The sequence below is a fragment of the Triticum urartu genome, chromosome 5A (genome assembly GCF_056163025.1).
Source record: "Triticum urartu cultivar PI428250 chromosome 5A, HENAU_Tu73, whole genome shotgun sequence".
Lineage (NCBI taxonomy): Eukaryota > Viridiplantae > Streptophyta > Magnoliopsida > Poales > Poaceae > Triticum > Triticum urartu.
Genome location: NC_141877.1, coordinates 324783689 through 324854110, shown reverse-complemented (window position 1 = coordinate 324854110; position 70422 = coordinate 324783689). Strand labels below are relative to the sequence as shown.

The window sequence follows — 70422 nt, the reverse complement described above, 5'->3', positions numbered from 1 at the left end:
GAACTACTGCGATTGTGCCCTGGTTCATCCGGACGAGCACCTTAGTAGAGAAAGCCGAAAACTGACTGTCATGATATAGCGCGAGACTGGTCAACCACTCGATGACCTATCGGAATCCTAGAATTCCTCCGCCTTAACGAAGGGCCGTTTCCCGGTCGGGCATGTATGCACCCCGAACTCGGGTGAGTGCGGCGCCACCAGGGGCTATATAGTAGCCCCACTGTCAAACTCCTATGGCTAAGTGAAAGTGTTAAAGCACTATAGTCTGGTTGCCTAGTTCGCTGCGCTCTCACCTCCTTAGTAGGACCAAGACGTTGGATTAAGTGTGAATACGTGTCTTCTGCGAACACCCCCGCATTATATGCGTGGGGGCTGAAGCCGGCAACTGCAATCTTTCAGGTTATACACATGTATACATAAAACGACCGCACAAGCGGCATCACAATACTTTCAGGCAAAAGTATAAATAAAGCCTTGATAAAATTAATAAAACATTGTTTTTACAATGGGAATACATGTCACTCAAACATAATATTCTTCGAGCATTGGGCCTCTATCAAATAAGCACCCTCAAGAACTTCTTCGAAATAGTGCTCGGCGGTCACTCGGCCTATGGCCGAACCCTGCGCCGCAACAGTGGTAGCATCCATTTCCGCCCAGTATGCTTTGACACGGGCAAGGGCCATTCGCGAGCCTTCTATGCACGCCGACCTCTTCATCGCATTGATGCGCGGCACCGCACCAAGGAACTGCTCCACTAAGTTGAAATAGCTGTTCGGCTTCGGTTTTTCCGGCCACATATGATCTACGACAGACCTCATGGCAAGTCCGGACAATCTATTGAGTTCGGCCCATTCGGCAAGCTGATCAGTTAGTGGAAGCGGATGCTCTGGAACGTTAAACTGCGACTAGAATAGCTTGTCCACTTCACAATCTGTTTGATCCCAGAAGTATTCGGCCGCATCGACAACACTCGCCGTCAAATCTAGATATGCGTCTGCCGAACTCCACAGCCGGTCCAGAGGGGTGTATCGCGGATCTCTGAACTTCCTCCATAGCAAAAAGGTCTTCCCAGCCACAATATCACTGGCTTCACGCAGCTCCTCCTTCTTCGCTCCCATGGCAGAGCGGGTGTCTTTGGTCGCCATCATGGCCTTTTCAAGGTCCGTCGCCTTCGTTCGGTTTTCTTCTTCAAGAACCTAACAACGGTCGGCAGTATCTTTTAACTCTATAGCCATCTTGGCCATTTTCTCTTTGCTCTTGCAATGCGCGGCCTTCTCGGCTCTTAACTCTTCGGCCGCCTTTAAAGCAGCCACATTACTACTCGTTGCTTGTTCTTTGGCTCGGGCAAGTTCCGCCCGAAGGGTCTCCATGGTGGCAGCTCCATCTGCAGTCACAACATATTAAAGATACTGGCATCACGCTGCTCTTACTATGTGACATTCACCAGAAAATATCACTTACCCTATGCCTCGTCAAGCCGCTTGTTAACAAGCTCGATGTCGGCATCCGCCGCATCCATTTGCCGCTTTAGTTCGGCAAACTCATGAGTCCAGCTAGCCACCGGAGCTTCCACCACCTGCACATAAAGGCGGTATGGTTATTACCTAGGACTACGATCCTCTATTTGCCACCATTCTCGGTGACAACCAGAGTCTCAGGGGCTACTATCTACACCGGGCACACCTAAAAATGTGCGGTACCATCACAAAGTTATATCATTTTACGTACCTCAAAGCCCGTTAGTAGACTCATAAAGGCGTCATGCAACCCGCTTTGGGCGGACGAAATCCTTTCCATCACCGTACCCATCAACGCACGGTGTTCTTCCGAGATGGTCGCTCGCTTCAGTAGATCCCTCAGTACGTCCGACCGCATACCAGATGGCGCCGGACTCCTTTGTCTGCCCTCTTCAAGATCTGGATGCTGGGGACTTTGGGTGATTATGGGATTATCTTCTGGCCTCACCGGATCCAGAGAGGCCCTCCGTGGAGACACTTCAAGGTCGCCTACTTCTTGAGCGGGGGAGTCCGGGGGAGGTGTTTCGCTCTCCATCATCTCCGGAAGAAGGTTCCCTGAAGACGAGCTCTGTTGAGAAGGGATAAGATCCGAACTGCAAGATAAACGCTTCGGTTATTTTCCTCGGAAGTAAGGTAGAGTATCTCTACTATTAAGTAAATTTTGATCACTTATGACTCGTTAGAGGGCTGATCCCTGCAAGAACTTTGTGCGGAAAAAGCACCCTCCGAGACGGGACCCTCTGGTGGAGTTTTCTTCTCCCGTTTGGAAACCTTGGTTTCCGGATCATCAGAGGTAGTCCTCTTCCTCCCCCGGGGCGAAGGAATGTCAGACTCCTTCTCTTGGCTATCCTCCCTCATGAAGGCGCTCGTTCCCTCGGTAGGTACAGATAGCGGTGGAGGCCCGCTTTGGCCCTCTTTACTCCCTCCTTCATTTTCCTTTGCGGGCAACCAGGCAAGGTGCTGGCTCGAGCATCTTTTCCAGCACCGGATTGTCCAAGCCTTCGGGAAGGGGGGCCGAACACCGGATCATCTTCGCCTTTGCTATCCAGTCCTGGTCAAAGAGCGATCCTTCAGGATGATGTCATGATAACAGAAAGACGGTGTGTTCGGCTAGAGGGTTACTTACTTGGTCCACGGTGCGGTTGCTGCTCAGGCCCACGTCCTCGGAGGTGTCCGGACACTCTATCTGGGGTCCGAAGAATGACTTGTACATCTCCTCGTGCGTTAGGCCAAGGAAATTCTGAATAACGCGCGGTCCCTCTGGGTTGAATTCCCATAAATAGAGGGGCCGGCGTTTGCAAGGCTGGACTTGACGAACCAGCATGACTTGCACTACCATAACCAAACTAAAATCTCCCTCGAAGAGATCCCGGATGCGGCTCTACAGTATGGGCACATCCTTGGCTAGACCCCAGCTCAGCCCCTGCTGATCCATGACATCAGTTGCGGTGGAGGTCCCGAGTGAAAGGCGGGGGGAGCTACCCACTTGGCACTTCGGGGAGCGGTGATGTAGAACCACTCCCTTTGCCATAATCCGGACACCTCTGGAAAGGAACCTTTTGGCCATGGTGCTCCAGCGATCTTGCTTATTAATGCACCTCCGCACGCTGCATAATGCCCCTCGACCGTCTTCGGCTTCACATCAAAGGTCTTGAGCCACAGGCCGAAGTGAGGGGTAATGCGGAGGAAGGCCTCACATACGATAATAAATGCCGAGATGTGGAGAAAGGAATCCGGTGCTAGATCATGGAAATCAAGCCCGTAATAGAACATCAAACCCCTTACGAAGGGATCCAAAGTGAGGCCTAGTCCTCGGAGGAAGTGGGAGATGAACACGATGTCTTTGTTGGGTTCAGGAGTAGGGACGACCTGCCCTCGGGCGGGCAGCCGATGCAAGACTTTGACGGCCAAGTATCTTGCCTCCCTCAACTTCTTGATATCCTCTTCCATGACGGAGGAGGGCATCCACCGGCCCTGGAGGCTGGATCCGGACATGATTGAAGGTCCGAAGCACCTGACCTAGGCTTTGGGTGTTAGAACTCGAGGCGGGGGAAGGATTCGATTAAGCACGGGAGGAAAAAAGTAAAAACCTTGACCCTTTATAAAGAGGGTGAATATCAAGCGTCCTCCTCGTGGCCGTTTGGGACTTGCCTAAAATCTAGGAGTCCTAGGCGCGGTTGGGTTACCCACGCCCGTATTGATGAGAATCCCGTAATAAGGGGGACACGATCTCTGCTTTGACAAGATGTGTCAAAAAACTGCCTCGCGTTATGTGCGGGGCTAGTTGAAGGAAACAGTTCGAATAATCACCAGGCCATGGCATAATGTCATGTTACCAAAACAAGTCAGCAGATTAGATTTGTGGAAATATTATTCTCTCTACGGTGGTATGTGAAACTTATTTTGCAGGGTCGAACACTATCCTTGTATTCAAATTCTTCCGTGGTGTATTCGGAGGAGGAACCCGCCTTGCAATGCCGAAGACAATACTGCGCGCCAGACTCATCGTCAGTGAAGCCTGGTTCAGGGGCTACTGAGGGAGTCCTGGATTAGGGGGTCTCCGGACAGCCGGACTATTATACTATGAAGATACAAGATTGAAGACTTCGTCTCGTGTCCGGATGGGACTCTACTTGGCGTGGAAGGCAAGCTAGGCAATACGGATATGTATATCTCCTCCTTTGTAACCGACCTTGTGTAACCCTAGCCCTTTCCGGTGTCTATATAAACCGGGGGGTTTTAGTTCGTAGGACAACATACAATCATACCATAGGCTAGCTTCTAGGGTTTAGCCTCTCAGATCTCGTGGTAGATCAACTCTTGTAATACTCATATCATCAAGAATAAATCAAGCAGGACGTGGGGTTTTACCTACATCAAGAGGGCCCGAACCTAGGTAAAACATCGTGTCCCCTGCCTCCTGTTACCATCCGCCTTAGACGCACAGTTCGGGACCCCCTACCCGAGGTCTGCCGGTTTTGACACCGACAATGGTAATTTTCTTTGGCTATAAAATTAGTCCTAATATGATAGGCATCCAAGATGGGTATAATAAAAACTTTCATATAAGGTGCATTGAATACTATGAGAAGTTTGATTCCTTATGATTGTTTTGAGATGTGAAGATGGTGATATTAGAGTCATGCTAGTTGAGTAGTTGTGAATTTGAGAGATACTTCTGTTAAAGTTTGTGATTCATGTAGCATGCACGTATGGTGAACCGTTATGTGATGAAGTCGGAACATGATTTATTTTTTGATTGTCTTCCTTATGAGTGGCGGTCGGGGACGAGCGATGGTCTTTTCCTACCAATCTACCCCCTAGGAGCATGCGTGTAATACTTCGTTTTGATAACTAATAGATTTTTGCAATATATGTGAGTTCTTTATGACTAATGTTGAGTCCATGGATTATACACACTCTCACCCTTCCACCATTGCTAGCCTCTCTAGTACCGCGCAACTTTCGCCGGTACCATAAACCCACCATTTACCTTCCTCAAAACAGCCACCATACCTACCTATTATGGCATTTCCATAGCCATTCCGAGATATATTGCCATGCAACTTTCCACCGTTTCGTTTATTATGACATGCTCCATCATTGTCATATTGCTTTGCATGATCATGTAGTTGACATCGTATTTGTGGCAAACCCACCGTTCATAATTTTTCATACATGTCACTCTTGATTCATTGCACATCCCGGTACACCGCCGGGCATTCACATAAAGTCATATTTTGTTCTAAGTATCGAGTTGTAATTCTTGAGTTGTAAGTAAATAAAAGTGTGATGATCATCATTATTAGAGTATTGTCCCATGTGAGGAAAGGATGATGGAGACTATGATTCCCCCACAAGTCAGGATGAGACTCCGGACGAAAAAAAAGAAAAAAAGAGGTCATAAAAAAGAGAAAGGCCCAAATAAAAAAATGAGAGAAAAATAGAGAAGGGGCAATGCTACTATCCTTTTTCCACACTTGTGCTCCCAAAATAGCACCATGATCTTCATGATAGAGAGTCTCCTATTTTGTCACTTTCATATACTAGTGGGAATTTTTAATTATAGAACTTGGCTTGTATATTCCGATGATGAGCTTCCTCAAAATGCCCTAGGTCTTCGTGAGCAAGCATGTTGGATGCACACCCACTTAGTTTCTTTTTTGAGCTTTCATACACTTATAGCTCTAGTGCATCCGTTGCATGACAATCCCTACTCACTCACATTGATATTGATTGATGGGCATCTCCATAGCCTGTTGATACGCCTAGTTGATGTGAGACTATCTTCTCCTTTTTGTCTTCCCCACAACCACCATTCTATTCCACCTATAGTGCTATGTCTAGGGCTCACGCTCATGTATTGCGTGAAGATTGAAAAAGTTTGAGAACATCAAAAGTATGAAACAATTGCTTGGCTTGTCATCTGGGTTATGCATGATTTAAATATTTTGTGTGATGAAGATAGAGCATAGCGAGACTATATGATTTTGTAGGGATAAGTTTCTTTGGCCATGTTATTTTGAGAAGACATGATTACTTTGTTAGTATGCTTGAAGTATTATTATTTTTATGGCAATATTAAACTTTTATCTTGAATCTTTCAGATCTGAACATTCATGCCACAATAAAGAAAATTACATTGATAATTATGTTAGGTAGCATTCCACATCAAAAATTCTGTTTTTATCATTTACCTACTCGAGGACGAGCAGGAATTAAGCTTGGGGATGCTTGATACGTCTCCAACATATCTATAATTTTTTATTGTTCCATGCTATTATATTATCTATTTTGGATGTTTAATGGGCTTTAATATGCTCTTTTATTTTATGCAGACTAAGGCATAGCCTAGTGGTGGGAAGGGGCTGATGGCTTCCCACCCACCCAGGTTCAAGGCATGGTACTTGCAATTTGGGTTTGTTGCACCAATTATACTGTATGGGGTTCCCTTACAGTCTTTCTGTCAAAAAAATATATGCTCTTTTATATTATTTTTGGGACTAACCTATTAACCGGAGGACCAGTTCCAGTTTCTGTTTTTTTGCCTATTTTAGAGTTTCGCAGAAAAGGAAGACCAAACGGAATCCAAACGGAATGAAACCTTCGCGATGACCTTTCTTGGACCGAAAGCAAACTAGAAGACTTGGAGTTGAAGTCTGGAACTCTGTGAGGCGGCCACGAGGCAGGAGGGCGCGCCCAGGGGGTGTAGGCACACCCCCACCCTCGTGGGACCCACGTAGCTCCACCGACGTACTTCTTCTGCCTATATATACTCTTATACCCTAGATCGATCACAGAGAGCCATGAAACCACTTTTCCACCGCCGCAACCTTCTGTACTCGTGAGATCCCATCTTGGGGCCTTTTCCGGCGATCTGATGGAGGGGGAATCGATCATGAAGGGCTTCTACATCAACACCATAGCCTCTCCGATGAAGTGTGAGTAGTTTACCACAGACCTTCGGGTCCATAGTTATTAGCTAGATGGCTTATTCTCTCTCTTTGATTCTCAATACAAAATTCTCCTCGATGTTCTTGGAGATCTATTCGATGTAATACTCTTTTGCGGTGTGTTTGCCGAGATCCGATGAATTGTGGGTTTATGAACAAGATTATCTATGAATATTATTTGGTTCTTCTCTAAATTCTTATATGCATGATTTGATATCTTTGCAAGTCTATTCGAATTATCGGTTTAGTTTGGCCTACTAGATTGGTCTTTCTTGCAATGGGAGAAGTGCTTAGCTTTGGGTTCAATCTTGTGGTGTCCTTTCCCAGTGACAGTAGGGGCAGCAAGGCATGTATTGTATTGTTGCCATCGAGGATAAAAAGATGGGGTTTATATCATATTGCTTGAGTTTATCCCTCTACATCATGTCATCTTGCTTAAAGCGTTACTCTGTTCTTATGAACTTAATACTCTAGATGCATGCTGGATAGCGGTCGATGTGTGGAGTAATAGTAGTAGATGCAGAACCATTTCGATCTACTTGACACGGACGTGATGCCTATATTCATGATCATTTCCTAGATATTCTCATAACTATGTACTTTTCTATCAATTGCTCGACAGTAATTTGTTCACCCACCGTAATACACGCTATCTTGAGAGAAGCCACTAGTGAAACCTATGGCCCCCAGGTCTCTTTCTTATTATATTGCATCTCTTTTATTTACATCGCATCTCATTTACTATTTTGTAATCTTTACTTTTCAATCTATACGACAAAAATACCAAAAATATTTACTTTACTATCTCTATCGATCTCACTTTTGCAAGTGACTGTGAAGGGATTAACAACCCCTTTATCGCATTGGTTGCGAGGTTCTTGATTGTTTGTGCAGGTACTAGGTGACTTGTGCGTTGTCTCCTACTGGATTGATACCTTGGTTCTCAAAAACTGAGGGAAATACTTATGCTACTTTGCTGCATCACCCTTTCCTCAAGGGAAAACCAACGCATGCCCAAGAGGTAGCAATACCCTAGAAAGAGATTCTTCCAAAAAGGTTTTCCAATATCTCATTTATGAAAAAAGATGAACTCATGTCGGATTCGTATTCGCGTAGAAAATAGATCTGAAAAGTTATGCACTAATCGGAAGGTTCCTGGAGTTTCAATGGTCGGATCGAGCTGAAATTTTGAGAGGTGGTAGATATGGAAATTCCTCAGAAGATGAATAGTTGGATCTTCCAAATAACCTCCGAGCTAGGCTGTGGAGACCACGCCCTAAACTCGTCCAGACTCGACAGGCCTCCGGTATATCATAGATCGCCGGAGATTCCTCCATCGAAAGGTGACGAAATTTTACAGGGTCGTTGTATGCTCGATTCCGCACAATTCCACCAAAGGGTTCGTCAAATAGACTCCCAAGGAGATGCTGGCAGAGAAAACAAGTATGTTGTACAAAAAAAGCTGTGCGATCGCACGAGGGCAATGTTGACGATGAGCCCCCAGGCTCCATGGACGACTTTTCCATGGTCTCGGTTGAGATTTGAGCTGATGATGATAAAAGTATCCGTCTGATCTTTATGATCTAACGTGGAGCGCGGTCCTCGATCCAGCCGAGGTGACCAGTCGAGCCCGCGACAAAGATGCCGACATCGACCATAAAGCTTGGCTCCGATGCGTAGATCGCGCCGGAGACGATCCGAATTCCCATCGCACCGTGGCGACTGCCAGCAGGCTCTCAATGAAAGCACCAATGTCGGTTCTATATCCGGCATATCTCGTAGTAGGGGTCCTAAGCTAGGATTCTTCGAGCGATGGTAAGATGGACACGAAATTTTACCTAGGTTCGGGCCCTCTTGATGGAGGTAAAACCCTACGTCCTGCTTTTGACTGTATTCATATGGGGTGTAGTACAGAGTACATGTATCTACCATGAGATTGTAGTAATGAATATGAGATTGTCCATTGACTAGCCTGGCCTTAGTTTATATATGCATCGTAGGCTTAGGGTTTAGGGGAGTCCTTGTCTTGTGTGCCAAGTCTTGCGGAATCCTCCTTGTATTTGGCATGGGCTGCCCGAAGTGGCCCATTAGTGAATCATCATGGGGGTCCTCGGCCCGACCCACTAGTCGGGAGATGACGTGGTGAGTACCCCCTAGTCCAGGACACCGTCACTCAGCTATGTCCTTCAAATTCACTTTGATTCCTCAAACAATGAAGCTGAGTATGAGGCGCTGTTGTATGGGTTGCGTATGGCTATCTCACTCGGCGCCCGTCACCTGACGGTCTACGGCGACTCAGACTTAGTGGTCAATCAAGTAATGAAGGAACGAGATATCAGGAGTACAACCATGACTGGTTATTGAAATGCAGTAAGGAAGCTAGAAAAGAAGTTTGAGGGGTTAGAACTCCAACACATACCCTGAATCAAGAATCAAGCCGCTGACGATCTGGCAAAGTTGGGTTCCACTCGGAAACCTATACCCAACAATGTGTTCTTGGAGCATCTCCATACCCCATCAGTCAAAGAAGATCCTTTCACGGAGTAGCCCCCGCAACCGAAAAGTTCTACCGATCCGACTGAGATTGAAGTCCCGGCCGTAGTCAACCTAATCATGGAAGTCTTAGTAATCACCCCCGACTGGACGATACCATACATTGCATATCTGCTCAGAAAGGAGTTGCCGGAGGATGAAGATGAGGCCCGTTAGATTGTCCGACGAACCAAAGCCTTCACGGTGATAGGTGGCCAGCTTTACAGAGAAAGCGTCATCGGGGTCGCTCAACGATGTATCACTCCAGAAGAAGGTCGAATGATTCTAAATGATATCCACTCTGGAACCTGTGGTCACCATGCGTCCTCTCGGACCACCGTAGCCAAAGCATATCGAGCAGGATTCTATTGGCCACGTGCAAATGAGATGGCAAAAGATATAGTCGACAAGTGCGAAGGCTGCCAGTTCTACTCAAACATGTCTCACAAGCCCGCATCTGCCTTGAAGACTATTCCACTCATCTGGCCATTTGCTATTTGGGGGTTGTATATGGTTGGACCCTTCAAGACCGACATAAGTGGTTTCACTCATTTGCTTGTGGCAGTCAACAAATTCACCAAATGGATCGAGGTCAAGCCCATCAAGAATCTTGATTCAAGCACTGCCATCGGTTTAATCAAAGAGTTGATATTCAGATGTGGAGTCCCTCATAGTATTATCACAGATAATGGGTCCAACTTTTATTCTGATGAGTTCAGGGCATTCTGTGCTTCCCAAGGTATCCCAGGTTGATTACGCATCCGTTGCACACCCGCAGTCGAATGGGCAAGCGGAAAGGGTGAATGGTTTAATCCTTTAAGGGCTGAAATCCCGACTGATGCACGATCTCAAGGATGCTGCTGGAGCTTGGGTGACTGAATTGCCATTTATCCTATGGGAATTGAGAACAACTCCAAACTGGTCGACTGACCGAACCCCTTTCTTCATGGTGTATGGCGCTGAAGCTGTGCTTCCGAGTGACTTGCTGCACAATGCTCCCCGAGTGGAACTTTTCTCAAAAGCTGAAGCTGAATAGGAACGCCAAGATGCAGTTGATCTCTTGGAGGAAGAACGTGAAATGGCTCCAATCCGGTCGACCATCTACCAACAAGACTTGCGTCGATTCCATGCCTGTAATGTCAGAAGTCGAGCATTCCAGGAAGGAGACCTTGTGCTCTGAGTGCATTGATACGTCTCCAACGTATCTATAATTTTTGATTGTTCCATGCTATTATATTATCAACCTTGGATGTTTTATATGCATTTATATTCTATTTTATATGATTTTTGGGACTAGCCTATTAACCTAGAGCCTAGTGCCAGTTTCTGTTTTTTCTTTGTTTTTGAGTATCGCAGAAAAGGAAAATCAAACGGAGTCCAATTGACCTGAAATTTCATGGAGATCATTTTTGGACCAGAAGAAGCCCACGGAGTACCGAAGATGGGCCAGAAGAGTCCCGAGGCCACCACGAGGGTGGGGGCGCGCCCTACCCCCTGGGCGCGCCCCCCGACCTCATGGACGCCTCGAGGACCCCCCCTGACTTCTTCCCGACTCCAACACCTCTTATATAACCCCAAACTTCCAGAAAGAAACCTAGATCGGGAGTTCCGCTGCCGCAAGCCTCTGTAGCCATCAAAAACCAATCTAGACCCGTTCCGGCACCCTGCCAGAGGGGGGAATCCCTCTCCGGTGGCCATCTTCATCATCCCGGCGCTCTCCATGATGAGGAGGCAGTAGTTCTCGCTTGGGGCTAAGGGTATGTACCAGTAGCTATGTGTTTGATCTCTCTCTATCTCTCTCTCTCTCTCTCTCGTGTTCTTGATTCGGCACGATCTTGATGTATCGCGAGCTTTGCTATTATAGTTGGATCTTATGATGTTTCTCCCCCTCTAATCTCTTGTGATGAATTGAGTTTTCCCTTTGAAGTTATCTTATTGGATTGAGTCTTTAAGGATCTGAGAATAGTTGATGTATGTCTTGCATGTGCTTATCAGTGGTGACAATGGGATATCACGTGATCCACTTGATGTATGTTTTGGTGATCAACTTGCGAGTTCTGTGACCTTGTGAACTTATGCATAGGGGTTGGCACACGTTTTCGTCTTGACTCTCCGGTAGAAACTTCGGGGCACTCTTTGAAGTTCTTTGTGTTGGTTGAATAGATGAATCTGAGATTGTGTGATGCATATTGTATAATCATACCCACGGATACTTGAGGTGACATTGGAGTATCTAGGTGACATTAGGGTTTTGGTTGATTTGTATCTTAAGGTGTTATTCTAGTACGAACTCTATGATAGATTGAACGGAAAGAATACCTTCGTGTTATTTTACTACAGACTCTTGAATTGATCGATCAGAAAGGATAACTTTGAGGTAGTTTCGTACCCTAAAATAATCTCTTCGTTTGTTCTCCGCTATTAGTGACTTTGGAGTGACTCTTTGTTGCATGTTGAGGGATAGTTATATGATCCAATTATGTTATTATTGTTGAGAGAACTTGCACTAGTGAAAGTATGAACCCTAGGCCTTGTTTCCTAGCATTGCAATACCGTTTACGCTCACTTTTACCACTTGCTACCTTGCTGTTTTTATATTTTCAGATTACAAAAACCTATATCTACCATCCATATTGCACTTGTATCACCATCTCTTCGCCGAACTAGTGCACCTATACAATTTACCATTGTATTGGATGTGTTGGGTACACAAGAGACTCTTTGTTATTTGGTTGCAGGGTTGCTTGAGAGAGACCATCTTCATCCTACGCCTCCCACGGATTGATAAACCTTAGGTCATCCACTTCAGGGAAATTTGCTACTGTCCTACAAACCACTGCACTTGGAGGCCCAACAACGTCTACAAGAAGAAGGTTGTGTAGTAGACATCAAGCTCTTTTCTGGCGCCGTTGTCGGGGAGGTTAGCGCTTGAAGGTATATCTTTAGATCTTGCAATCGAATCTTTTTGTTTCTTGTTTTCTCACTAGTTTAGTCTATAAAAGAAAACTGCAAAAAATGGAATTAAGGTTGCCACATATGCTTCATATTTTTAATGTCTTTCATGAAAATAAGGATTCCGATAATTGTGCCAAAGTGTTAGAAGAAGAATGCATTAAAATTTTTGGCACTAAATCTTTGAATAATGAGCATGATTGCAATCTTGTTAGTATGAACTCTTTGAATATCCATAGTACTAATGATGATTGCACGAGCCATGATGAAAATGTCTCTTATAAGCATGTCAACTTTTGTGGAGTGCATAGAGTTTGCAAGTACACACCAAATAGGGAAGATAGATTTTGCAAGAGGCATAAGTATTTAGAAACTAAATGGCTGCAAGAGAGGCTAGATGCTTGTGCTGAAAATTTAAAATTTCTTTGCCATCCTTGTGAACTTTGCAATGAACATGATCATCTAAATCTCCAATGCAAATTGTTTCATGATCGTATCATGTACAAGAATTGTGATGAGTTGATTTCCCTTGCACATCATAATGAACTTAGTTTGCTTGTGGGTTATGAAGAAATGAAACATTTAACTAAGAATCTTCCAGAATTTGTCCTTGATAAAGTTCTTGATTTTGATCTAGAGGAAATTTATATGTATTGTGTGGTGAATTGCATTGAAAATCCTTATATTGGAAATTACATAAAGTCAAGAAAACAATTAGAAGGTGAAGAGAATACTAATGAATGGGAAGAGACTTCCCAATATCCTCCTATTATTTCTTATGATGAATCAGGTAACGAGGAAGAGCCTTCTATTCAACCAATCTCATTAATAAGGAGCTCCAAAAAGAGGGTTAAACCCATACTTAATGAGAAGAAGAAAAAGAAAAGACGGAGAAGTAAAGCTAAAAAGGTATCCTTCCCAAATGATGTTGCTCCTATTACTCATTGTGATGATGATAATTACTATATTATTGGTGCTATCCACACTATTAATTATGAGAGTGATTATGCTTATGATATGCAAAGGCCCGAGCTTGGGGATGCTATGTTTGATGAGAATGACATGTTTGAGAATGTATTGGCTGCAATTAATGTTTTTTACAAGCTTGGGGATGCTATGTTTCATGAAGATGATATTTTAACCTCCCAAGTTTTGATATGCAAATTTATTATGATGATAGCATGCCTCCTATTTATGATGATTATATTGATGAAAGTGGGTTTGGAAGAGTGTCAACTTCAGGAAGTAATGATCCCACTATTTTGGAGGGTGTTGAATCTTATTGTGACAATTATGAAAGTGGATTTGGAGAGGTCATGACTTTATTTAGTAATGATTCCACTATCTTGGAAGAGGTTTCAATCGATTATGATGAGAACAAAGTTGCTACTTATGATAATTATTGTGATGATACTTATGCTATAAAAAGTAGTGATGATTATATTTATAAAACTTGTCATGATTATGATTACCCTTTTTCTGAACATTACTCTTGTAATGTGGAAACAATTTGTACTATTCGAGTTTCTTATGATACTCCCACTATTCCAAATGAGAAGAAATTTGCTTATGTGGAGAGTAATAAAAATTCTATGCTTGTAGATCATGAGAAGAATGCTTTATGTGATGGTTATATTGTTGAATTCATTCATGATGCTACTAAAAATTATTATGAGGGAGGAATATATGCTTGTAGGAATAGCAATAATTTTTGGAAATATGCCCTAGAGGCAATAATAAAAGCATTATTATTATATTTCCTTGTTCATGATAATTGTCTTTATTCATGCTATAATTGTGTTGTCCGGAAATCGTAATACATGTGTGAATAACAGACACCAACATGTCCCTAGTAAGCCTCTAGTTGACTAGCTCGTTGATCAACAGATAGTCATGGTTTCCTGACTATGGACATTAGATGTCATTGATAACGAGATCACATCATTAGGAGAATGATGTGATGGACAAGACCCAATCCTAAACATAGCACAAGATCGTATAGTTCGTTTGCTAGAGTTTTCCAATGTCAAAGTATCTTTTCCTTAGACCATGAGATCGTGTAACTCCCGGATATCGTAGGAGTGCTTTGTGTATACCAAACGTCACAACGTAACTGGGTGACTATAAAGGTAGGCTACGGGTATCTCTGAAAGTGTCTGTTGGGTTGACACGGATCAAGACTGGGATTTGTCACTCCGTATGACGGAGAGGTATCACCGGGCCCACTCGGTAATGCATCATCATAATGAGCTCAAAGTGACCAAGTGTCTGGTCACGGGATCATGCATTACGGTACGAGTAAAGTGACTTGCCGGTAACGAGATTGAACGAGGTATTGGGATACCGACGATCGAATCTCGGGCAAGTAACATATCGATTGACAAAGGGAATTGCATACGGGGTTGATTGAATCCTCGACATCGTGGTTCATCCGATGAGATCATCGTGGAGCATGTGGGAGCCAACATGGGTATCCAGATCCCGCTGTTGGTTATTGACCGGAGAGTCGTCTCGGTCATGTCTGCTTGTCTCCCGAACCCGTAGGGTCTACACACTTAAGGTTCGGTGACGCTAGGGTTGTGAAGATATGTATATGCAGTAACCCGAATGTTGTTCGGGGTCCCGGATGAGATCCCGGACGTCATGAGGAGTTCCGGAATGGTCCGGAGGTAAAGAATTATATATGGGAAGTGCTGTTTCGGCCATCGGGACAAGTTTCGGGGTCACCGGTATTGTACCGGGACCACCGGAAGGGTCCCGGGGGTCCACCGGGTGGGGCCACCTATCCCGAGGGGCCCCATGGGCTGAAGTGGGAGGGAACCCAGCCCATAGTGGGCTGGGGCGCCACCCCCCCAAGGGCCCATGCGGCTAGGGTTGGGGAAACCCTAAAGGGGGCGCCTCCCCTTGCTTGGGGGGCAAGCCTCCCACCCTAGGCCGCCGCCCCCCTAGTAGATCCATCTACTAGGGCCGGCGCCCCCCCCCATGGCACCCCTATATATAGTGGGGGAGAGGAGGGACTTGATGAACCAGCCCCTGGCGCCTCCCTCTCTCCCCGTTACGTCTCTCTTCCTCGTAGTATAGGCGAAGCCCTGCTACTGTGACGCCCTGCATCCACCACCACGCCGTCGTGCTGCTGGATATTCCTCAACCTCTCCTTCTCCCTTGCTGGATCAAGAAGGAGGAGATGTCTCCCGTCCCGTACGTGTGTTGAACGCGGAGGTGCCGTCCGTTCGGCGCTTGGTCATCGGTGATTTGGATCACGTCGTGTTCGACTACATCATCACCGTTCTTTTGAACGCTTCCGTGCGCGATCTACAAAGGTATGTAGATGCATCCAATGACTCATTGCTAGATGAACTCCTAGATGATCTTGGTGAAACGAGTAGGAAAATTTTTGTTTTCTGCAACGTTCCCCAACAGTGGCATCATGAGCTAGGTCTATGTGTAGTTCTTCTTGCGCGAGTAGAACACAATTAGTTGTGGGCGTAGATTTGTCAACTTTCTTGCCGTTACTAGTCTTTCTTGCTTCAGCGGTATTGTGGGATGAAGCGGCCCGGACCAACCTTACACGTACGCTTACGTGAGACCGGTTCCACCGACTAACATGCACTAGTTGCATAAGGTGGCTGGCGGGTGTCTGTCTCTCCCACTTTAGTTGGAGCGGATTCGATGAACAGGGTCCTTATGAAGGGTAAATAGAAGTTGACAAATCACGTTGTGGCTTTAACGTAGGTAAGAAGACGTTCTTGCTAGAACCCTAATTCAGCCACGTAAAACTTGCAACAACAATTAGAGGACGTCTAACTTGTTTTTGCAGCAAGTGGTTTGTGATATGATATGGCCAAAGTTGTGATGAATGATGAATGATCTATATGTGATGTATGAGATGTTCATGCTATTGTAATAGGAATCACGACTTGCATGTCGATGAGTATGACAACCGGCAGGAGCCATAGGAGTTGTCTTTATTCTTTTATATGACCTGCGTGTCATCGAGAAACGCCATGTAAATTACTTTACTTTATTGCTAAACGCGTTAGCCATAGTAGTAGAAGTAATAGTTGGCGAGAAACTTCATGGAGACACGATGATGGAGATCATGGTGTCAAGCCGGTGACAAGATGATCATGGAGCCCCAAGATGGAGATCAAAGGAGCTATGTGATATTGGCCATATCATGTCACGTTAATTATTTGATTACATGTGATGTTTATCATGTTTTGCGTCTTGTTTACTTAGAACGACGGTAGTAAATAAGATGATCCCTCATAACAATTTCAAGAAGTGTTCTCCCCTAACTGTGCACCGTTCATAAAGTTCATCGTTTCTAAGCACGCCGTGATGATCGGGTGTGATGGATCCTTACGTTCACATACAACGGGTGTTGACGAGCCTAGCATGTACAGACATGGCCTCGGAACACATGCAAAACACTTAGGGTTAACTTGACGAGCCTAGCATGTACAGACATGGCCTCGGAACACAGAAGACCGAAAGGTCGAGCATGAGTCGTATAGAAGATACGATCAACATGAAGATGTTCACCGACGTTGACTAGTCCGTCTCACGTGATGATCGAACACGGCCTAGTCAACTCGGATCATGCAATACTTAGATGACTAGAGGGATGTCTAATCTAAGTGGGAGTTCATTAATAATTTGATTAGAAGAACTTAATTATCATGAACTTAGTCTAAAATCTTTGCAATATGTCTTGTAGATCAAATGGCCCACGTAGTCCTCAACTTCAACGCGTTCCTGGAGAAAACCAAGCTGAAAGACGATGGCAGCAATTATACGGACTGGGTCCGGAACCTGAGGATCATCCTCATAGCTGCCAAGAAAGATTATGTCCTACAAGCACCGCTAGGTGATCCACCCGTCCCACAGAACCAAGATGTTATGAACGCTTGGCAGACACGTGTTGACGACTACTCCCTCGTTCAGTGCGGCATGCTTTACAGCTTAGAGCCGGGGCTCCAAAAACGTTTTGAGAGACATGGAGCATATGAGATGTTTGAAGAGCTGAAAATGGTTTTTCAAGCTCATGCCCGGATCGAGAGATATGAAGTCTCCGATAAGTTCTTCAGCTGTAAGATGGAGGAAAACAGTTCTGTCAGTGAGCACATACTCACTATGTCTGGGTTACACAACCGCTTGTCTCAGCTGGGAGTTAATCTCCCGGATGATGCGGTCATTGACAGAATCCTCCAGTCGCTTCCACCAAGCTACAAGAGCTTTGTGATGAACTTCAACATGCAGGGGATGCAAAAGACCATTCCTGAGTTGTTCTCAATGCTGAAATCAGCGGAGGTAGAAGTCAAGAAGGAACATCAAGTGTTGATGGTCAATAAAACCACTAAGTTCAAGAAAGGCAAGGGTAAAAAGAACTTCAAGAAGGACGGCAAGGAGGTTGCCGCGCCCGGCAAGCAAGCTGCCGGGAAGAAGCCAAAGAATGGACCCAAGCCTGAGACGGAGTGCTTTTATTGCAAAGGGAAGGGTCACTGGAAACGGAACTGCCCCAAATACTTAGCGGACAAGAAGGCCGGCAACACCAAAGGTATATTTGATATACATGTAATCGATGTGTACCTTACCAGTACTCGTAGTGACTCCTGGGTATTTGATACCGGTGCCGTTTCTCATATTTGTAACTCACAGCAGGAGCTGCGGAATAAACGGAGACTGGCGAAGTACGAGGTGACGATGCGCGTCGGGAATGGTTCCAAGGTCGATGTGATCGTCGTCGGCACGCTGCCTCTACATTTACCTACGGGATTAGTTTTAAACCTTAATAATTGTTATTTAGTGCCAGCTTTGAGCATGAACATTGTATCGGGATCTCGTTTAATTCGAGATGGCTACTCATTTAAATCTGAGAATGATGGTTGTTCCATTTATATGAGAGATATGTTTTATGGTCATGCTCCTATGGTGAATGGTTTATTCTTAATGAATCTCGGGCGTATTACTACACATGTTCATAATGTGAGTACCAAAAGATGTAAGGTTGATAATGATAGTCCCACATACTTGTGGCACTGCCGCCTTGGTCACATAGGTGTCAAACGCATGAAGAAGCTCCATGCAGATGGACTTTTAGAGTCTCTTGATTATGAATCATTTGACACGTGCGAACCATGCCTCAAGGGTAAAATGACCAAGACTCCGTTCTCAGGAACAATGGAGCGAGCAACCAACTTATTGGAAATCATACATACTGATGTGTGCGGTCCGATGAGTGTTGAGGCTCGCGGTGGCTATCGTTATGTTCTCACCCTCACTGATGACTTAAGTAGATATGGGTATGTCTACTTAATGAAACACAAGTCTGAAACCTTTGAAAAGTTCAAGGAATTTCAGAGTGAGGTTGAGAATCAACGTGACAGGAAAATCAAGTTTCTACGATCAGATCGTGGAGGAGAATACTTGAGTCACGAATTTGGCACACACTTAAGAAAATATGGAATAGTTTCACAACTCACGCCGCCTGGAACACCTCAGCGTAACGGTGTGTCCGAACGTCGTAATCGCACTCTATTAGATATGGTGCGATCTATGATGTCTCTTACCGATTTACCGCTATCCTTTTGGGGCTATGCTTTAGAGACTGCCGCATTCACTTTAAATAGGGCTCCGTCGAAATCCGTTTAGACGACACCGTATGAATTATGGTTAGAAACCTAAGCTGTCGTTTCTAAAAGTTTGGGGATGCGATGCTTATGTGAAGAAACTTCAACCTGAGAAGCTCGAACCCAAGTCGGAAAAATGCGTCTTCATAGGATACCCAAAAGAAACTATTGGGTACACCTTCTGCCTCAGATCCGAAGGCAAGATCTTTGTTGCCAATAATGGGTCCTTTCTAGAGAAAGAGTTTCTCTCGAAAGAAGTAAGTGGGAGGAAAGTAGAGCTTGATGAGGTATTACCTCTTGAACCGGTAAATGGCGCAACTCAAGAAAATGTTCCTGAGGTGCCTGCACCGACTAGAGAGGAAGTTAATGATAATGATCAAGATACTTCTGATCAAGCTCCTACTGAAATTCGAAGGTCCACAAGGACACGTTCCGCACCAGAGTGGTACGGCAACCCTGTCTTGGAAATCATGTTGTTAGACAACGGTGAACCTTCGAACTATGAAGAAGCGATGGCGGGCCCGGATTCCGACAAATGGCTAGAAGCCATGAAATCCGAGATAGGATCCATGTATGAAAATGAAGTATGGACTTTGACTGACTTGCCCGTTGAACGGCGAGCCATAGAAAATAAATGGATCTTTAAGAAGAAGACAGACGCGGATGGTAATGTGACCATCTATAAAGCTCGGCTTGTCGCTAAGGGTTATCGACAAGTTCAAGGGGTTGACTACGATGAGACTTTCTCACCGGTAGCGAAGCTGAAGTCCGTCCGAATCATGTTAGCAATTGCCGCATTCTATGATTATGAAATATGGCAAATGGACGTCAAAACGGCATTCCTTAATGGTTTCCTTAAGGAAGAATTGTATATGATGCAGCTGGAAGGTTTTGTTGATCCTAAGAATGCTGACAAGGTGTGCAAGCTCCAACGCTCGATTTATGGGCTGGTGCAAGCATCTCGGAGTTGGAATATTCGCTTTGATGAGATGATCAAAGTGTTTGGGTTTACACAGACTTATGGAGAAGCCTGCGTTTACAAGAAAGTGAGTGGGAGCTCTGTAGCATTTCTCATATTATATGTAGATGACATACTTTTGATGGGAAATGATATAGAACTCTTGGACAGCATCAAGGCCTACTTGAATAAGAGTTTTTCAATGAAGGACCTTGGAGAAGCTGCTTATATATTAGGCATCAAAATCTATAGAGATAGATCGAGACGCCTCATAGGTCTTTCACAAAGCACATACCTTGATAAGATATTGAAGAAGTTCAATATGGATCAATCCAAGAAGGGGTTCTTGCCTGTGTTACAAGGTATGAAATTGAGCTCAGCTCAATGTCCGACCACGGCAGAAGATATAGAAGAGATGAGCGTCATCCCCTATGCATCAGCCATAGGTTCTATTATGTATGCCATGCTGTGTACCAGACCTGATGTAAACCTTGCCGTAAGTTTGGTAGGCAGATACCAAAGTAATCCCGGCAAGGAACACTGGACAGCGGTCAAGAATATCCTGAAGTACCTGAAAAGGACAAAGGAAATGTTTCTCATTTATGGAGGTGACGAAGAGCTCGTCGTAAAGGGTTACGTCGACGCTAGCTTCGACACAGATCTGGATGACTCTAAGTCACTGACCGGATACGTGTATATTTTGAATGGTGGGGCAGTAAGCTGGTGCAGTTGCAAGCAGAGCGTCGTGGCGGGATCTACATGTGAAGCGGAGTACATGGCAGCCTCGGAGGCAGCACATGAAGCAATATGGGTGAAGGAGCTCATCACCGACCTAGGAGTCATACCCAATGCGTCGGGGCCAATCAAACTCTTTTGTGACAACACTGGAGCTATTGCACTTGCCAAGGAGCCCAGGTTTCACAAGAAGACAAGGCACATCAAGCGTCGCTTCAACTCCATTCATGAAAATGTTCAAGATGGAGACGTAGAGATTTGTAAAGTACATACAGACCTGAATGTAGCAGATCCGTTGACTAAACCTCTCCCTAGGGCAAAACATGATCAACACCAGAATTCCATGGGTGTTCGATTCATCACAATGTAACTAGATTATTGACTCTAGTGCAAGTGGGAGACTGTTGGAAATATGCCCTAGAGGCAATAATAAAAGCATTATTATTATATTTCCTTGTTCATGATAATTGTCTTTATTCATGCTATAATTGTGTTGTCCGGAAATCGTAATACATGTGTGAATAACAGACACCAACATGTCCCTAGTAAGCCTCTAGTTGACTAGCTCGTTGATCAACAGATAGTCATGGTTTCCTGACTATGGACATTAGATGTCATTGATAACGAGATCACATCATTAGGAGAATGATGTGATGGACAAGACCCAATCCTAAACATAGCACAAGATCGTATAGTTCGTTTGCTAGAGTTTTCCAATGTCAAAGTATCTTTTCCTTAGACCATGAGATCGTGTAACTCCCGGATATCGTAGGAGTGCTTTGTGTATACCAAACGTCACAACGTAACTGGGTGACTATAAAGGTAGGCTACGGGTATCTCTGAAAGTGTCTGTTGGGTTGACACGGATCAAGACTGGGATTTGTCACTCCGTATGACGGAGAGGTATCACCGGGCCCACTCGGTAATGCATCATCATAATGAGCTCAAAGTGACCAAGTGTCTGGTCACGGGATCATGCATTACGGTACGAGTAAAGTGACTTGCCGGTAACGAGATTGAACGAGGTATTGGGATACCGACGATCGAATCTCGGGCAAGTAACATATCGATTGACAAAGGGAATTGCATACGGGGTTGATTGAATCCTCGACATCGTGGTTCATCCGATGAGATCATCGTGGAGCATGTGGGAGCCAACATGGGTATCCAGATCCCGCTGTTGGTTATTGACCGGAGAGTCGTCTCGGTCATGTCTGCTTGTCTCCCGAACCCGTAGGGTCTACACACTTAAGGTTCGGTGACGCTAGGGTTGTGAAGATATGTATATGCAGTAACCCGAATGTTGTTCGGGGTCCCGGATGAGATCCCGGACGTCATGAGGAGTTCCGGAATGGTCCGGAGGTAAAGAATTATATATGGGAAGTGCTGTTTCGGCCATCGGGACAAGTTTCGGGGTCACCGGTATTGTACCGGGACCACCGGAAGGGTCCCGGGGGTCCACCGGGTGGGGCCACCTATCCCGGGGGGCCCCATGGGCTGAAGTGGGAGGGAACCCAGCCCATAGTGGGCTGGGGCGCCACCCCCCCAAGGGCCCATGCGGCTAGGGTTGGGGAAACCCTAAAGGGGGCGCCTCCCCTTGCTTGGGGGGCAAGCCTCCCACCCTAGGCCGCCCCCCCCCCTAGTAGATCCATCTACTAGGGCCGGCGCCCCCCCCATGGCACCCCTATATATAGTGGGGGAGAGGAGGGACTTGATGAACCAGCCCCTGGCGCCTCCCTCTCTCCCCGTTACGTCTCTCTTCCTCGTAGTATAGGCGAAGCCCTGCTACTGTGATGCCCTGCATCCACCACCACGCCGTCGTGCTGCTGGATATTCCTCAACCTCTCCTTCTCCCTTGCTGGATCAAGAAGGAGGAGACGTCTCCCGTCCCGTACGTGTGTTGAACGCGGAGGTGCCGTCCGTTCGGCGCTTGGTCATCGGTGATTTGGATCACGTCGTGTTCGACTACATCATCACCGTTCTTTTGAACGCTTCCGTGCGCGATCTACAAAGGTATGTAGATGCATCCAATGACTCGTTGCTAGATGAACTCCTAGATGATCTTGGTGAAATGAGTAGGAAATTTTTTGTTTTCTGCAACGTTCCCCAACAATAATGCCAAGCTTCCTCTCTATGTGCTTAAAATCTTGAAGTTGTGATTGCCTTGCCTTCCTATGCTAGTTAATTTCGGTTACCATAAGTTGTTTGCTCACAAAATCCCTATGCATAGGAAGTGGGTTAGACTGAAATGTTCTAGTCATATTCTTCATGATGCTCTCATTATGTTTCAATTCTTATCTTTTATGTGAGCATCATTGAAATCATCATGCCTAGCTAGGGCGTTAAACGTTAGCGCTTGTTGGGAGGCAACCCAATCTTTATTTTTGTTCTTTGCTTTTTTTCTCCTGTTTAGTAATAAATAATTCATCTACCTCTGTTTAGATGTGGTTTTATGTTTTAATTAGTGTTTGTGCCAAGTAGAACCTTTGGGAAGACTTGGATGAAGTCTTTGCGATCTTAGTGTAAAAAACAGAAACTTTTGCGCTCACGAAATTAGCTGCCATTTTTTACTGGAGAGTGCGATTAGGTTGATTCTTTTTGCAGATGATTAATAGATAAATTCTCAGGTACACCAATTTATTTCAGAATTTTTGGAGTTAAAGAAGTATTCCAATGATATAGATTACTACAGACTATTCTGTTTTTGACAGATTCTGTTTTCATCGTGTTGTTTGCTTATTTTGATGAATCTATGAGTAGTATCGGAGGGTATGAACCATAGAGAAGTTGGAATACAGTAGATATTACACCAATATGAATTTAGAATTAGTTCACAACAGTAACTAAATGGTGATTTATTTTCTTATACTAACGGAGCTTACGAGTTTTCTGTTGAGTTTTTGTTTTGAAGTTTTGAAGTTTTGGGTAAAGATTCGATGGACTATGGAATAAGGAGTGGCAAGAGCCTAAGCTTGGGGATTCCCAAGGCACCCCAAGGTAATATTCAAGGACAACCAAGAGCCTAAGCTTGGGGATGCCCCGGAAGGCATCCCCTCTTTCATCTTCGTTCATCGGTAACTTTACTTGGAGCTATATTTTTTATTCACCACATGATATGTGTTTTGCTTGGAGCGTCATTTTATTTTCTTTTGTTTTGCTTTCTGTTTGAATAAAATACCAAGATCTGAAATTCTTAAATGTTAGAGAGTCTTCACATATTTACATAATTATTCAACTACTCATTGATCTTCACTTATATCTTTCGGAGTAGTTTGTCGTTTGCTCTAGTGCTTCATTTATATCTTTTAGAGAATGACGGTGGTTTATTTTGAAGAAATAGATGAACTCTCATGCTTCACTTATATTATTTTGAGAGTCCTAAACTGCATGGTAATTTGCTTTGGTTATGAATTTAGCTCTAATATGATAGGCATCCAAGAGGGATATAATAAAAACTCATATAGAGTGCATTGAATACTATGATAAGTTTGATACTTGGTAATTGTTTTGAGATATGAAGATGGTGATATTAGAGTCGTGTTAGTTGACTAATTGTGAAATTGAGAAATACTTGTGTTTAAATCTGAGAATGGTTTTGCTATAACCGGGTTTGTTGGGTCGGTTTCTCTATGTGGGTATGTGTAGTTTGGGTGTTAACGGGCTGACTCTGACATTGGTTCAGTTTAATTCGGTTTTGTGTATCAAATGGTTGGGTATAATCAGGTATGGGTTCAAACAGTTCCGATTCCAAACAGTTTAACCCATGGGTCATACCCAGGTTGTGAGAACTGTTTAGGCCTGTTTGCTCCACGGCTGCCCGTAACAGCGGACATGGTTGGTGCGGGGTTGCGCGCAAGGTGTTTGCTGAAAAACAAAGCGCGAGCGAGCCATGAGGGACTTCACGTCCAGATCGCGGACAGGGCGTCGTCCTCGAGCAGCGTCGGCAAGGGCGCTGCGCAGAACCTGGTCACCTGCCTCTACCAGACGTAGTTCGTCGGCTGGCCCCACGTCATCTCGGCCACCTGGAGCAAGAGTCTCATGGGGCAGGGCCTCAGCATCAGCGTCCAGATCCTCTACAAGGTGGACATCAAGCCCTGGCTCTTCTCCAAGAAGAAGGGCTCCAAGAGCCTCGACGTCGACGTCGGCAAGGTTGACATCTTCTGGGACCTGTCGGCTGCCAGGTTCGGCGAGGGGCCGGAGTCACTCGAAGGCTTCTACGTCGCGCTCGGTGGATGGAGTTACGGCTCCTCCTCTTGCACGACGGTGTCCCTGCAAAGGTCACAGAGGCCGCCAGACTTGGACTGGTTGGTCGGTTTCCCCGGCGCCTGAATGAACCCGTCGTTGGCCACCGCCGGGCTGTCCACGATGTGCACGGTGCGAGACGCGGTCGTACACGCGCACCCACCCTCACTACCGTCCCTCGCGCTGCATCTTCGCTAGTTTCCTTGGTTTGCTTCATGTGTTATGTGCGTCGAGACCGGAGCTACAGGAGGTGCCGGTGGACACATACCGGAGCGCATGGAGTACTGACGACTGTCTGGGCTCTGTCCGTCCATGCCAGCCGCCGCCTGATTCTTATTTAGAGGCATCGCCACTTGCTGCTGCTTTGCCGTCGTAGCTCTTGCCACCGCGCTATCACTCTGCTCCTCTACTGCTCCTATGTTCTACAGCGGGTGAGGAGGTGGGCTCGCGTTTGATGGCTAGACGGCGGGCACGGTGAAGAGGTTCTATGGCAGCTTGTCAGGTATGAATTCGAACGGGACCTTGCGGGTGCCCATCTTCCTGAACCGCCTGATGCTACTGTACCTTGCAAGCTGATGTGTTGAACCATTAGAGCAAACAGTTTTCAACCCATTTAGAAAATGGTTTTAACCCAGAGATGGGCACTCGGTTTAGTTCAGTTTGGTGGAAAGATCGGGTGGGTTTGGTTTTAGTTGGGTTGATAATTTTCTAAACGGGTTTAGTTGTGGTTGGGTTGACAGAAATTTTCGTGTGGGTTCAGTTGAGGTATGGTGCGGTTTTCAAACCATCCTTAGGTTTACTTGTGTTGAGGTTTGCAAGTCCCGTAGCATGCACGTATGGTAACCGTTGTGTGACAAATTTGAAGCATGAGGCATTTCTTTGATTGCCTTCCTTATGAGTGGCGGTCGGGGACGAGCGATGGTCTTCTCCTACCAATTTATCCCCTTAGGAGCATGCGCGTAGTACTTGGTTTTTGATGACTTGTAGATTTTTGCAATAAGTATGTGAGTTCTTTATGAATAATGTTGAGTCCATGGATTATACGCACTCTCACCCTTCCATCATTGCTAGCCTCTTCGGTACCATACATTACCCTTTATCACCTCGAGAGTTGGTGCCAACTTCGCCGGTGCATCCAAACCCCGTGATATGATACGCTCTGTCACACATAAACCTCATTATATCTTCCTCAAAATAGCCACCATACCTACCTATTATGGCATTTCCATAGCCATTACGAGATATATTGCCATGCAACTTTCCACCGTTCCGTTCATCATGACACACATCATCATTGTCATATTGTCTTGCATGATCATGTAGTTGACATCGTATTTGTGGCAAAGCCACCATGCATAATTTATCATACATGTCACTCTTGATTCATTGCCCATCCTAGTACACCACCGGAGGCATTCATATAGAGTCATACTTTGTTCTAGTGTCGAGTTGTAATCTTTGAGTTGTAATCTTTGAGTTGTAAATAAATAGAAGTGTGACAATCATCATTAATAGAGCATTGTCCCGAAAAAAAAAGAAAAAAGAAAGGCCAAATATAAAAAAAGAAAGGCCAAACAAAAAAGAAAAAAAAGAAGGGGCAACGCTACTATCCTTGTTCCACACTTGTGCTTCAAAGTAGCACCATGATCTTCATGATAGAGAGTTTATTATGTCCTCACTTTCATATACTAGTGGGAATTTTTCATTATAGAACTTGGCTTGTATATTCCAACAATGGGCTTCCTCAAATGCCCTAGGTCTTCGTGAGCAAGCAAGTTGGATGCACACCCACTTAGTTTATTTTGTTAAGCTTTCATACATTTATAGCTCTAGTGCATCCATTGCATGGCAATCCCTACTCCTTGCACTGACATCAATTGATGGGCATCTCCATAGCCCGTTGATTAGCCGCGTCAATGTGAGACTTTCTCCTTTTTTGTCTTCTCCACACAACCCCCATCATTATATTCTATTCCACCCATAGTGCTATGTCCATGGCTCGCGCTCATGTATTGCATGAAAGTTGAAAAAGTTTGAGAATACTAAAGTATGAAACAATTGCTTGGCTTGTCATCAAGGTTGTGCATGATGAGAGCATTTTGTGTGACGAAAGTGAAGCATGGCCAAACTATATGATTTTGTAGGAATGAGCCTTCTTTGGCTTTGTTATTTCGAGAGGACATAATTGCTTGGTTAGTATGCTTGAAGTATTATTGTTTTTATGTCAATATTAAACTTTTGTCTTGAAATCTTATGGATCTGAATATTCTTTCCACAATAAAAAGGATTACATAGATAAATATGTTAGGTAGCATTGCACATCAAAAATTCTGTTTTTATCATTTACCTACTCGAGGGCGAGCAGGAATTAAGCTTGGGGATGCTTGATACGTCTCCAACATATCTATAATTTTTGATTGTTCCATGCTATTATATTATCAACCTTGGATGTTTTATATGCATTTATATGCTATTTTATATGATTTTTGGGACTAACCTATTAACCTAGAGCACAGTGCCAGTTTCTGTTTTTTCCTTGTTTTTGAGTATCGCAGAAAAGGAAAATCAAACGGAGTCCAATTGACCTGAAATTTCACAGAGATCATTTTTGGACCAGAAGAAGCCCACGGTGTATCGGAGATGGGCCAGAAGAGTCCCGAGGCCACCACGAGGGTGGGGGCGCGCCCTACCCCCTGGGCGCGCCCCCTACCTCATGGCCGCCTCGAGGACCCCCCTGACTTGTTCCCGACTCCAACACCTCTTATATAACCCCAAACTTTCAGAAAGAAACCTAGATCGGGAGTTCCGCCGCCGCAAGCCTCTGTAGCCACCGAAAACCAATCTAGACCCATTCCGGCACCCTGCCAGAGGAGGAATCCCTCTCCGGTGGCCATCTTCATCATACCGGCGCTCTCCATGACGAGGAGGGAGTAGTTCTCCCTTGGGGCTAAGGGTATGTACCAGTAGCTATGTGTTTGATTTCTCTCTCTCTCGTGTTCTTGATTCGGCACGATCTTGATGTATCGCGAGCTTTGCTATTATAGTTGGATCTTATGATGTTTCTCCCCCTCTACTCTCTTGTGATGAATTGAGTTTTCTCTTTTGAAGTTATCTTATCGGATTGAGTCTTTAAGGATTTGAGAACACTTGATGTGTATCTTGCATGTGCTTATCTGTGGTGACAATGGGATATCACGTGATCCACTTGATGTATGTTTTGGTGATCAACTTGCGAGTTCCGTGACCTCGTGAACTTATGCATAGGGGTTGGCACACGTTTTCGTCTTGACTCTCCGGTAGAAACTTTGGGGCATCTTTGAAGTTCTTTGTGTTGGTTGAATAGATGAATGTGAGATTGTGTGATGCATATCGTATAATCATACCCACGGATACTTGAGGTGACATTGGAGTATCTAGGTGACATTAGGGTTTTGGTTGATTTGTGTCTTAAGGTGTTATTCTAGTACGAAATCTATGATAGATTGAACGGAAAGAATAGCTTCGTGTAATTGATCGATCAGAAAGGATAACTTTGAGGTGGTTTCGTACCCTACAATAATCTCTTTGTTTGTTCTCCGCTATTATTGACTTTGGAGTGACTCTTTGTTGCATGTTGAGGGATAGTTATATGATCCAATTATGTTATTATTGTTGAGAGAACTTGCAGTAGTGAAAGTATGAACCCTAGGCCTTGTTTCCTAGCATTGCAATACCGTTTACGCTCACTTTTACCACTTGCTACCTTGCTGTTTTTATATTTTCAGATTACAAAAACCTATATCTACCATCCATATTGCACTTGTATCACCATCTCTTCGCCGAACTACTGCACCTATACAATTTACCATTGTATTGGGTGTGTTGGGGACACAAGAGACTTTTTGTTATTTGGTTGCAGGGTTGCTTGAGAGAGACCATCTTCATCCTATGCCTCCCTCGGATTGATAAACCTTAGGTCATCCACTTCAGGGAAATTTGCTACTGTCCTACAAACCTCTGCACTTGGAGGCCCAACAACGTCTACAAGAAGAAGGTTGTGTAGTAGACATCATGCATAGGTAGCGACCTCATAAGCTCGCTCCGACCTGGGAAGGCGCCTTCATCGTCACCAAGGTGCTCCACAACGGGGCATATCACCTCTATAATGTAGCCACGAAGAAAGACGAGCCATGCTCATGGAATGCGGAGCTGCTCCGCCGTTTTTATACCTAAACACTCAGATCAACGAGTTTTAATAAGAATCCTTCAGTTTGCTTATCAAAGACAAGATTTTTGCAGTATCTTAATGATTGTTATCCAATAAACACATGTGTTAGAATCCCCCAGTGGGTGGCTTAGCCGCGAATGTAATTGGCCTAAGTTTCAAAAACACTCCGAGTGGAGAGCAATCCTCCCACTCGAGGGCTTAGCCGCGAAAACGATTCGCCTAAGTTAAAAACCACTCCGAGTGGAGAGCAATCCTCCCACTCAGGGGCTTAGCCGCGAACCCGACTCGCCTAAGTTTTAAAAAACCACTCCGAGTGGAGATCAATCCTCCCACTCGGGGGCTTAGCTGCGACCCTGTACTCGCCTAAGTTAAAAACCACTCCGGGTGGAGAGCAATCCTCGCACTCGGGGGCTTAGCCGCGAACCCGATTTGCCTAAGTTTTAAAAAATCACTCCGAGTGGAGAGCAATCCTCCCACTCAGGGGCTTAGCTACGACCCCGTACTCGCCTAAGTTAAAAGACCACTCCGAGTGGAGAGCAATCCTCCCACTCGGGAGCTTAGCCGTGACCCCATACTCGCCTAAGTTAAAAAAACACTCCGAGTGGAGAGCAATCCTCCCACTCGGGGGCTTAGCTGCGACCCCGTACTCGCCTAAGTTAAAAAAAACACTCCAAGTGGAGAGCAATCCTCCCACTCGGGGGCTTAGCCGCGAACCCGATTCGCCTAAGTTTCAAAAACACTTCGAGTGGAGAGCAATCCTCCCACTCGGGGGCTTAGCTGCGACCCCGTACTCGCCTAAGTTAAAAAAACTACTCCGAGTGGAGAGCGATCCTCCCACTCGGGGGCTTAGCTGCGACCCCGTACTCGCCTAAGTTAAAAAATCACTCCGAGTGGAGAGCGATCCTCCCGCTCGGGGGCTTATCTGCGACCTTGTACTCGCCTAAGTTACAAAAACACTCCGAGTGGAGAGCAATCTTCCCACTCGGAAATAAGTACAATGTCCGCTCCAACCCGATCCGTCAGGACGACGAGGTGCAGGTCGTGTGCGGCACCTAGTGCTCATGTCCGCGGCCCTCTCGTCGGAGCTATGCCACAAGTACAATGTCCGCTCCATCCCGATCCGCAAGGACGATGAGGTGCAGGACGTATGCAACACCTGGTGCTCATGTCTGCGACCCTCTCATCGGAGCTGCAACACAAGTACAACGGCCTTGGGGTTGATTCAGAAAATGGTAGAAACAAAGCAACCATATTTAAAGGAAAATCAAGTTCAGATAAATCCGGCAAGGTTCAGAACCACAAACGAAAGTACTCGGGCATCAAGCCCGAAGGAGTTTAACGGTTACAAAATCACTCGGCATTCCGAGGCAAATAAAAGTGTAGCATCAAGTGTGTTCACTCTGCAGGAGGAGGGTTGGCTGGCTCGACGAATTCATCCAGGTCGATTCCATCGGCGATGCGAGTAGCAGCATCGATGAAGGTCTCCATAAAGGACTGGAATTGAAGCTTCTTGGTATTGGCGACCTTGATAACCACCAGCTTCTCTTCCCTAGCTTCTTTGCAATGGACTCGGACCAGAGACAGAGCCACGTCAGCACCACACTGGGCAGAAGACTTCTTCCACGCCTGCACTCGACCAAGGATTCCATTGAGTCGAGTCATCAGAGACTCGAGGTCGTTTTGGAACGACACTTTTGGCCAGAGTTCTGTGTCGATCTGTGACATCGCCACTTTCAGTCGTGTAAGATACTCCACAACGCCGGCGAGGCGGGATTTCAGTCACAGCACATTCATCGCAGCTTCATCTTTGATGGGGGAGTTAATGGGGTCCAGGCTCGTCTCAATCCACCTAGTCTCTTCCTCAAAGTTTTGGCAGAATTCTGCACACACACACAGGAAAGGAATGAGTCGGCAGTCACACGATGAGTTGGCAGTCACACGATGAGTCGGTAGTTGCAAATCAGTCAGATAAGAGATAGTACCTTCAAGCATAAGGAACATCTTCTTGGCGAGTCCTCCCAGATAAGCCTCCAGTTCGTTTCTCTTCTGAGTGAGGTCTCCCACCTTGTCAGTCAAGGCCACCTTGTCCTTCAGCTGCACGACCTCTTTGTTGGCTTTGTTAATGTCGGTCTTCAGCTTGGCGTTTTCCTCTTCCAACTTGCCGACTGAAGCCAGCTTCTTGTCAGCAAGTTTGGCTTTCTCTCGCGACGTCTTCTGCGCCGCTGCAAGGTCGAGGTCCTTCTACTCCAAGGCCTGCTTCATTTTGTCTAAATAAATAACATTCTTCAGACGAGCTTGGAGTTGTCTGTTTTCACTACACACATCTGTTCGAGTAGAGTCACTCGGTTCAAAAAATGAAAGGAAAATATGGTAAGGCAAATAGTCGACAAGTTATTACCTCCCATGGCAGCCGCTTCATCCTTGGCCTTTTGCAAGTTCTCCTTGGCCAGTTCTAGGTCGAGATTGAGCTGGATCTGTTTCCTCTCTAAGTCAGCAAACTGAGCCCCGAGTTCACAAGATTTCTGCAATCAACGAATAAGAGATGCCAGTCGATAGGAATAAAGATCAATTGCTTCCGAGTGAAAAGATACAAGTTCAGGTCATTACAGCAAAAAGAGTTCTAAGACTACTGCCGAATCAAACATTCAACAGTAGTCTCGGGGACTACACCCAGTGGGTGCACTTGGCATGCCCCCACTGGTCCAAATTTCCACTCGACATGGTCCGTTCAGTTAAAAAAAAGGTAGACATCGATTACTTTTAGACCACCACCGACTGCCCGCAGTCGACCATGGTTTTGGGGACTACACCCAGTGGGTGCACTTGACGTGCCCCCACTGGTCCGGATTCCACTCAGCCCGACCTGTTTAGACCGAGTGGAAGAGCTCTAAAGCGACATTATTCTCAGACCACCGCTGACTACACGCAGTCGACCGCGGTCTCGGGGACTACGCCCAGTGGGTGCACTCTGCGTGCCCCCACTGATTCAAGAGTACACTAGACGCGACCTAGTCGACTCAAATACAAGAACTATACATTAAAAGTTAAAGCACCCAGTGGGTGAACAGATGCAGGGAGCAGACTCATGATAGATGCACATTAAAGGTTTGACAACGTTCATCCACGGACATCTTACGAATAATGAAGGAGCAGTCTTCAAGTACCATATCCTAACAGAGCAAGGGTCAAGCTAAAGATCAGTCGGAAATCAACTAACCTAAACATTGGTCTGGAGAGTTGAGCTAGCATCATAAGCAGCCTGGCTGGCCTCGCGCACCACCTTCATCTGCTCCATCATAAGGCCTGCTTGGTGTATAGCTTCCTTAGTAGCGCTAATCTGGTCCTCTGGGACATGATGGGTAACGAAGAGCGGACCTGGTGGAATAGTCGAGTGAGCCAGAGGATCTAAAGCATGGAGTTGCACAGATGGAGCAGAGATTTCAGCGGTCGACGCCGAAGGACGATCAGTCGACACAGGGTCGGCAAAAGAAACAAAAGCCCGAATTGGATCTCCGGATGGCTGGATCACTGGTTCTGATGCTGATGTCAACTGAGGAACCTTGCTCGCAGGCACCCTCCTGCTCGAAGTACTGCTCTTCCTTCCCGTGGTCTTCTGGGGTTCATCTTCATTGTCGTCTGGAAGGTCAATGACATTTTGCGGTGCTGCAAAAGACTCGACCATAAGAGTTCGGTTGACCGACGGTTCCATTGGCAAAATGAAGGCAAGAGTCGTACCCGCTTTGGAAGTAGCCGCGTCTTCAGTTTCCTCATCATCTTCATTCTTGTAAATGTCCATGGAGGTCCCGGAAGTGGCAGCACTGAAAGTTTCAGAACCCACTCGATCAAGCAAGAGAATGAGTTGACGGTAACATGGAAGTTCCCAAGTGGCGCAAAAGAAAAGAGAGAAAGCAAGACACTTACGCAGAAGTGATGGGAACATCCACCTTGATCTTGGGCAAGGCCTTCCGAGGCTTTGAAGGGGCGGTCTTGAGCTGCTTGGCGGCCTTTTCGGATGGCTCCAGAGACGAAGTCCGAGTGCGTTTTTGCACTTGTGCGCTTGGAGGGGCTGCCTTGACTCGCCCGCCTGCAGGGTTTTGAGATTGTTTGGATCGATGCTCTGAGCGGGGTGGTGATTCGACTTCCTCACTGCCATCCGAGTCGTCACTATCATCTTCATGGTCATCGGGGAATTGCCAGTCTGTGCTCTCCTTCCCTCCTGGGCTTGCTCCCCGTTCGGCATCGAGTACATCTCAGTATAAATCTGCAAGGCAAGGAGTCAAACAGGCATCAATCAGATTCAAGGACAGTTGCAAGTCAGAATAAAAATACACTCGATAACAAGGGCCAGACCTTTTTCGGCTTGTTTTCGACATCGAATGGGACAACTCTCCTGGACCCCCTGGGGTTGTCTTTATTTCCAGTGATGCTCCGCAACCACTACTCCACCATCTCCTCGGAGACTTCCTCTGGGCCGACCCGAGCGATGTCGTTGGGGCCCGAATACATCCACATCGGATGATTGTGAGCTTGAAGGGGCTGGATGTGTCTACTGAGAAACACTTCCAACAAATCCATGCCAGTGACGCCATCACGAACCAATTGGACTACCCGGTCGACTAGCATGGACACCTATCCCTTCTCTGCTGGAGTCATGATAAGCGAAGAGGGTTGGCGGACTCGGTCCATGGTGAAGGGGGGAAGACTGGTCGACTGACCGGGAGTCGGAACATCTCGGCAGTAGAACCAGGTCGACTGCCACCCTCTAACTGAGTCGGGAAGGGTCATGGCTGGAAAAGTACTCCTACCCCTCTATGAATCCCTAAACCCTCGCACATTTAGATCACGTGTGTCTTTTCGTCATTCAGATTTGCCTTCTTCACAGACTGAGAGCGGCAAGTAAAGATGTGCTTGAACAAACCCCAATGCGGTCGACAGCCCAAGAAGTTTTCACACAGAGAGATGTAGGCGGCGAGATATGTGATTGTGTTGGGGGAGAAGTGATGAAGTTGAGAACCAAAAAAGTTCAAGAAACCCCGGAAAAAAGGATGTGGAGGCAGACTGAAACCGCGGTTGAGACCTCGATGATGACCCCCGACTCGTCTTCTTGCCCTTCACTGCCGCCACCTTCTTGCGCTCCAGGGCCGCCGTCTTGTCCTTTCCCATGGCGACAGAGTGCTCGCGGGTGAACGGAGACGACGAAGATGGCGGAGAGCGCGATGGAGAAGCAGGGGAAGAAGGGTACGATTGAGGCGCATTGTGCTTTGCATCGGCCCGGGCGCTATTTATGAGGCCACTTCTGAGTGGCTGACGAGTGGGCCCGAGCGATCTAATCACATCCCGCAGCAGGCGCTCGCCTGATACATGGTGGAAAAGGCGGCGCAAAGATCGAGGCGTCCTCGTCTATCCACTCTGTTTACTACGGCACGCTCCGTCCCGCGCGCTTCCCCAAAATTTCGAATCCCGTGAGATCCGAGGACCACAGAGTAACCAATCACGCCGAAGATTTCGTACCATATCAACACTCGAAGTTTATCAGTTTAGTTCACTCGACGACCTCTGAATCGATCGAGGCGACTGAAACAAGATCGAAGCTTCAACATGATTCACAGACTCAGATAAAATACCTCCGAAGTAGGGAATCGAGTCGGAATCAACTTCAGCTCTTTCTTCACTCGGACCTCAATCCATTCGGGGGCTAATGACGATGACATGTACCTAGGGTAGGGTCATAGGCCTGACCTAGATGCCTTACCCAAGGACACTGCCCTAGAGTCAAAGACATTCAAGATACAACAGAAGAAACCGACTGATTTCACCAAGGAGTGCAATCCACTCGACCTCTAACCTCACTCGGAAACCCCAATTTCGTTCGACCAAGATGAAGTCACTCGACCATACAAGAAACCACTCGGAATACAGAAGGCCTAAAGTCACTCAGGATGGCAACGGTTAGGTGTTCACTCTGTAGTCTTAAAGATCATTTATAGCTCTTTATAACTAGCGCTACCAGTAACGCCCTGTCTTAATGTACATTGGACCCTGTGTAACATGGGATGGCTGGGATCCTGGCGCATTCTATATAAGCCACCCCTCCTCTGGCACAAGGGTTCGCACCCCCTGTAACTCACGCATAATCCAGTCGACCAAGCCTCCGGGCACCGAGACGTAGGGCTGTTACTTCCTCCGAGAAGGGCCTGAACTCGTAAACCTTGCATGCATAACCTCGCCGTAGCTAGGATCTTGCCTCCTCCTACGTACCCCCTATTCTATTGTCAGACTTACTCCCACGACACCTCCGTGTTCTACTTCTTTTCGATGACCTCGGTGGGCGCTAACGTGCTGGACGCCGCGTCGTCGCCGACCTCTCCCAGCAGGGCGCAGTCACGGACACGTTGACGGCGGATGGCGCGAGTAGCAGCAGCACAGGAGATTGTGTCGTCGTGGTCCACCGCTTGTCGGCCTAGAGCAACACGCCACTCCTCGGCGAGCTGGCTTGGAGCGGTGAGTTGCTCATGGACATGTCGGCTTGAAGTTTCTGCCTTCGCGAGCTGGCCTCCAGCCGCCTGGACCGTCGATGGAGGAAGAGCAAAGAGTTGCCCAGCTCGTATCCGGTAGGCTCGACGGGCCACCTAGACAGCTTGTATGCAGGACAACTCGGCTTCGTGCTCGCCGGATGCCATGGAGCTTGTGGAGAAAATTGAGTGCAAGGAAGAAGAGCGAAGTGTGGTGCAATTTTTACCCGACGTCTGCCATCATTTAAATACCGGGTGGGAGGGGGAACAGACGTTTGTCCGGAGTAGGTTTCTCAGCACAGGTGCAGGGCTTAATGGAGGAAGGCGGGCAGTCTGCGGGCGTTTAAATGCTGCAAGGAGGCGTGTTCAACCGGGCGAGCAGCGGCCGACACCCTCGGCCGGCGCGCCTGTTCAATGCTGCCAATGAGAGGTTGCGTCCGTCTGCGCCGCCCTCCCTTTCGGTCAAAATCATGGGCATCAATGCTGGCTGCTGCATGCTCTGGGCTAGCATGAATGCAATGCGGCAAGCGGCACGACGCGTGGGATGGAAAGTGCAAGAGAGGTGAGGGAGCGAGTTTGGGTGGGCAGGGCGGTCAGAAGCGGGCGTGGCAACTGTCCGGACGCCCACAAAGCCCTCCATGTTTGCCTCCGATTTGCGAAAGAAAACACGTCCCGGCCGCTCTATACAAGACCATGTTGGATATGTGTTTCCCGGTCTGAACAACGCAGCCCGAACGTGTGTGCGGGCGATTCAAGTGTCGCCCTTGGAGATTCCCTTACCCCAGATGAGAAACCAATAATTCATTTCATGAGTTTTGAATAGATGAAACATTTCCTAGAAACACAATGCAAATAAATTCTTAGAAAAAAATCATACATAATTCAATTTTAGGCATCGAACAATCCACAAACAAATAATTCATGAATGTTTTGTTTCTCCAAATTTCCTATAAAAATATTTTGAATCGTATAAAATCCTAAATGCAATAAAAAATTTCATTTAGTGTATGTAGGTGTAGCTAACTAGCAACACGTATGGTGTCTCGTGTATTTCTCAAGAATGAATCAGTCGACGGCATGACGTGGGGCGCCTCAGCCGCGCCCGCCTCCTCCTCCCGCGGCGTTGGTGAAGAAGGAGAGCAGGTCGACGGAGGAGCCCGCTCTTCCTCCAGCGCCAGGCTGCAGGTCGTCGTCGAGGAAGAGCTGTTCCTCGGGCACCCGGAACGCGCCGTGCGCGCAGGCGAGCGCGGCGCCGGCCGCGAGGGCGGAGAAGACGATGGACCCGACGGAGGTCACGAAGACGACGAACGCCGACGCCGCCAAGAGCCCGCCCAGCGTCTCCCTCTCGGAGAAGGTCTTCCCAAAGGCCGCCAGCGGGGGCGCGTCGGCGGGGCGGAGGAGGTAGAGCGCGCACCAGGCGGCGAGGAGCGCGAGCAGGGCGGCGAGCGCGAACGGGTGCGCCAGGAGGGAGGCGGCGAGGGAGAGCGCGACGAGGAGGGCGTAGTTGACGCGGAAGTAGGCGAGGTTCCTGCGGACGCGGGCGGTGGCGTCGGCGAGGGAGTCCGGGCGGCTGAGCGCCGCGCGGTCGAGGAGCTCCGCCCACGGGCGCGCGCCGGAGAGGGAGCGCTTGGCGGAGTCGAGGAGGCGGGCGAGATAGGCGCGCTGGTCGGCCGCCGAGGAGGTGTCCGGGGCGGGGAGGACGATGGTGGCGGTCGCGGCGGTGGCCGCCGGGATAACGGAGACGGGGAGGAGGGGAGGAGAAGCCGCGGCCATGGCGTCGGTGGATGCCACCACCGTAGAGAATAATGTTTTCTTTATCTGGGAGAGAAGAATGTTTAGGAGAGACGAACGATGGCGCGCGTTTCCCTCTCTGTTAACAAGCAAAGGTCAACGGTCAGCCTGGTCTCTCTCTCTCTCCGAGTTGACATTTCTGTCTCCTAATTTGACCTGAACTGGTAGATATACATTCAAGCTGAATTTGTAAACGCTGATAAGTAGTTTGGCTAGACTAGGCATCAGTTTGAGATTGCTGGTGAAATACAAGACTGGTCAACTTACCACTCCGGTAGGTAAAGATGGTATTTTTCTTAATAAAAAAATAATTGTCAAGAAAAACAACGGTCCATACAAGTGGAATACATCAAGACACAAAATCATAAATAAAACAAAATTGGTTTTCTTCTTGTTCGATGGTACGCCGTTCATCTCAAATTAAAATATGCACTGAACCAACAATAAAAAGAAGACACCCGTAAACATCATCGTCATGTCAGTCTTTGAAGACACAATAATCATAGTAAAAGAGGAAAAACATTAGTTGTGACATTACCCTACGCAATGCAGTTTTACAATTTTTGAACAACTGTCTAGAGGATTGGATGAAGCAAGCCATGTTGCAGAACAAATCGAAAGAGTGGGTCCAAATAGCCATATCAAGAGTCAACCAACTATTTTTCTTAATTGACACATCAACTGTCAAGATCCAAAGAGAACCAACAAAATCCTACAACACCTACCTTCACATGCCCTTCCCCAACGCCAGACCGAATGTTGTCGAGGTAGGGAGGTGACAGAGAGACCTTTGTTACAACATGCCACCAGGAAAACAAAATCTAAGGAAAGCAAAAACCTGTAAAAACTAAGAAAGTCAAAAGGGATGGACCCACACTCAAAGATGTGGCTCGAGAATGTCGGCGGCATGTTCCCCGACGCTAGAACGCCAAACTTCATTAAGGAAACAACAGGCCTAAGGGTATCTTCAGAGTGAACCATCAAACTGCCCGCATCCGTCTGGACCGCGCGGTATGGATGTGTTTTGCCATCCAACGCGGGCCTGTATCAGTCTGTCGACCGGGCTAGACGTGATTTTCCCCCTCAAATTGGGAGCAAACCGAGGGGCGTTGCGGGAGTCCGAACCACTGCCACGTAGGACTCCGACAGCCCCGACCCACTGAAACCCCTATCTCGGTCCCATTCTCTTCCACTCCGCCCCTGCCCCCTTGCTTTGCATCTGCGTCCTCCTCCTCCGACGCCACCGATGTACCTCTCCGACTGCCACACAGGGATTACCAGGTGTCCGCAACTACCACCCACAAGCATGCTCGCCTTGTACTACAGCATCGTCCACCCATGATCTATTCGTAGCCATGTACCTCTGTCCCCCTGTCGACAACGACAACCATGGTTGACACCACGCATGACAGGTGTTTGGTCAAATGCCATTGAGCTTATTTTCGAACTCCATGTCGTTGTTTTAGAGCAAGAACGATGGCGGGGTACTCGACATGGTGAATGAGTTGTTGTGTGATGTATGGTTTAGGCGTATCTGTGGACTTCATAGGCAGGAGCAGAAGGAGGTTCTTTGGCAGCACGTGCATGGTTCGTTTCATGCGCAAAAGCACATTGTGCCCTGTGACATACAAATCATCCATGAACGAAATGTGAAGTCGTTAGCCTATCGATGGTAGACCATCCAGAACTCTGCCATAAAGTATTATGTCGCAGTTGATTGCCGGCAATGTGGCCATTGCGCGCGACAACCATGGAGATTGTAAGTTTTAATTTTCTTGCTCTATATGTTGATTGGTTCATTCATTCACTCATTGTTGCTCTATACGTTGTGTAGCTTGCACGCGCTGCCATAGTGTACTACGGGTCAAGGGGCAGACAATTCACACACATGAATTGTTGGATGAATCTCAAGGGACAATATGTGTGGGACAACATGTGCCAGAACTGGAGTTAGTATTGTTGAATTTGATCTATCCATGAAAAACTTGTCTAACACCTGGTTGAATTGGAACCAGTGGCAGAGACAGGGGGACCAGCAGGGCCCTACCCCCCTAATGTCCGCTGGTTTAAGACTAATACTAGTGTAAACACATAACTTTTTGCTGTTAAAACAGAGTATTTTAATGGACTGGCCCTCCTCAACTAGGTTTAGCAACGTTTGGCCATCCTCATTGGATTTTCCTGGCTCCGCCACTGATTGGAACTACTGTTGTACTAGACATATTTGCATGTGTATTTATGGATGACTAGCAAGATGCCCGTGCGTTGCATGAAACATGAAGATGCATTTGTATGAGTAGTTTATCTTATGAGAAAAAAAGATGAACAAGGAAAAGCCGTATCTACAAATGTGGAGAGGAGTGCGGGAAAATTGTCATAGTTTCCTTCCTACCCGTTAGATATAGATCGGGCGACTTATATTGCAGGATGACAGACACACCTTCATCACCAACTCTGCTTTTTATAAGAGTACTAGCAAGATGCCCGTGCGCTGCACGGAACATCAAGATGCATTTGTATGAGTAGTTTATCTTGTGAGAGAAAATGATGAACGAGGAAAAGCCTTATTTGCAAATGTGGATAGGGGTGTGGGTATCTTTTTGCAAAATTGACATAGTTTCCTTCCTATCCGTCAGATATAAATCGGACGGCCTATATTGCAGGATGGCAGGCACACCATCATCACCAACTCTATTTTTTTATAAAAGTAGAGAAATTGTAATAGTTTCCTTCCTACCCGTTAGATATAGATCGGGCAACCTATATTGCAGGATGACAAGCACACTATCATCATCAACTCTACTTTTTATAAGAATAAAGATTTGTTCTATTTTCTATCTGAATTTTGATGAATTCTATCGTGTTTGATAAAATTTGTCAAAACACGATTTGAAATGCATGCTGCTAAAATACGATTTGAAATGCATGCTGCTAGCTTTGGATGGCCAGCCCGCATCCGTGCCAGCAGAATGGTCGTATCCACGGGCGGATACGATGTCCGGTTTACGGGTCAGCGTTGGAGATGCCCTAACACTGCTATACACAAGGGCACAACAAGCACCTCTCACATATCCAACAGGGGCAGAGGAGAGGAGAAAAGAATTCCTTTCTAGAGGTTGTATGTAGTGATGCAGACCAGGAATAGAGTTCCGTAAAGATGACATATTTGGTCCTCAGCCATGATCGCCCTCCCATTTTCATCTCAAATTGGGGTATATGTTTTGCAGCGTGCAACCTCTTTAAAGGAAAACAAACACCCAATCAAGCAAATTTGCATATCAAAAGCAGCTAAGTCGAAGAAAAACAGAGCCTATTTCCTCCAAGGGCATGTACTCCACAGTTGGAGGGTGCACCTAACGCAAATCCTAAATTTTAGTTCATGCAGCAAATCACTGGAACTCAACAACCAGCACAATTGGACAAACACAGAGGACACCAGAAAGGATTCATGATTACGAATCGAACCGAGCAGTTGCAATATTTCCTTGCCATGGCAAGTCCGAAACCAAACCAACTAGATCACACAAGTACTCCAGCACTCATAAACACTGGCCATTAAACTGACACGACGTCTTACTGCAGCGGTTTCTCCTTAAATAGGCAATGGACAGAATATTAGGAACTCTGAAGTTCATACAGGACTCCACGCCATATGAGGCGTCTAAAAGGTCGATCCGTTCCACCCAAAGTCCGAGCGCTGCATGGTAAAGAAAAAGGCTTAATTGGAGTTCATATAATTAGCATCTAGCATAGAAAGGAAGCCACTGTGGAAGCTAACATGACACTACGAGTTCAAACGACAGATGGACATTTACATGATCTACTCTTGATGCAAAGCATGCAAACATTGAGCATGTTCTTGTGCAGGATGGGCCTAACAAACAGCAGAATTGCAATGAGAACATGATGATGCCTGATGAAGACCCATGAATGAGCGGTCGACAGCAAATAATATCTGCTTGCCTTTGAATCATGGAACTTGAGGTAGAAGCGGGACTTGGGGATGGACAGCTTTGACTCCAGGATGGAAGCAATGCCGGCACTCAGCTTCTTGTTCACATCAGGGTTCAGCCCTCCGATGGAAACCAGCTCACCGTAGGCTGCAGGCTCCTGGGTACCTCCGAACGCCATGGGCACTGAACCCTTGAGAACAACCATCACATACTGTTGGAAGCACTCAAGTTAGTATCTGAATGATAAAGACGGTGAGAAAGAACTTTGGTGTACCTGCTACCCGGTCAGCTAAAAACCAGAAAACTATCACAGCCTAATTTCCAGTAGTTCGAGTGTCTGACATTGTATACAATCATATCATATCTCCAAATCTACAGAATGAAACACCAACTAAGAGCTTCATTATAATTGGCTTCAGTATCATAAATATAAATAACCAGGCAAGTCATTTTGATCTTAATTATCTCTGATATATCAACAGAAGTAGCTATTGGAGCCATTTTTCTGTTAAAATTGATGTATTTCTACACTTAAAAACAACTAACCTAAGTACAGTTAGCTTTCCAAAATAATACTCCAGTATATTTAGAAAAGAACAACTTGAGAATCAAGGAAATGACCTGTATTTCTCTAAAAACATAAGCAAATAAAGTTCTGAATAGTTAAACATGAGCAGTCCAGATTTACGTCAGATTAATGGTACTGTGCATATATTTTATAATTTTCCAATACATGAGGTTCTGAATTAGCAATTATAGAGGAACACGCAGAAAACAGCCATATCTTGTTGATGTGAAATACCTCTACATTCGAAAGACAAGCAAAACAAGTAAACATGTATTTCTGGAAAGACTTTCAGATATTGCCTCCCAAAGCAAAATCTCTAAAACAGAATAAAGTGTTTTCACTCTAGACTTGCAATAGACACTAATCATAACCTCCTAATCAACTCATTTTGGTGTTGCAATGACCAAGAAAAATGGAAAATATGAAGGTTTCAAAGTTCTTTTGAGAGAAAGATACACACAAATTCCATGCTCCATGGTACTCTCAAAGTTCCCCATCTTATGCTATGTTTACAGAGAAATCCGTAATAAATATTAAAGATGTCGAGCATGTTCATTGTCTGATTGCTTCTGTAGAGAGACAGATTGGTTCTATTCATCCCTTTACCAAGTAACTTGCCCATCCATTTCAAGTTTCAGCATATTCATGTCATAGCACATCAAACACCCTTCATGCTTATCATATTGAGGCTAAGAAATATAAAAATGCTACTCCCTCCAATCCAAATTAATTGACGCAGACAATGTAAAATGGACATTCTATAGAGGCTGCGTCAATTAATTCGGATCGGAGGGAGTAACTGATTCGAAAAAATATCCAAACCAAGAAGACAACGACTTGACCACCAAACATCAAGAAATCGAACCTTGATTCAGTTCAGGTTCAGTCCAAGTTTTCAATTTTCACGTGCATGCTAATCTGCTCCTAAATATAAGATGTTTTGGCAGTTCAATTTAAACCGCCAAAACGTCTCACATATAGGAACAAAAGGTAGTAAATAAAACTGCAAAGTTTATTTGACAAGAAACTGATTTTTTCGTCTGTGTGGTCTACATTCACCAACAAACAAACACATGACCATAAGAAACACAGTCCTAAACTGGACATAACCCCAGATCACAACCTTGAACTTGCTCCACACATGAAAATGTCATACAAACCTACAGATCAAAACCCCGTATCCACAATTTCAGCAGTCGTGGGACAAAGATCTTCCAGGGCAAAGCAAACATGAATAGCCGCCCAAAGGAAGGGGAACAAACCCCCAGCATCGAATCGACTCCCCAAAACCCTAACAGATTGAAGGGCCAGACCTAAGAGACGGACGGAATCCAGGGGACGGCCACGCCTGTATGGATCGACATGGAGATACGGACGCCGCGAGAAGAGGGAAGATGGCCTAGGCAAGGCGGGATGTTGAGGAAAGGGGGGAGATGGGGCAAGGAGCGTACGTTCTCCGGCTTGCCGATGATGGTTGCGACGGTGCTGGAGGCGTCGGCGAGGACAGCGGAGGTGTCCACCCCCTCCAGGTTCACGTTCGTCGACACGTTCAGGCAAGGCATCTTCCTCCTCCGCTTCTTCTTCTTCTTCCCTGTCCGCGCCTTGGTGGATGGGTGGGGAAGTATGTAATGGAAAGTTGGAGACCTCAGTCGACCTTGGCGAGAAAGGATAAAACCCTGACCACCCGTTCCTTACCGGTCGACCCTATGCGTGTGTGTCAAAAAATAAAAGATTTTTTTATTAAATATGATAATTAATGTCTACTTATACCTAAACGTCTTACATTTGTTTTTTAAATAAAATAGGCGACTGCTAGGCGCCGGCGCACCGGCCGAAATTTCGGCCGATCGGCCCCCAGTCATATGATACGCGGGTTCCAAACCATAGGATTCCACCCCCTCACCCCACCCCCCACCTCGCGTCTCCTTCCTGCAACAGTCCCCACCCTCCTGCTTCCCCGTCCCCCTCCCATGGCCTCCCCCTTGAAGCTCGGTGGCGACCGCTCGCCGGCTCGTTGGTGTCGCTCGCCGGCTCGCCATGAAGCCGCTCGCAGATTTGATGGTTGCAGCAAAAATCAATTGGTAAATCTGGTTCCAGCTCCGCTTCGCGATTCCAGCAAAATCAGAAGGTCGTTGTAGCAAAATCAGTTGATGGTTCCAGCAAAAAACACAAATGCAACAAAAAAAATCAAAAAACATGCCTCGCCTCATGAAGAAATTGGTTCCAGCAAAAAAAAACACTGGGTTCAGTTGAAGCTTTTTTCAGCATTGAAACTTTTTTCCTGCGGTGGAAACTCTTTTCTCGTGGCACTTAAAACTTTTCCTCAAGCTGAATGAAGCTTTTCCACAGCCGGTTGAAGCTTTTTCTTCCCAGGATGGAAGCTTATTCTTCCATACCGGCTTGAAGTTGGTTCCAGCAAGAAGCAAAACTCAGCGCGTCGTGAAAAAATGATGTACCAATTGACCATGCTGATAGTAGCAAAACTCGAAACGATGGTAGCAAAAAGTAGTACACTGGTTCCATCAAACAAAAAGACATGGTAGCAAAAAAAATCATTGGTTCCAGTAAAAAATCGAAGATGGTTGTAGCAAAATTGGTACTCTGGTCCTACTTCTACCAAACAAAAACATGGTTCGTCGACACGTTTAGGCAAGGCATCTTCCTCCTCCTCCGCTTCTTCTTCTCCCCTGTCTGCGCCTTGGTGGATGGGTGAAGAAGTGGTAATGGAGAGTTGGAGACCTCAGTCGACCTTGGCGAGAAAGGACAAAACCCTGACCACTCGTTCCTCGACCGGTCGACCCTATGCGTGTGTGTGTCAAAAAATAAAAGATTTTTTTGATTAAATATGATAATTAATGTCTACTTAAACCTAAACGTCTTATATTTGTTTTTTAAATAAAATAGGCGACTGCTAGGCACCGGCGCACCGGCCGAAATTTCGGCCGGTCGGCTCCCCAGCCACACGATACGCGGGTCCCAGACCACAGGATTCCACCCCCTCACCCCCACCCCCCACCTCGCGTCTCCTTCCTGCAACAGTCCTCACCCTCCTGCTTCCCCGTCCCCCTCCCCTGGCCTCCCCCTTGAAGCTCTGTGGCGACCGCTCGCCGGCTCGCTGGTGTCGCTCGCCGGCTCGCCATGGAGCCGCTCGCAGATTTGATGGTTGCAGCAAAAATCAATTGGTAAATCTGGTCCTAGCTCCGCTTCGCGATTCCAGCAAAATTAAAAGGTCGTTGTAGCAAAATCAGTTGATGGTTCCAGCAAAAAACACAAATGCAACAAAAAAAAATCAAAAAACATGCCTCGCCTCATGAAGAAATTGGTTCCAGCAAAAAAAACACTGGGTTCAGTTGAAGCTTTTTTCAGCATTGAAACTTTTTTTGCTGTGGTGGACACTTTTTTCTCGCGGCACTTGAAGCTTTTCGTCAAGCCGAATGAAGCTTTTCCACAGCCGGTTGAAACTTTTTCTCTCCAGGATGGAAGCTTATTCTTCCATACCGGCTTGAAGCTGGTTCCAGCAAGAAGCAAAACTCAGCGCGTCGTGAAAAAAGGATGTACCAATTGACCATGCTGATAGTAGCAAAACTCGAAACAATGGTAGCAAAATGTAGTACACTGGTTCCATCAAACAAAAAGACATGGTAGCAAAAAAATTCATTGGTTCCAGCAAAAAATCGAAGATGGTTGTAGCAAAATTGGTACTCTGGTCCTACTTCTACCAAACAAAAACATGGTTTGTCGACACGTTCAGGCAAGGCATCTTCCTCCTCCTCCGCTTTCTTCTTCTCCCCTGTCTGCGCCTTGGTGGATGGGTGGGGAAGTGTGTAATGGAGAGTTGGAGACCTCAGTCGACCTTGGCGAGGAAGGACAAAACCCTGACCACTCGTTCCTAGAACCGGTCGACCTTGTGTGTGTGTCAAAAAAAAAGATTTTTTATTAAATAGGATAATTAATGTCTACTTAAACCTAAACGTCTTACATTTGTTTTTTTAAATAAAATATTGTCCAACGATGCTATTTTTCTTACATATGCAACATACCAAATGTGTGACAACATTTTTACTAAGGGAAAAAATTGTTTTTACCACTCTATCTTATGCCAATTCTCCATATGCGAGTCTAGACTCTGTCATTTCTCTTTTGCCACTATCAGCTTTTGACAATTATCACAATTGCCATTTCGTGGCAATTGTGATACATTTTCAAATGCACTATTAGTTTTTGACAAATTATCACAATTGTCATTCTGTGGCAAAATTAAAATTTCAGAGTGGCAATTGTGATACATTTTCAAATGCTAAGAGTGACAAAAGTAAAATAATTTTATTTTCTTTTTGCCACGGAATGGCAATTGTGATAATTGTCAAAAGCTAAGAGTGGCAAAAATGAAATGTCAAAATCTAGAGTGGCATAAGAAAAACTGGCAAAATTTAGAGTGGCAAAAACAAAATGCTCCCTTGTACTAACCTGATCCTCTGAAACAAGCTTGTGACACTAACACTTTCTTTTCGTTAATTAAAACTAAGTCCTAAGGATCTTTTCCTAAAAAGAGAAAACTAAGTCCTAATGTCAAACTACAAAGAACAAACATAGTACACGTGTGTTGCTACAAACAAAGTAAGAAACCACACTACTCCCTAATTAAAAGAGTGATGCTTTCAACATGTCACGTTGTCTTTGATATTTGGCTAAAACCATCGTGTTATTTTTATAGTATATGCATAATATTCAAAATTACTGTAAGAGTAAAATTTACTTTTTACCTCATAGCGAAGATCTCGTGCCAGCATATTATACTATTTTCAAAGAAAATGCCATGTTTTACCTCTTTATTTGTGAATTCACATTTTACCCCTTATGTATGACCATTTGTGCTAAAATTGACAAGGCAAAACCATTCGTCCGGACAACATGAAAACTAAGTAGAGGGCCAACTTAGACTTATGTTCGTTGGGCTTATATCTGATATGATTGTAAGGGTTTCTTTGATTCACATGATTTCCCGCTAAAAAAAGATTCACATGATTTAAGGAACGCATGAATAGGAAGAACAATAGGACTACAAATGGCATGCCTTTTTTAATCCTACATGATTTTGGTTTGCTTGACTGCATCTCACAAAAAATAAAGGATTCTTCCCCAGAGTTTTAAGTGGATGATAGAATTCTATGGAATATATACAAATGAATCCTGGAAATAAATCATATATGATTCATCCTACAAATCAAACGGCCAACATAGATAGAAATCCCGAGGATTTCAATCCTTTAAAATTCATATGAATATCCTTTAAATCAAAGAGGCCCTCAGATTAGTGTGGTGCATCTACCATACTTGTTCATTAAATACTAGCATAATTCATAGAATTTGGCTGAATTTGATGTAAAAACTAAACAATGGCATCATTTGATATGCCCCTAATGAACATGCATCTGACTTGTCAGCTCCGTCAGCTAGCATGTCGTCCTAACAACTGCATCTGTTGGTTCAGGATTTATGAAAAACTCTTACTTTTTTGTGGATTGTGAAAAATTCTACTCCCTCTGTAAACTAATATAAGAGCGTTTAGATCACTAAAGTAGTGATCTAAACACTCTTATATTAGTTTACGGAGGGAGTACCTCGGTATGCAATTTTTTTGAGATGGGCCTAAGAAAACGAATCGGATGAGAGTATTTTCCTTTATAGTATATGCATAAAATAAAGCAAAACTGTAATAATTTTCTGGATTACTTTTCTGACACAATTTAACACATATAAGTTTCAAGTTTCCAATCTAAATATTTTACAACAACAACAATACTATTTTTTAAGTCCAAAGCAATACATTTCATGGACAGGAAAGAATACATGTTTACAAGACCTATTATTTGAATTGATTTGAGATGCCGCCTGGTGTATCGGACAATTCAAGGAAGATGGAGGTGTTTTTACAAAATAAATTTAAGCGGGTGGTGAGCAATCAAAGCTCAGTCTCAGCCATTGATAGCAGATTGATATCATCCAAGGTGAGAGAACCATCACCACCAACTGGTTTCTTTAGAGGAATATAAAGGAAACATACTACCTACTATAAAAACTTGTTTTGTTTTGAAAACAAGCATAATATCTGTCTTGGTCCTTCCTTTTGGGAGGAAAATGAGTTAGTTACTCAGGAAGATAACGACCTCTTGCAGAAAAACTTTTCTGAAGAGGAGATTAAAGAGGCAATATTTGGGTCTTATGCCCATGTTGCCCCTAGCCCGGATGGATTATCTTTCTTATTTTATCAAACCTTTTGGGATGTGATTAAAAATGACTTTATGGCCCTGGTGAGAGACTTTGAAGTAGGAAAACTGGATTTACAACGATTAAACTTTGCTCTGATTGTGCTCATTCCTAAAGAAGTTGATGCCAGGGAGATGAAGAAGTTTCGCCCTATTAGTCTGAGTAACTGTGGGATTAAGATTTTTTCTAAGGCCATGACCAATAGGGTCTCCCCTGTTGGGCGCAGATTGATTTCTTCTAATCAAACTGCATTCATTAAGGGGAGATACATACTAGAGAGTGTGGTGATGGCACATGAAGTGATCCATGAAATTAAAAAATCAGGATCGCAAGGCTTAGTTCTCAAATTAGATTATGAGAAGGCCTATGACAGAGTTAGTTGGGAGTTTTTGTTTGACATGCTTCATTCGAGGGGTTTTCGCTCAAAATGGATTTCTTGGATTAAAAGCACTCTTGTTAATAGCACTTTCAGTGTGAGGATTAATGATACAACAGGTCCCTACTTTGTAGGAGGAAAAGGCCTCAAACAAGGGGATCCACACTCTCCCCTGTTGTTTAATCTAGTTGCTGATGTTTTTACCAAAATGCTCAAGAAAGCTGCTTCGCACAGTCTAATTTCTGGGCTTCTGCCCCATGTGATCCCTGGAGGTGTGGTTAGTCTGCAATATGCAGATGACACCATACTCTTCTTGGAAAAATCTGTCCATAAAGCAAGAAATTTTAAATGGCTTCTGTCATGCTTTGAAAATCTGTCTGGAATGAAAATCAACTTCCATAAAAGTGATCTCATGACTATAAATATGGATGATGCAAATGCTAAGGAATTTGCTCAAATTTTTTGCTGTAAGAATGGTTCTTTTCCTATTAAGTACTTGGGAGTGCCTCTGCACTATGATAATTTAAAAAGAGAAGATATTCAGCCTATCATTGATAGAATCATTAAAGGGATCTCTGGCTGGCTGGGGAGATACCTCACTTATAAAGGAAAAAATATTCTACTTTGTGCTTGTGTGATCAGTATCCCTGCTTACTTGTTGTCTGTGATCAAATTTCCTAAGTGGGCAATTAATGCAATTAACTCCCAGATGGCTCATTTCTTTTGGGGAAATCTGGGAGATCAACACAAGTACCACCTAGCTAATTGGGGATTAATTACTAGAAGGAAAGAATATGGAGGTTTGGGGGTTCCCAATATTAAAGAATATAATATGGCCTTACTAGCTTCTTGGGGGAAAAATATTTTTTAATAACCCTGATTCAGATTGGTCTAAGCTTCTGCTTTATAAATATCGTGTTAATTCTCCTAACCTCCTTTGGGCTAAAAGTGAAGGGGGCTCTACCTTCTGGAAGAGCACTACTTGGGCGCTGGCAGCTGCAAAAACTTTTTATACCTGGAAATTGGGAAATGGGAAACTCATTAGTTTTTGGCATGATGTGTGGATAGGGGATTGGTCCCTCAAGGTGCAGTTCTGGGACTTATTTTGCATCTGTAACCAGACTGACAACACTGTAGCCCAGGTTTGGGACGGGAATGAGCTGAAACTAACATTTAGGAGGTGTGTTAACCATCTTGGGATGAAACGCTGGGATCAGCTTGTCTGTATGGTCAAGCAACACCCTCCAGTAGATGAAACGGACACCCCAATCTGGGGTTTAGAACCAAATGGGTTATTTTCAGTTAAGTCTTTCTATAAACAAATCAATTTTGGTGGGGTGGTTTCGGGCATTAGTCCTAAAATGTGGAAAATCTTATGCCCACGGAATATACATATATTCTTGTGGCTGTGTGTTCACAACAAGATACTTACTAGAGATAACCTTGCGAAGAGGAGGGAAGTGGAAGAACCTTCATGCTTGTTCTGTGCAGAATTTGAGACCGTTCAACTCTTGTTGTTTGATTGTGTGGTGGCCCAGCAAGTGTGGAGTCTTGTTGCAGATATGTTTAATATTGATAGAATATCCTGTTTTACAAAAATTATGTCCTTCTGGCATAGACATAAAGAAAAAGCTGTTTTGAATATGGTAACAACTGCTGCCTTGTGGAGCTTGTGGAGACTAAGGAATGAATTTTGCTTTCAGGGGCGCAAGTGGAAAAATGTGAAATGCATTCTTGCAAAACTAAGCTGCTTTTTACAGCAATGGATGGTTCTGTGCGACGATGGACAAGCGAAGCTTCTACAGCAATGCATCCTGCTGCTGGACAAACGACGTGGGGAACTCCTCCGGATTGCTTGGATTGCTTGGAAATGAGGCTGGAGGAGGCCAACTGAATACCGGGGCGATGGAGATGGTGGAGCATCCCTGGGGATCGGATTTAGATCCATCTTCTTCGTTTCCTTTCTTCCTGTTGGACCTCTGTAATAATTGGTTTGGACATGATGCTTTGTTGCCACTAGACGTAAAACTGCTATGTTGGCTGTAGGTTATTCCGGCGAGGGTAGATGCTTTGTAGTATTCAGGTCGTTCGAAAACTTTGTATTCCTGTGACTGGTTGCGGTCTGCTTCATTCCATAAAATGGGGCAGGGGGGGGGGGGGGGGGGGGGGGGGACACCCCCTTTCTTTCAAAAAAAAAAAAGGAAACATTTCCCCCCTGAAAGGCTAAAGCTTTGAGCTAATACTGGAAGTAAGAAACAACCTATTTACATAAAAAAGAAAGCCAAAATGAACATAAAAGCCGCACATCATAGCTCATTTACAGTAGAAGTTGCAATACTCCATGCACATGTTGGGCTAGCAAACTATATTTTTCTTGCACATGGTGTACAAAACAGCTAAAACCAACTTTTTGTAGCACTTGCAATAATGGCTACAACCAAGTGGAGAATGCTTCTACGGTTACACATCAGCTACGTAAGAACTACATTTCACAGGATTCATAATTATCTAGGGTAGATCTGAAGGTGTACAGAACAGCCAAACCAACTACCTGTAGCATTTGCAACAAATGCCACAACAAAGTAAGAGGTGCTTCTACGGCTACAACTTTAGTGACAAGCCTTGGCAGTAAATGAAGTTTGCAACTTCCACTGGATCTGTACATGTATTTGCCAAGTAACTATACAAGAAAACCAATATATGTCTTATTTTTCTATCTTTTCATCTTCTCATAAAATTATCTAGGGTATCATATTTTGTCGCGTAAGTCAGTCTCTGACAAGATCGAGTTCCAGGGTCCACCTTTGCTCCCTAATCTGCACATCAGAAAATTACCTGAAGTCATCAAGGGTTTCTCCATTCCAACTTCCATGAGAAGGGCAATGGAAACCTATATAGTCTACACTACCTCCACAACCCAGCAACTGCTCGCAAACTCATAAAAAGAATGAGACCGGCCCAGACGCCACCAAGACCAAATTCAGGAGCAGCAACAAGTAGGAAAGCCGATGATATGGCTCCTGCAAAGAACTGAGCAGATACTTAAATATTGTTAGTTATTTTGCAGCTCATTTAGTATTGACAGCAAGACGGGGAATAGAGTGCAAACAGAGCTCCAGTTCAGACCATGGAGTAGGCAGCATATGCAAAGTCAGATACACCATAGTAGAGCCCATCGACCACAAAAGCAACAGCGTTTATTGGCTGGGAGATGGCGACGAACTGCAAGATTTAATATTGGAGCAGTGAGTATCATGGCATCAAAACTTCACTTGTCACATTAGGTGTTTATTTCAACAGTCCTAAATATCTCATTACCCAGACACCAGATTTGGCAATACCCAGAACTGCTGGATCGTCTGTGAACAGCGAGGAGAAAGACCCAAACCCAAAAAACAAGATTATAGCGAGTGCCGTACCAGTCGCCCCTCCAATCTGCGTAACAGAATATGTGAACAAACATTTTACACCTGGAGGTAAGGGAAAAAGAGAACCTCAGCAGCATTTATGAACTTCTTTTTCCATGACATGTGTATCTAACCTGCAGAACTCTGTAGAGAACCATGCGCGCCTGCTTGTAATTTCTTTTCGTATATTCAGTTGCAAGCAGAGCCTGCATTGTTTTATGGATACTTTAAGAACACATACCAAGCTAACAGGGTAGAAATGAAATGCCCCGCTGTATAAATGTACAAACCTGTCCAGCAAGAGCTAATGCATCATTGAGTAAAGAGATTGTCAACCATACTTGCAAGCATAACTGATGGCCAGCCATTGGAACAGGCCCTTCCCTTGCAGCAAGAGATGTCGACAGTGTCATGGTGAGGAGCACTGCTATGGTCCTACCGATCAGCAGTCCACCTGCAGAACAGTTCACAATTTGACGTGTTTAAGAGAACTACTACCGAGGTCACATCACATCCATGGATAAGGTAGGCAAAACCAATGTTCTTAAGTCCTTGGAAATAAAGAACATGAATATCTTCCAACCTGATTTCAGGTAGCGTATCATTCCACCACCAATGATCTTTCCTGAGAAGATTACTACTTTACTATTCAACTTCCAAAGGAGGATGTAAGCTATCACGTACCTGACAGCAGGCAAATATTTTCCAGATAATTAGAGCCCCCATGGATGCAGATGACTAAAAGTACGAGCTAGGGGACACCAATGAGGAAAGTACATTAGATTTTCATGATAGCTTTAACATACTCAGATGTTACAGTCGCCAGCGCAGCACCTCTTACTCCTAAACCAAGCGGAAAGACAAATATCGCATCAAGTATTGCATTTACTAGGTTACCAACACCTGCATGCAAAACATCCAAATCAAGAAGATAATATCTCATGTACATATTGCAGCAGGATCCTCTCATACTGTTTCGGGGTAAAAATAATATCTGAAGTGCATATAGGGCATATGTGTTCCTGAGACTTGCTTGTTACAGATACTCAAAATGATAAAAAACACACATGATTAAATTTATGCAATTTAGCAACAAGAAATTGCAATATCTTACCAATAGCGTACAAAGGTGTCTTTGTATCCATCAACCCACGAAATGCACCCTGTGCTGCAAGTGCTACTATGATAGGTGGAGCACCATATGCCCTAAAAGTAAGAAATTGCTCGGCTGGTATACGCACTGGGGAATCCTGTTTATGTAACAAAGAACAACTTATACTCAAGAGTAATCTGACATAAGAACAATACATGACAAAAATACTTGGCTTGAAATGACTACAGCCGAATCAAAGCTTGTGTTCCAGGGGCGATTTAGTTAGGCTAGTCATAGTGGGAGTAACTTAGCAAGTAACATAACGCATTTCGAGAAATTTTTGCTTATGTGGCATGTAGTTAATGAGAAGTGGTAACATAATATGTTACTGTAACATAGCGCTTTCCAAGACAAGATGAGTCTACAAGCTAATTAATGAAGTCTTCTATGACACTACTACTATGTTACTTTGCATTATGAAGGTAGTAATTTAGACTAGTGTCATATGTATGACACTAGTATAAGTTACTCCCCACTATGACCAGCCTTATAGACTACAGTTAATTCAAGAGATGAGAAAGCATGATTGACCACTAAATATGATCATATTCTAACTCACTTTTCCAGGTAGTATAATTGCTTATTTGCTTCAATCTCATCCTAACTTGGTTCATTTTGTCAGGAACACAAAAAAGGCATTTATCTGAACATTAGCAGCAAAGCACATAACAAATTGAGCGCCAAAACGTAGATATAATAAATGTTTAAGCCTGGTGACTGTCGATAAAGTAGTCCTACATACCACTGGTATACCGATGACATCCATCAATGTTCCAGATCCAAAAATAAGTGCCAGAGTTTCCATCAACCCAATACCAGAAGCTAGAGCCAAAGATGTCGTGACTGCCGGAAGAAACTTCCTTTCTTCACTCAACTTATTATCTGGGGATCTTCGAAATTCATCTTTTAAGTGAGATAATTAGTGTAACACAAAATATGGGAATAATTTCCAAAAATCTTTGAGCTCTTTATTAGCTTACTTTCTCCTGTTCCTCTATAACTATCATCTACTGCTTGCTGCTCAGCAACAAAAGATGTGGTCACGTTAAGCAGTGGAACGTTAAATAACTTGGACACCAAATTGAAGATCGAAATCGATACACCCACAGCAGCAAGTTCGGTTGAACCTGATGATAGAGTAAAAAAATGATCAAGAGATCAACAATCTTTCCGGTTCAAAACGTAAATTTAAAAAACCAATATATTTACTTATTCATGAGATGGTTAAGTATAAAGATTACATTCGAGAAACTTCTGCAGATTGACTACACATGAATGTCAAAGGCTCGAAATTTCTAGCACAAAATCTTTTAGTTTCTGGGTTGCAATGCTGCAAAATAATAAGTACTAGTGTAGAATAATTTGGCTGTGAATATTGTTGGTTAAGTTGCTCAAACTCAAACACCATCTTAACATGGATGACGGATCGGCCTTGTACCATAGTCCAGAGGCATCAGCCATGTGTGCAGGATGGCAAGAAAGAACCCATATTACCTATATGGCCGACGAAGGCGGTGTCGACGAGCGCAGCGATGGGGTCGGCGGCGAGCGCGAGCACAGCGGGCGCGGCGATGCTCAGGATATCCATCCCAACCGTGTCAAGCGTGAGCCATCCCGGCAGCGTGCCCGTCGCAGTCATAGCTTCCTCCTCATTCCTTTCAGGCTCCGATTCCCGGGAAGCGTCCTCGTCGTCGTCGACCACGCCCTTGACTGTCGGCTTCGCGCGGCATCGCGGAGCGCGCCGCCGAGGAGCGGCAGAAGTGCGGCAGGGGCAGGGGCGGCCGGAAGGCATGTGGACATGGTGGACCCTTCGATGCGGGGCCAGGGTGAGCGCCGCGGCGGCCCTCGTCGGCGCCGGCGAGGTCGCCGCCATGAGTCTGAGCGCGCGCGCGCGCGAGCCGAGTGTGTGGGTGGGAGTACGGCACGTGGGTTCAGTCTTCAGTGGCAGAGAAATTTGCCGGTTTTGTTGGGCCTTCGGGGACTGGGCCGTAACAACCCGCTACCTCTTCTTCGCCCTCCCCTCGGCCGGTCAGCTCGTGCCTCGATCCTCCTCCTCCTCCGCCGCCGCCGCCTCCTCGCTCCGGCGACCAGTCCTCTGACTCCTGACAGGTACCGGCTATCTCTCCCCTCTCATTTGATTGATGTACGGCTGATCGGACTTTGTGGACGCAGAAGCTTGCGGCCAGCAGTGCCGTATGAGGTTCGCGGGGTGGTACCTGAAGATCGCCGTCGGCGGCGCGGCCATAGGCGCCGCCATGGAGCTTTTCATGATCCACACCGGCTTCTGTGAGTCCCTCCCTCCTCCATTCAACATCCAACCCCTTGTAATTAGCTGGTTCAAATGAAATCGTTAGGGTAGATGCACTGTAGACAAATTTCATCTCTGCGCGTGTCAAGTCTCCTCAAAATTTTACACTTAGCTCTAGCGTTAAGTTGTCAGTTGTTGCTGTGAACTCAATGGGGCCTCTAGACATCATTAGCCGAGGATCTCAGCATCCCCTCCTGAAGTAATTGAACTGGAATGGTGAAGAAATATTTCCATCTGTAACAACTAACAACACAAACTTGTACTTTTAGGTGCCCATGGAAATTTACATTGTACTATCTCATTCATTTTGTCAAGTTCTTTGGTTCGTTTGGTGCATAACAACGTTAATGATGCTTTCTGTTTACTACAGATGAGAAGGTAACGGTACTGGAGTCAGAAAAACGAGCTTGGGAAAGCAGTCCAGAAGCACAAGCTATGAGAGAAGCCTTGAATCCGTGGCAGAAGCGTGATGAGCAGGAGAAAAAATAGGCAATGATAGGCTCATCGGTCCTCCTTTCAAGTAATTGCATTCCCACCCTTCCATTGTATCGTAACCCCTTGAACAAGGTAATAGGGATGTGGCGTTTTTGTAGTTGTTCGAACCTGTCTCTCTGGGGTTGCTGGACGATAGCTTCCAGCAATGTTCTAAAAGAGTTATGCTCATATCATATCCACAAGTCTTCTTGCTAACAAGGATTCTTTTACTGTTTCCACGCATATGCGTCCATTTTGAATGCCATTCACACTCAGTATCTGCTATGTTTAGCAATGTAACAAAGAATTTTAGACTTGCAGAGGTCAAACCAATCTATATCTTCCATTCAAGGACTGTCTTTTCTGTGAGTTGATGCTAAATTTTGTGATCAAAGATATCTGGGGTACCCCAGCTTGCCCATTAATTCAAATTATAAACGTTTATTTCTCATGGAATATTGTTTAGATTTTTTTTGTCTTGTTTGCTGTGTCATGTAGGTAAATAACTGAAAGAAACTACTTTCTTACTCCCTCTGTTCGTAAATAAAAGATGTTCTAACTTTTTTCTGAATCGGATGTATATAGACACGTTTTAGTGTGTTTGATCACTCATTTCAGTCGGTATATAGTCCATATTTAAATATCCAAAACATCCTATATTTGTGAATGGAGGGAGTATTTCCCAAGCCTAGCATTTTAGACAGACCCAATTTCAACTCCACCATACTTACAGTAGCAAACATGGACAAATTGATGAGTTCATGTGAGGTCAGAAAGAAACATCAGTAGTAAGCTAAGGCAACCGCCTTGCGCCTTCAAGTTGACATTAGTGCCCTGTAAACAGAACAATGGTTCTACCTTTTACAAAGGGCTGCTAATCTCATAATTTGCTGCCCCCTTGTTGAATCTCGTGATGGTAGTAATTACATGTATTGTATCTAACCCAGTCCACCCAGAACCGAACCAAAACTTGTACAAGCTTAGCCATGACTTCAGAACAGCGAGGAACAAACAAGGAGTTCCTTTCTCAACTCAAAACTTGGCTATGGTGCTTACAACTAGATTGACCAGCAGCAGTAGCATAGGCCTGTCTTGTTCTCAAGAATAGGGCTGTGCTTGATGCCAAGCCCAGCACTGTGATGCAACCCCACACAAAGAATGTGTTTGAGTAGCACTTCGCACCCATGCACACTATCGTGGTGTCAACCGTGCCAGTGAGGTTGTCCAGTACCGTACTCTTTCGGCCATTTGCATCATATACCAGGGCAGCAATCTGTCCGTAGAGGAGTGAGCCAAGAGGGATGTTGGTGATGAGGATGTTGTGGTTCACACCGATGCTATTTGGTCCGAAGAGCTCGGATGTCACTGACACTGCCGCAGCGAAGATGAAACCTGAGCTTAGGCCAATTAACGCCGTTCCTGCTATCAGAGTGTTTACATCGTGCAATTTCCACATCAAGAAGAAAGCCACTGGCATGGGCACCAATGCCACCGCAAGCCACCCTGTCCGAGCAAATGACACCCTCCTGCATGCAAATTGCATATATGGTATAGTTAGCTAGGATGCTAGTTGATGAGAGGTTAGTTATCTGTATGTAGCTAGATTAAGACAGACATACCTGTGAAGGAAGTCAGGGAGTGCAGAGAGAAGGCGGCCGAAGAAGGAGCAAGAGGAGTAAACTGCAAGAAGCATGGTGAGCTGTGGTTGACATTGCAACGATTGCGCAATCTGCCCCAAGTTGTTGCTGTACACCAGCCCAACAGTGGCACCACAGAAGTACGCTGTGTAGTAGAGCCAAAAATCGACACATCGGATGAGCTTCTTTGCACTATGCTCCTCACCAAGAACCAACACACAGCCCTTGTCCAGTATCGTCCCACAGCAACAGCCCTTGGGCTGCCATTCCACTGTTTTATGTGCCATGCTGCCGTTGGTCTCCGTGTGGTCATCATGGTTGAGAAGGAGCGGCTTCTGTGGATCGTTGTGGTTGAGTGTCAATTCAGTGTCAGGATCATGTGTGCCCACACTAGAACAGCTCGAGGCGGCAGGGATGATGAGAGGAAGTGTGAGGAGGGCCATGGCGCCCATGAGGACGGCCCTTGCAGCAGAGCTGGTTGTGGTGACAGAACCGAAGGTCACTAAATATATGCCGGTGACAAATGCGATGGTGTAGAAGCAGAGGAAGACACGCCTGTCATGCTTTGGCAAAGTGTGGAGGCTGCTGTGATCATGTGGGTGGCAGAGGAGGATCGCTGGGAGCGCAATGATGGAGGCGGCGAGGGGGAGGGTGGCATTGAGGAGGAGGTAGACGGATGGTGAGTAAGGGGAGAGAGCGTTGGCGAAGAGGGTGTAGAATGCGGCGCTGAGCCCGTTGAAGCTTATGGAGAGGGAGAGGGCCAGGGGGCGGTTGGCTGCGGAGAAGCTGCGTATGCAGACCACGAAGCAGACCGTGTTGAACCAGCAGATGCTGCACCCTGCTGCCAGGCAGATCAAGAACACCTGCGAACAATGCAACAAGTTAATCAGAATTGCTCGATCGTTTGATTAAATTCAGCTCAGAAACAGTTTGCCTGTCCAGGAAAGTTTCCAAGCAATGATCAGTCCAATGTAAGTTATTTTTGGGGGAATGCTATGTGATATGCAATGCATGGGTACAGAAGGTGGAGTGGCAATACTGATTTGCTTGTTCAAGCTGGAACTGGAAGCGAACATCTGGTGCGAGTACTGCACAGTGATGACTAGTTAGTGACGCAATTGCTCAGGTAAACACTATAGAAATAAAACCACGACAAGAATTATGGAACGGAGGAAGTAATAATCTGTTACTAAAAATTTGGCATCTTATGTGCTGTGTATCTTGCATGTTATTTGCCTTGCTGGATATGGTGAAGAGGAGAAGATAAGAAGCAGGTGGACGGTGCTGTTCTGGGGATGCAACGCAGCATGCGTGTGCGATGCTGCTCCGATCTTCCGGTATCAGGTCTGGGCGATGCGGTTGTGAGTGACTTTTGCCGTGTGGGGTCCTTGTCTTGGCCGATCTCGACTTTTTGTTGTTGCTTTCTTCAGAATTTGGAGCCTATGACTTCTTAGTGCGGCCATCGGATATGGGAAAAGGCAGATTGACGTACCATTCTGCGGTCAATTAGATTGAGGCTTTAACACGATCACCCTCCCATGGATGTCATGTCACCCTCAGAATTGATGATACTGCACGCTGGATTAATTAGATTGATGCTGTCCTAGTACTGAGTGCTCCCTCCTAGATATTGTTGGGGAAGTATAATTCAACAAGTAGTATATAAGTAAATACTTTTGGATAACTAATCTAGTGACACCAACCATGTTACACACCAATAAATTGATTGTCAAATCTTCGTCTAACGAAATAAAATAGCACGCTTTACATATTGAAAATCGAGATAGTGGTACGGACGTGAACTTTTGCGGACATGGTGCCACAAGAGGATGGAATCTGGGCAGTCCATCTGTGCTATGAGATTAGCACTTGATACTAGAGCGAATTTACCAAATGATACCATGGGCTAATTTGGCAAATCAATGGACTAGGCATCTTTTTTTCCTGCTTTGCTCGAGCATGTTAATCCCTTTGATAAACGAACCTGGGACATGAACATAATGTACTGGTGTTGGAGGAGCCGGTGAACCGAGTGACACATGAACAATCAAAGCTCAGAGAGAGGGAGGGGGGATGTGTACTGCAATACATCTCCATGGATGAGTTCTAGCTAGCTATGCACATAAACAAAGTGGAAGAACTATAGAAGCAGGATGAATGAGAGATGAGTTGCGGGCTGGATAAGGGATGGTCTGCATGTTGCATTTAAAAGATGTTTGGAGCCTTGATGTCCTGCCAACCATTTACAGCAAAACTTGCAGCCCATCAAACGTATGGGGGCAGCCTGAAGGAGCTTCTGGGGCACGCGTTTTAAATACGCTGCCTCCTATCGTTAGTTCACATGGATTGACAAGAGCTATTCAATGTTTTGTTTTAAATTTGCTTTGGTGGCATTATCAATACAGGAAATATATTAACGTTGATGTGGTGTGGATAAATTGATATGTGCGGCCCTTGTACACAAACTGCACGAATCACGTGGCAACGGCCGGGGATGATACGCCATCCTAGCATGGCACCATTTACAGCCATGCATTTTCGGGAGTAGTATGCCATGTGTTTTGTAAGGTGAGGGCGTGGTGTAGAAGAATGGCAGGTGTGCGTGCCGGTAGGTTGGAAGAGAAGAGGAGACAAGCATCAAGTTAAGTTGGACGAAAAAGATGGAGGCAGGATGGGCATGACGACTTGGCATGCATGGATGCCACAACCTTTTCTTTCGGTTTTACCTATCGGTTTCTCTATATGTACTTTTTTTTGTTTTATATAAATTATGGGTCTAGATGTGCTATAGTTATTGCACATCTAAGTAACTTAATTAAACATAAAAAAGAATAAAAATTAAAAAAATACTTACACGAATCTTCGCGTAAGATCAATGGCATAGAATTTAGATGTGCAATACTTATGTGCTTTAGCAAAGCTGATAAATGATAGTACTAAATTATAGCTGGTGTTGTTGGTGGTGAGTCCCCCCCCACCCCACTTCACCGGTTCATCCCAATCTCCCTCATACATCTAGAACCAACCAAACCCCTCCAATTAGAAAAAAAAATATCTTGCAATAAGATTGAGTTTCTTCTCTGGGGTGTTGCACGTGCATTGGCTGCTAGTATATAGGAGTACTACGGTTGCTAATACTAGTCTTTTGGAAAAACAAAGAAGGGCAGCAGCATTCTTGCGGTTCAGTGAGCCACGCATGATTGATGCTGCCCCGGACGCCGTGTTGGTTAACAGGGAGTATTAAAATTACTACTTGGCATAATCTAGGTAGCTATTCTAGAATGTCAACGATTCCTGTCACCTACATCGCCCTCTAACCTTGGCTGGTTAGCGCGCGGGCCCACATCCCAGCCACAAAGTCAAAGGGCAGGCAGTACACTCCAAAGAGTAAGCTCGGTACAAGTTGCTTGCAGTTGCAGACTTGCAGACGAGTGAAGTGGGAGTAATTCAGTTAGCAGCCACACAATCGCATGCCGCTGTAAAGACGACAAATATGCGAGAATGGCCGGCCGGGAAGCCATTTGATTTTGAGGCTGGCAAGCAAGAGTGGCAGCCGTAGGTCCTCAAAATAAACCTGCGGCCCCGGACGGTCGTCGACGGCAGCCACTCCAGCCTTTCCATCTGCATCCTTCCGCCTCGCGTGTGTGGCCGTGGATGGCCGACGGCGACGGGCGCGCACATCAGTCATCATGTAGGATGGATTCCTTTGCCATTGATGTGCTGCTAGCGACGGCAGAAGAAGCGGGGATCGGTTCTCCAGTGGACGATGGCTACGTGTAACTTTTGTGATAGCGTATGGTGTTCACTTAATCAACAAGATAGTTACATGCATGAAAAAATATCAATGAGCAAGGAGATGAGATGCATGGTTGGCCGGAGATGAGGACGAACCGCGGGGTAGGGGAGGGTGGCGGCGAGCGTGGAGGAGGGGAGGAGGATGCCGTACTGGAGGGCGTAGGAGGCGAGGCCGAGCGCGGCGGACAGGAGCAGCACCGCCGGGAGCGGCATGTAGAGCAGCGCCAGCCCCGAGGACCAGCCGAAGGCCTTGCCGAGGTCGGAGGCGGTGGCCAGGTAGTTGAGCGACTGCTGGGAGACGCCCATAGACGCCTTGAGCGCCGACGAGTAGGCCGAGAAGTCGAAGTTGGTCCCCGTCAGCGCCTGCACCCACACCGTCGCCACCAGCACCGCCCACCGCCGCCACTCGCCGTCCACGCCGCCATGGCTGCTGCTCCGGCGGCCGAAGCTGCTGTCCATCGGATCCACCGGCCTTTCCCTCTCTCCCCTCGACCTCCACGGATAGGGATGGGACAGGAGGATGCTTCTTCCTCCGTCCGTCCTTGGTCCTTCCTCTCCTCTGCTCTCCCGGCCTTTTCCCCTCTCGCTCCCCTATATATACCCTGTGCCGTGCACCGGCAGGAGAACGATTTATGTTCGTCCTCGCTTAGCTTAGCTAGCCCAGGCTGCTACGTTAATCAATGGTCAGATCGTCGATGACTCCAGAAACAAAACAATTCGTGTCCCCCTCAATTCCTCTGTGTGCACGTAAGCAAACGCGAAACCGTGGGTGCTCTTGGCCCGGCTGCTCATGGACCATGGCACTAATAATACTCGCTGATTGAAGATTCAGTTTTCCTTACTAACATACTATATCATGCATACGTACTGCCTAGTGCATATGCAACCAGACCAAGAGGAAATCATGAAGAGAGGGCGTACATATTGAACTCATGGAGAGAGGGCGTATATATTGAACTTCCTCCGTAAAGAAATATAACAGCGTTTAGATTATTATTTTAGTGATCAATAATCTAAACATCCTTAGAGCATCTCCAGCCGGCCCACAGGATGCCCCCACGAGCACTTTTTGAACGCCGGCGCTTAATTTTTCTCTCAGCCGGGACCCCAAGAGCTCAAATAGCGGTCCCGATCCAAACCCAAAAAGCCAGGAGGCACTTGGGAGCGCCGGCACTCTTTTTTGCATGCAAAACCCCCACATGTCAGCCTCTCTCCTCACTCTCTCTCCTCCTTTTCATGTTAGGCCCACCCGTGCATGTGGGAATTTTTCCCTCGCCCAGCCTCGCCTTCTTCGTCCCGCCCCGCCTGCTCCGCCCGCGTGCTCGCCTCCGCCCCCGCAGCCTCCCCCGCCGGCTCGCGCTCGCGCCCTCCTCTGCTCCGCCGGGCTCGCCCCCGCCGCCAGGTCGCCTCCCCCGCTGCGCTCGCCAGGTCGCCTCCCCCGCCGCCAGGTCGCCTCCCCCGCCTCGCTCTGGCTCGCGCTCGCCCCCTCCGCCAGGTCGCCTCCCCCGCCGCGCTCTGGTGGCTGTGTTGCTTGCTTCGGGGTGGAAGGCTTTGATTGGACTGCGTGGAGCCGCGGCATGCGCGGGCGCCCGACTCCGGTTTCGCCTCCGCTAGCTCTAGTCCAAGTCGCGCGGGAAGAGGCAACGGGCGATGGCCTCGCAGAGCAACGTGAGCTTGGCCACCTTCCAGTCCGCGACGGGGTCAGGGACGGCCTCCATCACCTCCGGCTTCTGCTTGGCTGCCTCCGGGGCCGCAACGGAGACAAGGGCGGCCTCCATCGCCTCCGGCATCTGCTCGGCTGCCTCCGGGACCGCGACGGAGACAAGGACGGCCTCAACCACTACGGCCTTGCTCTGCATGGATTTGTAGAGCGCAGCGGCGAGGAAATCGCCGAAGGTAGGCTTGGGTGGCAGCGGTGGCAGTGGCACAGAGTCCAGTTCGTCTTCGTCGAGGCAGACGAATCTTCTCCTTCTCCGTCGGCTGGCCAACCTGGTGCGGAGAGCCGCCCGCCGAGCGCTGAGCGCCTTCTCCTTATCCCGCGCCTTCTCGGCCTTGGCCACGCCTCCTCGCTGCGCCCGCGCGCCCTCGTCATGCCTCCTCGCCGCCTGCGCTCGCCGACCAGGTCGCGATGGTGCCGGCTGGGTGGCAGGACGACTGGAAAACTTTTCGTCCCCAGTGCAAATATTCCGTCGGGGCCTCCCCAAGAGGTGGAAAAAAGGCCTCCTGATGGACACAACGGCTGGAGATGCTCTTATATTCCTTTATAGAGGAATTACTATGTATAGTACTATAAATCTGCCGACCTCTGTGACCCTCTACCATCCGTCTTGGCCCATCATGTGGGCGTGGTTCCATCTGGCTGGCCATCGACCTGTCGTGATGCGTGCATGTGTGTGGTCGTCCTGGGTGACTGAAAGCCAGCGCAGGTGCAAACTCATGATTAATCTATGCCACGCCAGTATGCATACATGATGTGTGTCATCGTTGTACTAGGTAGGACATTTAGAAAACTCATACTTAATCAAGGATTTCGTCTGCTTACGGTCGTGCTAAACCAACAAACAAGGTGCAGGTGCAAAGTGCAAACCACAGCGGGACAAACCAGCGCGCGCAGAGCATGCATTGTATGCCGAAAATTCACACGGACATAGATGAAAACGAGGAATCGAATACATCATAGTATATTTTTGTACTAATTTTTTTTTTGAAAAAACCAGCTTTTGGCTGGTGTTTCATTGATTTAGCAGGAGGAAGCGACATAATGTTTCCGATCAAGTGATCAGATGAATGAGAGAAATTACAACGGATCACTGGGAACGCCGAGCTCCCAGTAGAATGTGATCATGGCGATATCTCACGTCATATCCCTAAAGGGCTGCTCTATGCATTTGGCCCCTGCCAAACGCCATTGCTCCATGTCCCGGCGGCATGCCTCGATAATGTATCGCTCATTTGACTGTTTCCCTCTGAAGAAGCAAGAGTTTTTCTCCAACCATATATGTCACGCAATGAGGGCCAGCATCGACTTGGTGCCCTTGCGGTTTCCCGGGGCTGCAGTGGCGATGATCCTCTCGGCACAGCCCGTGGACGTAGTCTCGCGGCGCCAACCAGCAGGGTTTAGGGCTGTACTAATATTTGGTCCATCTGTTCTTCTACGTCTCTTTTCTTTAATGTTTTGTCTGTCTTCCCTTTGTTGTTCTCACTCGGTGCCTCTTTTCAATCGGGTTTCTATCCGTTGTTCTTGTACCTTTCTTGTACCTTTTCTTTCTTGGTTGATCTGCTGCAGTGCAACGTTGCAGCACTCTTCTCTTTCATGTCGTATGTCTATTTCTTCCGCTTCTTTGATCGTTTTCTTTTCCAATTCCTTTTACATCCGTTCAACTATCTTCGTCTACATGTTCTGTCGCATTGCAAATCCATCCCATAAAAAAGAGATGCTGCCGCTCCCCTCGCCCACGCTCCTGCGCCGCGCCGCTCCGGCGCCCGCAGCCACCGTCTCCGCTCCTTGACCAGCCGCGCCTCTTCCCTGCAACGCAGCGGTTCCCCCCCCCCCCGGGTTCCCCACGCCAAGGTTTGCTCGGGAGGGCCTCGTGCTCTCTCTGTTCCCGCAGCTGGCTGGATCCACGCCAGATCCAGTCCCTCCGCTGAGGTTCCCTCCCACTTCAGGCTCTTCTTTCGGCCGGGATTCGATCCTCGAAGATCCATCTGCGGTTGCTGCTCTTGTTGCTTCAAATCCCTGGAAGGTCTGCTTTGCTGCTGCTGAAGTTCTGCTGCATCCAGCTCCCCTTGGCTCGTCTGTGGCGCTCCCAAGTCATGCCTCAAGGCATCCTTGTCTGCGCGCTTCGCTGCCGGCCGGTGTGTGGCGTCGATGCCCGTTTCTTCCAGCCCTGCATCGCCGCGTGCTTCTTCGATTGCGCCGTCCAATGGGGATGTCAACTCGGAGGAGGGTTGGAAGCTTGTTCGAGCTCCGTACTGGTGAAGAGCTCTGTCTCCCGACCACCGACAGCCACCCCGACGATCCTCGCCTTCGTTTTCCCCTCCAACCGGCAGAAGATTCGTCAAGCTCCATCACAGGACCTGCCATCGCTGCCTGGAGCAGGGACACTGTAAAGTTGACTGTCGTGATCCCTAGAAATGCCTGATCTATCGACAGAGCGGGCACCGTGCTCGTCAGTGCGGAAGCAAGTCGCCGCCTCCACTGCAAGTCCGTCTCCCGCCACCAGCACTGCAGAACCATCCCTCACCCCTGCTGCCCTCCTCCTCGGATGATGATGCCGAAAGGATTCCTCTTCGCCTACGTTCGCAGCCATTGCTTTGTGTCCGCCAACCCTCAAGAGCTCCCCCTGGACATGCTAAAGTTCAAGGCCGGGATTCGCGCGGAAAAGACAGTGATATTTGTGGCCATCAAGAAGATGTCAGGCGCCGTGGTCTGCAGCTCCCAAGCACGGACGCCCGGAGAATCAACATTGGATGTGCGCAACGCCTCCATGATGGCACAGTCATCCCGGCTTCGGGCAGGAGATCCCGAGACCGCCCAGCTGATATGATGGCGAGGTGTGCGCGCCCGAGAGCTAGGTGTATCATCCCGCGCAACGAAGAGAACCGTGGAAGATCTCCGCCTCCTTCCCCTCGCAGTACACAACATGACATCATTGTGCTACGGCCTTCCCCGACGGCCCCTACGAACTGCGGAAGATCGTCGCCGCCTTCCCCCTGCACTACTCACCGAGACATCATCGAGCTGCGTCCTTCACCGACTGCCCCTGCCTGGCTGCGTCGCGTAGCTCCGTGTATGGGCTTGCTGGTGTTGCCGGAGGACACGCCACCGGGTTGTCCTGCTCGGTCGTCGCCTCGTCTGCTCCAGCGTGCACCCTCCCGGACTCCAAGCCCCCTCACGCCGATCCACCAGACTGCTCCTTCGCCTGGCTCCCTCACGCCGCTGCACCAACATGCCGAGTTGTCTGGCTCTGCTGATGAGCTCATGGTGACTTCCACTCCAGAAGAGACTCCTTCCCCTCCGGTCACCCTGATCCACATACCTATGTCTACGCAACCTGGAAGCCCGACAGCGTCGCCGCCACGCTCCCCGTTATTCGTCGCCCGTCAGCCGCCACTCTTAGCTGATCCAAGCTCCCCTCCACCTCGACAGCCGGCGCCAAGGAGGAAGACACTCGCGGGCGTCTCAGGCTTCAATCTGACCAGGTGCAGCCCACGGCTAGGTGCCAAAAAGAGGACGATGTCGATTGCACAGATGGCAGAGAGGCTACTCTGTCAGTGCATGGGCATCATTGATGAAGGCCAGCAGCTCACCGAAGACGCCATTGGCAGGTTTGTTGCCATGTTCCAGGGAAGGCTCCCCGGCATCACTGTTTCTTCCCTTCGAGCCCTATTCAACCTTGATTGTGACTTGACAAAGGCAGTTGAAGATGCCCTTGTGGAACATGGCGGAGAAGCCGGGCTGGAGCTGCAAACGACGGGAGAGGAGGTCTCCGATGAGGCGGCATGACCTGGACTGTGTTTGTTCCAGCCGATGTACTTTGTTCTTAATGTTAGATACAACCTGTAGATGGTTCTTGTTCCCTTGTTGGTTGCCGGTGCTGGTGGCCGCTGCCATCTACCCTTGCGTGGCTCACAGGGGTGTTTGTTGTGGCTGTTGTTTGATGTTGCTTAGCGTGCTGCTCCTCCTGGTGTTGATGTACTCTGCTTCTTGTGCTGGCCCTGCCAAGTGTAGATCTATTGAAGTATGCTGGTGCCATTTATGTTAGAACAAAACCTGAATATTTTGAGCTGGAACGTCCGTGGCTTGAATTGTCCTGACCGTTGTACTGCTATTCATGAGACCATCGCTGCTACTCCATGCCACCTTGTCTGTTTACAAGAGACCAAGCTCGAGCTTGTTGGCCCTTCCATTGCTGCATTTCTAGGTGGATATAGACTGAAGAGCTTTGCTGAGCGCCCAGCTTTGGGCACCCGTGGGGGCATCCTTCTTCTTTGGGACGAGAATTTTGTCTCTGTCCATGATGTTAGCATCGGAGCCTTTTTCCTTTCGGCCATGGTCACCATCACCTCTACGAGTTCATCCTTCAAGCTAACAACTGTTTATGGCCCGAAGCGAAGCAATCTAAAAGACACCTTCTTCCAAGAATTAGTTAGTGAGAAGCCCCCCATGGTGATAAGTGGCTGCTCAATGGTGATTTCAACCAAATATACCGGGCTAGAGACAAGAACCGTGCGAATGTTGATCGGAGTCGCATCGTTCGCTTTTGCAACGCCCTCAATGCGTGTGAGTTAAAAGAGGTACACCTTAAAAACCGGAAATTTACTTGGAGTAATGAGCGAAACGATCCAACTTTGAGCAAGCTTGATTCCTACTTTTGCAATGAAGATTGGGACCTTCAGTTCGGCACACACCTCCTGCATGCTATTTCCTCATCACTCTCTGATCATTGCCCTCTCCTCCTTGCTAATGATAAAGGGCCTCCGAGGACCAAGTCGTTCCAATTTGAAAACTTTTGGATCAAAATGCCCAGATTCAAGGATGTTGTCCAAGGTGCTTGGAACCAAGAGGTGAACCATTTTGATCCTTACCACATCCTCTTCCAGAAGCTGAAAAAGACAAGTCATGTTCTTAGAAAGTGGAGCAAGATGATTTTTGCGCATTCAAAGGTGCAAATTCACATGGCCCTCGAGATCATTCTTCGCTTGGACGTGGCCCAAGAATCCCGACCTTTAAGTGCTGATGAGCGGGACATTCGTAGGAGACTCAAGCACAAGGTGCTTAGTTTATCCGTGCTTGAACGCGCGCGAAAAGACAATGTTCGAGGATCACCAATCTCAAAGATGGAGATGCTAACATTCGCTTCTTTCACCTCCGGGTCAACCATAGAAGGCGAAAGAATTTCATCCACCGTCTTAAGCACAATAACGGTTGGGTCACCGACCATGAGCACAAGAAGTCCATCATACAAAACCACTTCAGAGAAGTCACCAAGAGGGGTGTGTTGGGAAACGTAGCATAAATTCAAAATTTTCCTACATGTCACCAAGATCTATCTATGGAGTCATCTAGCAACGAGGGAGGAGTGGACCTACATACCCTTGAAGATCGCGCGCGGAAGCGTTCAAGAGAACGGGGTTGATGGAGTCGTACTCGTCGTGATCCAAATCACCGATGATCCTAGCGCCGAACGGACGGCACCTCCGCGTTCAACACACGTACGGAGCAGCGACGTCTCCTCCTTCTTGATCCAGCAAGGGGGGAGGAGAGGTTGATGGAGATCCAGCAGCACGACGGCGTGGTGGTGGAAGTAGCGGGATTCCAACAGGGCTTCGCTAAGCGCTGCGGGAGGAGGGAGATGTGTCATGGGATGGAGAGGGAGGCGCCAGGGCTTAGGTATGGTTGCCCTCCCTTCCCCCCACTATATATAGGGCCAAGGGAGAGGGGGAGGGCGCAGCCTTGCCCCTTCCTCCAAGGAAGGGTGCGGCCAAGGGGGGGGGAGGAGTCCATCCTCCCCAAGGCACCTCGGAGGTGCCTTCCCCCTTTAGGACTCTCCCTTTTCCTTATCTCTTGGCGCATGGGCCTCTTGGGGCTGGTGCCCTTGGCCCATATAGGCCAAGGCGCACACCCCTACAGCCCATGTGGCCCCCCGGGGCAGGTGGCCCCACCCGGTGGACCCCTGGGACCCTTCCGGTGGTCCCGGTACAATACCGGTGACCCCGAAACTTGTCCCGATGGCCGAAATAGCACTTCCTATATATAATTCTTTACCTCCGGACCATTCCGGAACTCCTCGTGACGTCCGGGATCTCATCCGGGACTCCGAACAACTTTCGGGTTACCGCATACTAATATCTCTATAACCCTAGCGTCACCGAACCTTAAGTGTGTAGACCCTACGGGTTCGGGAGACATGCAGACATGACCGAGATGACTCTCCGGTCAATAACCAACAGCGGGATCTGGATACCCATGTTGGCTCCCACATGTTCCACGATGATCTCATCGGATGAACCACGATGTCAAGGACTTAATCAATCCCGTATACAATTCCCTTTGTCTAGCGGTACGATACTTGCCCGAGATTCGATCGTCGGTATCCCGATACCTTGTTCAATCTCGTTACCGGCAAGTCTCTTTACTCGTTCCGTAACACATCATCCCATGATCAACTCCTTGATCACATTGTGCACATTATGATGATGTCCTACCGAGTGGGCCCAGACATACCTCTCCGTTTACACGGAGTGACAAATCCCAGTCTCGATTCGTGCCAACCCAACAGACACTTTCGGAGATACCTGTAGTGTACCTTTATAGCCACCCAGTTACGTTGTGACATTTGGCACACCCAAAGCACTCCTACGGTATCCGGGAGTTGCACAATCTCATGGTCTAAGGAAATGATACTTGACATTAGAAAAGCTTTAGCATACGAACTACACGATCTAGTGCTATGCTTAGGATTGGGTCTTGTCCATCACATCATTCTCCTAATGATGTGATCCCGTTATCAATGACATCCAATGTCCATGGTCAGGAAACCGTAACCATCTATTGATCAACGAGCTAGTCAACTAGAGGCTTACTAGGGACATGTTGTTGTCTATGTATCCACACATGTATCTGAGTTTCCTATCAATACAATTATAGCATGGATAATAAACGATTATCATGAACAAGGAAATATAATAATAATCAATTTATTATTGCCTCTAGGGCATATTTCCAACAGGGTGCGCCCCGTACCATTGACATCAATTGGGATAATATCCCTGTCCCCGCTTGCGATCTCTCAAACCTTGGGGATGCCTTCTCGGAGGAGGAGGTCAAGAAGGCAATCTTCGATCTACCAAGTGACAAAGCTCCAGGACCGGACGGCTTCACCGGTGCCTTCTCCAAGGAATGTTGGGAGATCATCAGAGGAGACATTATGAATGCTGTCAACCACTT

The 70422-nt window shown here is 46.6% G+C and overlaps 4 protein-coding genes and 1 pseudogene across 9 annotated transcripts; 1 reads left to right on the top strand and 4 right to left on the bottom strand.

Annotated features, from left to right (window-relative positions):
• Window positions 1-36529: 36529 nt before the first annotated feature.
• LOC125508712 (PRA1 family protein B2 pseudogene) lies at window positions 36530-37654 on the bottom strand (annotated as a pseudogene).
• A 3310-nt stretch (window positions 37655-40964) lies between these two features.
• LOC125508713 (Tautomerase/MIF superfamily protein) lies at window positions 40965-43743 on the bottom strand. 2 transcript variants are annotated; one of them, XM_087525969.1, is made up of 3 exons: window positions 43507-43743; window positions 41350-41698; window positions 40965-41231 (listed from the first exon to the last, which is right to left on the bottom strand). In XM_087525969.1, the coding sequence occupies exons 1-3, from the start codon at window positions 43615-43617 to the stop codon at window positions 41074-41076; spliced, it is 618 nt and encodes a 205-aa protein (XP_087382095.1). In that variant the 5' UTR covers window positions 43618-43743; the 3' UTR covers window positions 40965-41073. The 2 variants fall into 2 exon arrangements, with proteins under 2 accessions (XP_087382095.1, XP_048529452.1); XM_048673495.1 differs by having other exon boundaries at window positions 41498-41698.
• Window positions 43744-50985: 7242 nt separating this feature from the next.
• LOC125508710 (protein DETOXIFICATION 44, chloroplastic) lies at window positions 50986-55231 on the bottom strand. Of its 4 annotated transcripts, none has more exons than XM_048673490.2 (12): window positions 54753-55231; window positions 54239-54385; window positions 54001-54161; window positions 53220-53355; window positions 52912-53008; window positions 52689-52789; window positions 52396-52559; window positions 52240-52311; window positions 52017-52133; window positions 51825-51920; window positions 51607-51718; window positions 50986-51514 (listed from the first exon to the last, which is right to left on the bottom strand). In XM_048673490.2, exons 1-11 carry the CDS (start codon window positions 55129-55131, stop codon window positions 51635-51637), a joined length of 1554 nt encoding a protein of 517 aa, XP_048529447.1. In that variant the 5' UTR covers window positions 55132-55231; the 3' UTR covers window positions 50986-51514; window positions 51607-51634. The 4 variants fall into 4 exon arrangements, with proteins under 4 accessions (XP_048529447.1, XP_048529445.1, XP_087382094.1 ...); XM_048673488.2 differs by having other exon boundaries at window positions 51607-51728; window positions 54001-54140; window positions 54753-55229; XM_087525968.1 differs by having other exon boundaries at window positions 51607-51728; window positions 52912-52948; window positions 54753-55228.
• On the top strand, window positions 55226-56391 carry LOC125508714 (DNA mismatch repair protein). Of its 2 annotated transcripts, none has more exons than XM_048673496.1 (3): window positions 55226-55367; window positions 55431-55544; window positions 55937-56391. In XM_048673496.1, the coding sequence occupies exons 2-3, from the start codon at window positions 55454-55456 to the stop codon at window positions 56053-56055; spliced, it is 210 nt and encodes a 69-aa protein (XP_048529453.1). In that variant the 5' UTR covers window positions 55226-55367; window positions 55431-55453; the 3' UTR covers window positions 56056-56391. The 2 variants fall into 2 exon arrangements, with proteins under 2 accessions (XP_048529453.1, XP_048529454.1); XM_048673497.2 differs by having other exon boundaries at window positions 55235-55367; window positions 55434-55544.
• Window positions 56392-56826: 435 nt separating this feature from the next.
• On the bottom strand, window positions 56827-62069 carry LOC125508709 (protein NUCLEAR FUSION DEFECTIVE 4). The gene is made up of 3 exons (XM_048673486.2): window positions 61569-62069; window positions 57660-58540; window positions 56827-57566 (listed from the first exon to the last, which is right to left on the bottom strand). Exons 1-3 carry the CDS (start codon window positions 61929-61931, stop codon window positions 57068-57070), a joined length of 1743 nt encoding a protein of 580 aa, XP_048529443.1. The 5' UTR covers window positions 61932-62069; the 3' UTR covers window positions 56827-57067.
• Between the last annotated feature and the right edge of the window lie 8353 nt (window positions 62070-70422).

What these genes read in the sequence shown, in the direction of transcription:
- LOC125508713 (XM_087525969.1), bottom strand. Translation starts at nt 43,617, where the DNA reads ATGCCTTGCCTGAACGTGTCGACGAACGTGAACCTGGAGGGGGTGGAC. An exon ending in TCATCGGCAAGCCGGAGAAC is followed by an intron (nt 41,699 to 43,506) that starts GTACGCTCCTTG and finishes TGCTTCCAACAG; the next exon opens with TATGTGATGGTTGTTCTCAA. An exon ending in TTGCATCAAGAGTAGATCAT is followed by an intron (nt 41,232 to 41,349) that starts GTAAATGTCCAT and finishes TTTACCATGCAG; the next exon opens with CGCTCGGACTTTGGGTGGAA.
- LOC125508710 (XM_048673487.2), bottom strand. Translation starts at nt 55,131, where the DNA reads ATGGCGGCGACCTCGCCGGCGCCGACGAGGGCCGCCGCGGCGCTCACC. An exon ending in TTATAGAGGAACAGGAGAAA is followed by an intron (nt 54,162 to 54,238) that starts GTAAGCTAATAA and finishes CTCACTTAAAAG; the next exon opens with ATGAATTTCGAAGATCCCCA. An exon ending in CATATGCTGCCTACTCCATG is followed by an intron (nt 51,729 to 51,824) that starts GTCTGAACTGGA and finishes GTATCTGCTCAG; the next exon opens with TTCTTTGCAGGAGCCATATC.
- LOC125508714 (XM_048673496.1), top strand. Translation starts at nt 55,454, where the DNA reads ATGAGGTTCGCGGGGTGGTACCTGAAGATCGCCGTCGGCGGCGCGGCC. An exon ending in CATGATCCACACCGGCTTCT is followed by an intron (nt 55,545 to 55,936) that starts GTGAGTCCCTCC and finishes TGTTTACTACAG; the next exon opens with ATGAGAAGGTAACGGTACTG.
- LOC125508709 (XM_048673486.2), bottom strand. Translation starts at nt 61,931, where the DNA reads ATGGACAGCAGCTTCGGCCGCCGGAGCAGCAGCCATGGCGGCGTGGAC. An exon ending in CCACCCTCCCCTACCCCGCG is followed by an intron (nt 58,541 to 61,568) that starts GTTCGTCCTCAT and finishes CATTGTTCGCAG; the next exon opens with GTGTTCTTGATCTGCCTGGC. An exon ending in CTCCCTGACTTCCTTCACAG is followed by an intron (nt 57,567 to 57,659) that starts GTATGTCTGTCT and finishes ATTTGCATGCAG; the next exon opens with GAGGGTGTCATTTGCTCGGA.